General features: G+C 41.9%; 1 protein-coding gene across 1 annotated transcript; it reads left to right on the top strand.

Annotated features, from left to right (window-relative positions):
- The first annotated feature begins 38227 nt into the window (after positions 1 to 38227).
- Positions 38228 to 67401, top strand: LOC124642898 (collagen alpha chain CG42342-like). The gene is made up of 27 exons (XM_047181646.1): positions 38228 to 38623; positions 38870 to 39203; positions 46917 to 47072; positions 47194 to 47244; positions 49020 to 49111; positions 49470 to 49505; positions 49643 to 49678; positions 50504 to 50539; positions 50616 to 50687; positions 50874 to 50942; positions 51196 to 51249; positions 51909 to 52088; positions 52562 to 52667; positions 53500 to 53588; positions 53662 to 53796; positions 55033 to 55059; positions 55147 to 55185; positions 58824 to 58928; positions 60388 to 60432; positions 60551 to 60604; positions 64299 to 64325; positions 65059 to 65112; positions 65195 to 65221; positions 65301 to 65336; positions 65526 to 65660; positions 65826 to 66253; positions 66867 to 67401. The coding sequence occupies exons 1-26, from the start codon at positions 38228 to 38230 to the stop codon at positions 65991 to 65993; spliced, it is 2559 nt and encodes an 852-aa protein (XP_047037602.1). The 3' UTR covers positions 65994 to 66253; positions 66867 to 67401.
- Positions 67402 to 72089: the final 4688 nt, after the last annotated feature.

Raw genomic sequence — 72089 nt, 5'->3', positions numbered from 1 at the left:
TGGTACGTATTTTATTTTATTTTTTTCTGGAATTCCTTCAGTGTCATCTAGCCGTATTTAAACTTGGCGCGTGTGTTACTGGCCTTAAAACCGTGCTGCGCCCTCACACAAACGCAAACACTAAGCATACGCAACGATTGTTCATAAATTTCATTCATAAAATTGGATTACTTCTGAAATACTACGACATTACAATGACAAAAAAAGGAGTGCATATTAGCTATTTCCCGTCTATTGTAATTCCAATCGATTATTTACGTATTTATGTCCTCCTCCTGAAGTGTGGCACAAATGCAAATCAACACCTTGTAGATAGCTTATTTATAAATACAACATATACCTAGGCTATTTTTATAAATGTGAAGTATAGTGCCCTTGCCGCGGTCGGGAGTTAGTTTATTATAAACAAGTGTTTTTTCTGTTATTTTGTAAGTGGTAGTGCTGCGTGTGTGCAGTGGGCGTCGTAGGCGAATGTATTAATTGTCGGCATGTATCGGTGGTCGCAATGACGGCGTCGTTATGAAGACATTCCTGTCTCCTCCGCCCCGCACCCCGCACCCCGCACCCCGCACCCCGCGCCCCACGACCACAGGCGACACGCCGCAAGTCATGAGCGACAGCGGGTCAAAGTGAAGGTTACATGTGTCATTGCTTTTTCCTGTTTAGTTGCCTTCTCTTTTAAGGCATAAATCAAATAAGTTACATTCAATATTGATATATTATCGTGTTACCATGCGAAAGTGTTTAACGGTAAATTAAAAACCTGAATTACCTACGCTTGTCTGACTTATGACAGTGTGCACTCGTCATAATTTGCCGATTTACAAGTTTCATCAGAAATTCACAATAAACATAAACCTTACATTAATTTTAATCAAATGCAGGTTTGTGCATTTAACCATATGACTAATTAGTAATTATTACTGCGTAGTAAAGCTTAATAATTACATTCACGGAATAGCTACTAAAATGATCCGCATTTAAATTGAATCACTATTAACTTCGCCGTGTTAAACGATAATTTAAATTATATTAAATTCAGTTTCATGTTTATCTATAATTGTGTAGCTAGTCAGGTTCAGGCGTAAACACTATGTAACGATGTAGATACATTACAAGCAATATAGCTTTGAGTTTATTTCATTGTATTCTAGCTACCTCTATAGCAGTCCTAATCTTAGTGTTAGGCACCAAGTTAGGCATGTTACATTAGATTTGACCGCTTTATTCTTATCACAAAAGTAATATTCGCTTATCGCTTGAGCAGCACGAATTTCTTTCATCGGCTTGTAAGCGATTAATACTGTATGAATGAACTAATGTACTTACTGACTACCCGGCGGAATACAAGAGCCTTCTGGAAATACTAGAGAAAACGTTGATTTCGACAAGCTCGGCTCAATTTGTTATGAAGATGTGAGCGCAGCTGCCAACATAGGCGTCTGTCACTTATCGACAGGTTTTACAATTTAATATTTTGTGAACTAAAACATTAGTAAATGCCATCAGTTACAACTGCTTAGGGAATATAAGTAACATTATTAAGATACGAAGCGGATTTTCTGCAATGAGTGGCTATTAGTCCTAAACTAACAATCTAGGCTTGACTTTAAGATCGTTAGAGACTACAAGCTTTAGCTAACGTAGAAATTGTCTGCACTCCGTTACGCACGCACTGTGGATGGATATTCGCAGACCAAAGTTATTGACATTTTCCTCACAAAACATCGTAAGAATTGAGACGCACGTCACGCTCGACGTGACTCCATAGAGCGCGTCGCTCAGTGCGACTGGTCCTTCATCCCACAGCCGCCACCACAGCACGGTTATTATCTGATATTATAGCTCTTTCAAAACATCACATATAACGCAAATTACTTACGTCTTAGGGTGGTAACACACAAACCACTTTGAATACTATAGACCGAACGATGTTCTTAATGAAATCCCGGATTGCATTTGTTCCATCTTTTATATTGTACATGTTGGAAAACTTCCTACATACTATGCACCCTGTATTACTGCGCCAATAAAGTTTGGCTTCGAAGCGTTCATCTAAAAGGCGCGCGGTATATTTTGCTGAATGTGAGCACAAGCGTGGCACGCGTAGCTTTAGTACGCTAGTGTACCGTTAGCCCGCCATCGACGACAATACGCACCTCCTGGTCGTCCAGTGAACGAGCTCTGTAAACAGAATGTAATGATAATCCCCGGGCTGTAGATCACGCTGTAATGCGATCTTGTCGTAGTGGACCCTCCCTGTTGAAACAACGCCCGTAAATCATCCGCGAGCACACAGGGCTGGCACAGCCTGAAATATCGCTACACCACCCGACAAACGTAATCAACGTTTGCTCTCATTACTCTCATTTAATATCACTGAATTCCGATAAACGAGCGTACTGATCCGTTGGGACAAACTATTTTGATTGTTGACTGATGAAAAGGTGTTAAAAAAACTCCGTCACAGTCCATATTACATAGTTTTTCGTTTATAATACCGAACGAATATCAAAAACATGAGACCAGGAACATAAAGTTGTCAAGCCGTCCTCAATACGTCTCCAGCATCGGCAGTAGCCGCGAGACATAATTACAAACTACTCAACTGTCGCAGCACTCGCGGCACTGCGGACCCTTCACCCGGACTCCTGCTGGTACTAGGTACTTATGTGAAATGCCTCAGTGTGTTCCCCTAATGACAGTTTATCTATTTCTACAATTCATTATTTCTGATTTCACGAGGCGTTAAGCGTGCCTATATCTTTCTGAATCAGCAATGAGTTATTGAATGGACATGTCATCAATAATTACTGAAGACAGAGTGTTGTCTGTGTTTCCAGAATTTAAACATAGCCTAAAAGTACACAAAATAACAGCTAAGTAAAGCTAGAATGCGCAAGGTTGTGTGTCGGCCCTACCAGGCGCGCAGTTCAATTGAGATGTCAGGCGGAGGTCCGCGCGCGCTGATTACACGCGTCGCGAGTCAGCGTGCACCTCTGCACCGGTACTGCTCGCCTAGTACAGCGCGGAGGAGGTATCTCTTACACGCCGGCCCTTTTGGCCCTCACAGGTCACTAACGTTTCACTAACGGTCTGTACTCATATAAACGAACACTTAATTAAACTTCCTGAGTCTGATGTTAGCCAACAAAACGTAGATCGTAATGAAAATTACTCAACCACACATTGAGCAAACGAGAAAATGAATAAGAAAGACGGGGAAATGGTTTTTAGTAATTTTGTGTTTCTCGATAAATAAATATGTAAAGTATATAGGTATGTATTTTGCACTAAAAATATTCTAAATATTGGATACCTATGAATAAGAACATTTTCTACTCTCACTGCGGCAAAAGCCAAATTTTTGTTAAGTATATCACTGATATTACTGTCCTATGAAAAGTGCGTCATTCATACATTCGCGTGCACCAAATAAATTGTGCTCGATAGGTAATAATTTAATAACACGGCCCGTGTCGGACGAGCGCTCGCTCTGGGGGCACTACTGCACGGTGCTCGCGGCTGGTGCACAAGCTTTACTCGATTAATCCCTATCATGAGTTACACCAGCAGACGATACGCTCGTATCTAATTAAGAGAATATTACATAACTAAATCAGTGTAACATTGTCTCACTTGTGTGTAAACTTGTGATCTTAAGTTTTCCATTTTCCCTGCGACGCGAAGACATCATAAACATGCAAGTTTATGTCTGGTGAAACCGCACATAAATAACAACTCCGACACAGGCTTGATTAATTAATAAATAAATAAAGTAACGGACTTGGGATTAAATGAAATTGTGTATAATTTACATTTGAAATGTTATAGCTGTATCTTATTTACGTCTGGTATGTAGCGCGACTAATCGCCAACAGACCGACCGTTGCGCCAGCGCCGTCGCCAATAAATCAACATTAACCTGCGATACATAATTGAACAATTACTACTAAACGGTTTACTTAGATATAACTTTATTTCGCAGACATTTAAGACACGTTATGTTTAATTTGTGCAAATATTACCACTTTGATTGACAAGCTGATAGCACACTGAAAGAAATTAGCGCTTACATGCTGAACAATGAAGTAATAGGAACTATCAGACACGTGGAAAAGCTTTCAGCCACTCGATGAATGAAACTTTAATCCGTGATCCGAATGGGCCCTACAACGGCGTTTTACTCCTGGTAAAATGTCGAAGGACTTGTTTGCTTTTGATTATGCTCTCGAAAAGGATGATTTATAGTAGAGAATTGTCACGATATAAATGACTGGCCGTTTTTCCGCGGTTTTACCCGCGTCCCGTGGTAACCTACTGCCCGTACCGGGATAAAATGTAGCCTATGTTACTCGTGGATAATGTAGCTATCGAATGGTGAAAGAATTTAAAAAAACGGCCTAGTAGTTTTTGAGCCTATTCATTACAACCACACAAACAAAGTTTTCCTCTTTATAATATTAGTATAGATACATCGTCAGATTTGGAATAATTCGCGCCCGATCGGTCACCGAGTCAACATCTCCTGAAGATGTCCGAGCCCAAAAAAAAAAGATTCAAAAAATGGTCTATCAGCCTAAATAATGTCAGCCCTATCATACCATACCATGTTGTTCATTTGACATTCGACGGGCAGTATACAGTGATGGCACAATATGTGCAGTGTGTGTGTGTGTGTGTGCACAGACGCTCCAAACAAACAATCTCTGCGAAGTGGCGCTTGTTTAGCTCCAACTTTGTTACATTATGTATTATGTACACTCGTAATTGAATTGTCTGACAAATATTTAACTCTATTTATACATATACGCCGACCTTACCCGATGTGTGCAAATCCTTCGTAATTAAGAAACTCGACTTAAATTGGTAACTTTCTTTTTCTTTCGAAAAGTTTCTCCTGATTACTGAACGAAACGAAGGATTGCGCGGTTTATCTCATCATAAACTACCTATGCAGAATTGCAGACAAGTTAAAAAAACAAAGGTAAAACTTTTGAGACGTCCACCACTAGAAGAAAGTGTGTTTGGATAAACTATGAAACAGGTGCTATTAGGTGCGTTATAATAAATAGTGAGGCGTAAGTGCAGCGCGCGGACCAGTCGGACGACTCGGGCTCGGGTCGGCGGCACTCGGCCTCGGCTCCCGGGGGTTATCCTGTTATTACAGCAAACGCGGCCGTCACGCGCCGACGCTCTTAACCCTAGAAAGATAATCATATTTTGTACTACGGAAAAGATAATCATGCGTAAAATTGACGCATGTAATTCAATTAGCTATAGCTCTAGGTTTATTAGTTTAATTCAATAAATTATATTTTATTATATATACACATATATTCTAATAATTAAAACTTATTTTTTTAAAATTATTTATTTATATTAAAATAAACCGGCCAAGTGCGAGTCGGACTCGCGCACCGAGGGTTCCGTACAAATCCTGGTTAGATAAAAAGTGAGTCTCGCGCCAACCGTTCAGTTTAGAACAATCATAGTTATGGTAATTTCGTGAGAGTCAAAATAGCTAATTTTTTTTATTTTATAATATAACTAAAATAGTAGGCCAGTACCTTGTAAAAGTTATTTTATTAAAGTTATTTATATACAAAATTTTATAGTCATCATTCAGAAATCTGATTGAAAATAACTAATTATGTCTTAAAGGTCATTGGGCATATCTGACCCGCTTTGTAAAAAGTGGCGGACATGAATCAAAGTAGTTTTAAATCGTGGAGAATGGTATGACGTTTCTTTGAATGTCCAGGATCGTTTGAAAAATATAATAGACAAGCAGTTTCAGAGGATTTTACAGGTTGCAATGCTAGTTTTTATTGTTAAAGACTTTTCATAAAGAAAGGATCTGGAAACCCTGAGTAATCGAGGGCAACTCTTGAATATTGTAGTCACGCATCGAGTCAAAACCAGACATGTGAGTGTATTTTTGAGGGTACTTGTAAACAGTGAAGGTTTGGAGCTGATTTGATTATGGAGACTACAGAGAGTCGAGGGAACTCCTGAACGGTATGTTGCAACTACCACGTGTTTGGGCTTATTTTATTCGTATTGGCGAAGACTTTCCACATAGATAGGTTTAACTGCCATTGTGGGATCGATAGCAAAGATCAGATATAGTTATGGGAACTCCTTTACAATTTATAACGTAACCTTGTGTTGGAGCTTATTTTATTTTAGGTGATGAGAATTCACTACTAATGGGATCTATTATTTTTTTAAACATGCATAGAGTTCTCTCGACTTTCTCACTTCTCCATCATCAGGTAAGCTCTAAACTTTCACTGTTTGATAGTATCACCAGACATACATCTGAGAATCAAGTTTTAATCCTATGCATGCCTACAATTTTTTATAGTTGCCCTCGATTTCTCAGGATTTCCATCATCAGATCCTGACCTGATGACAATGGAAATAAACGGCGAGTATACTCTTTCACTACAAAGAAATGATTTCTCAAATCCGTCAAATTTGGTCGTTTAAATTCCCCATTGAAATGAGGAAAATATTTGATGTTTACACCTGATTTTCTCTAGATTCTCACGGTTCACATAGATGCGACTAATGCCATAGTAAATCAGAGCCTTTATCATTATACTGTGCTATATTTCGTTCGTATCCGCCGTGGGTATGGTTTTCATACTAAGGTGCCCAATGACCTTTGAATGATTTAAAATTTTTCATAGTTTAGTGGCAATTATATTTAAGAAGTGTTTGATATGAATTTCAACTTTAATATCACTACGCGTTCATGTAAAAAAGGGTAGTTAGTAAGTTTATAATTATTAAAAAAATATTTTATGTCGTGTAAGCAAAAATAATATTTTAATATTTTATGTAACTTCAAATTTATCATTTTCGCAATTTTTCCTTTATCTGTACTATATAACGCTGCTTCGTGGCGAATTTCAAGATTCTGAGTTCACGGGAAGTACCTTGTAGGTTTTGATTCCCTAGCGTGTGACAGAAATTCGTCTAAGGTGTCGGTATAACTGCTGTATCTTTTGATCGCGTTAACTTAGAAGTTTGTTTTTTTCACTGCCTAAAGGGACAATAGACTTAGGTATTTGGTATAAATTTCAATTTGATACCTTTATTCGTTCGTGAGAAATAAGGTAGTAAGTTTCATTTTATTAAAATATATTTTTTTATATTATATAACTAAAAAAATGAGATTTTCGTAATTTTTCCTATATTTGCATTATATGACAATACTTCATGCCAAATTTCAAGACTCTGAGTTTACGGGAAGTACCCTGTAGGTTTTGATTCCTTTGCGAGTGTCGAGAATTTGTTGAAAATATCGACATAATCGGTTGTATCTTTTGATTGGCTTGGCTTAGAAGCTTGATATTTTCACAGCTTAAAGGGACAACAGACCTGAGCATTTCATGTGAATTTCATCTTGATACGTCCACGCGTTCTTGAGATAAAGGGTCTTGACAGACAGACAGACTGACAGACAGACAGACAGACAGACAGACAGACAGACAGACAGACAGACAGACAGACAGACGGACAACAAAGTGATCCTATAAGGGTTCCGTTTTTTCCTTTTGAGGTACGGAACCCTAAAAAGCAACAAAAATCTAAACGTCTTCTATAAATCAATGAAATTATATAACACTTACTCTTTCTAGTGATAACTAATTTATTATTATAATAATCAATCTGTTTTTTAGGAAAATATCAACAATTAGCTTATCTTATAATATAGGAACATAAATTTATATAAAAGTAAGTTACAAATGGCTTTGGCACATATCAACGTTATGGTCACGACATATCACTTTCCTATACATTTTTGCAGGACGCATTTGCTTTTCGCCTTTTTTTAGAAGGGCAATAGGAACAATAAATTGGTTTTTTCGCTGCTGGTCCACAATCATTGTCTTCGGATGTTTCAGGCACTTCATTTGGTAATATATTAGAGATATTATCTCGCAAATATCTCTGCAAAGTAGGGGCGTCTAAATCACGATAAAGATAATCATGCGTAATTTTGACTCACGCGGTCGTACGCCATACGGTTACTCCCAGCGACGAATGAAATGTCATAAACGCACAGCTATGAATTCGCGCTAGTTAGAAAGAAATAGCAATTAAAAAAAAATGCATGCGTAAATTTTACGCAGATTATCTTTCTAGGGTTAATAACACGACCTAGTGTCCGCGTGTCTGTAAGTACCACCACCTTATACCAACGATCACTTGTCGTGTGTACTTGCTTTCTTATTTTGGAGTAGCAGCAAAGCTAGTAATTACATTGTTGACTGATGAGCTGGTGAGATGCAATCGGTTTATTCCTTAGTCATAGTCATATCGCCTACCACTTTCTTATTATAACGAGATACAAGATTGCTATGTATCTATAAGGATAAGGCAACAATATTATTTTTTACCAAAGGTTACCAATGCTTATCTCGGAATTTAATAGGTCAATAAATCATATTGAGTCTGATGCAGCATCAAAATTATTATCCGATCATGTGATGTATAGCTTACACAACCCGGAACAGTGTGTAGATCAATAATCAGGTCGTAATGGCGGTCATCAGCGGCCATATCTTAATCCGATGCAATTAAAACAGTATCTAATTGTCGGCGGTGGGCTGCGGCCCGATTGCACGCGTTTTTACACATCTGATAGGCGCGGCTAGTAATTAGGCGGAGCGATATTTCACGCCTAACACCCGATACAACCGAGTTATGTGACCGCTATCGCTTCTGGCGGACTGGGCCAAGTTGCAAGCTTAGCGACTACATTTTATTTAATCAAGTACTTACCTATTTATTTGAAGCATTTTTTTTTTCAAATTTAACTTAAAAAATAAAGAAATTGAAAAATAAGGTCCAGCTAAACTTTTGCACATATTAACGCTTCCTTAATTAGTCACTGCCATCACTAAGCATTACGCGAATCAAGAAGAACAACGAGTAAACATATTGGACACATAGGCAAGCTGATTATTTGAGTCGCGATTCGGTCATGCCTCGCGACTCGCTCAGCGTTGATCTGTGTCCGCAATAGCAATTGATTCATCTGGCGAGCGCGCCGCTATATATCGCGCCTCATGGACCAGCACTAACTCGCTGTCTGCCCGCTCCGTGCTATTTATCTATCTATCTATGTAACTCAGCTATAACTTAACCCTTATTGCACACCAAAGGTGGATTCACCTCTAAATATATATTTTTGTGGTCAAATAATAAGATAACGGAACAATAGCGGATAGTACATTTTATAAATACCATCATCATCTTCCTACACCTATTCCAATTTTATTTGGGGTCGTTTATGTGTATATTGTATACCACAGCAAGGTATAATATTTGTACTATATGTATATCATTTATTATAAAGCACAGATATCGCCAGCACGAAGACAGTAATTTCATGCATTGTACGTGGAACAGTTGCAAGTCTCGTCATATTGTGCGCACAAGTTACCTGTTCTACATAGCAAACGGCTAACTTGGGACCCATGTTACTCGCTACTCTAAACTTCTATTACTGGCATATAATATTCACTACATAATAAATATATACCTGCCACTGTGAACTCGTATGAATAAAGTGTATTTTTCTTTTCGCTACAAAGCGATAATGGAGAAATCGCTTTAGATCGCGTCGACAAAGAGACGCGGCGCCGCGCCGTCATACCGCGAGTGGGAGGTAAGAGCACAACCACACGATACATCGCGGACCTGGTTTGTGACCAGATGACTGACCACCCGAGTGTCTCACGTACTCACTCTATATCATTGTTGCCGCCAAATCAACCAAATTCAAAAACTAATTTAGAGTTTATAATGAATATTCTTGTAGGACACTTAGATAAGGCAATATCAACATTAATTAGGCAGACATTTTGATAAAGCGATATTGTACAGGTAAACGCGTAACGGGTGCCTCGGCGCGAGGCATAAGTCTCTACTGGCCAATACAGTTTATTTCTAATTGAACTTAAGATAAAACGATCACATTTATCTAATCTCACTCAGTCGAAATGGTTAAAAGCAATTTGCAAGCCATTTATGGAGCTAAATGTTGCTAAATAGAACATTTGTTAGTGGCAGCAGGTACATAACTAGTGTATTGTTAAAAGCGTTTTCCATTATTGCCGCCATGCCGGTGCCTGGACCTGCGGAATGTGAAAACTCGATTAGGAGGCAAGCCCCCTCTAAGCAAACGATTCTTTGTAAGGAAATGACTTCAATCAGTAGGGCGCGTGCTAAGCGGCGCATCAACACCTTCCCCTCGTTACATAAGCCGCGACACATTACGTAGTCGCGCTAATTGCAACATAATCGCCGGTGCGTCGCCGGCGCCCGCCCGCCGTCCGGCGTCCGGCGTCGCCGTCCGAATAAATATCATTTGATGGTTGTGTGTCGCGGCGAGTCCCGCGTTAAACTTTATTGACATTAAATCTTGATTGTCCGGCGGGCACGCGCGCCTATCTGCGTGCGACCGAGGCTCTGTACAAATAGTTTTTGTTTCGGAAATGGCTCCGGGAAACAGATTATAAAGGCTTCCAAATTGGTTGATTAACGATAACTGCAGCTTTTCACTCTTCATTATATACCGGATCAGGATCATCTGAATATCCTGTAAACGTAATGCGAAAACACGTAAGTGGATTGCCAATTCTGTTTGCTCTCCCTTCGTATAAAAACATTGTCACTTTTGTGCTATAATATATTTAATTAATTACAATAACCAATACTCTGTACCTGTCAGCAAGAAGTTAATAAATTCACCTGAGTAATAGGCACGGTCAAGACGCTGACTAGACCGTCCAAACTGAGTTCGGCAGCATCGTTATCTCTCGCGTCGTTCACCAGTTTTATTAAATTCTCGTGGATTTTTAATGTATTAGAAGGCTGAGGGGTGAATTATCATATCTGTTAAGTTATTTAGGAGGGCGAGGTGGTCATTTGATTCCGGGTCACGTACCGATTAACAGAGCTCCCCCGAGCCGTCTGCGCGCCGGACCGGCTGCGCACCGGATCCTACCAAATTAATCGACGCACTTTACAGCTATTTAACATTATAATTGGGCTTGTCACAACGGTTTACTTGGACGGCGTTAAACTCATTCCGAAGGCTTTGCACTAAAGCGTCCATTTGTAATACTAATTACAGCCATTTGAAACAACTTATTTAGTTGGTTTGCTTTTGAATATATTTATATAAGTCAAGTAAGCTATCAATACTAATTGCTAATTTAGTTGGTAATTTTTAGGTGTTAGGGTTAAGGCGATTTTTATGCGGCGGTTAATCTTTTCAAAGCAGGAACCAGAACTGTAGAGAACGGGATATTTTATTATAAAACATAACATTGAGTGAAGGCAATCATACACACCAAACTTGACTGCAGGCCGTGTCCCTAATGTAAGTGAGCAAATAATGAAATATTTAAGCATCAATTAAGCCTGTAGGTATAAAGAAATGTTATCTACCCACGTTTGGGTGCACTCCCACGCGCCGTCACCTGACACTGCACGTTGATAGCTGGTGATTGATTTGATTGATTGGAGATAACAGCACCTTAATTTATTGTTTCCTCTGTTGCAGCAGTTACGGTCAGTATTGCAATCTGCGCAACTGAATCAAATTCCTATATAGATTTGTTGCTTGACGGTTTATTACACAAAAATGACTACTTTTTTATAATAACAGTTAAAAGCATCGAAATGTTGAATGTGTGAACCACAGGAAACAGAGCTTCCATTAATTAGGGCCGCGTATAATATATGCAGCGACAAAAATATCTGCGTGAACCGCACGCGGAGACAAATCGCCGGCCGATCACTTTTACTACTCTCCACGCTATCCTGTCGCTCATGGAAAATGTTCCACAGAAAAACTAGAGCTTGTGAAATAACTACTGCCTAAAATTTAAACAAAAGAATAACGTATAATAACTAACGTAATAATAACTATTATAGTAATCTGTGGTAATAGTTTTGCCTACGATGTTACGTAGGCTCTGCGCAGTGGTCCTTCTGTGCTACGATGGTGCCTGTGGCAGCCACATATTATAATAGGGCTCCGATGTGTGACGCCAATAAATCCTGAGTCGGCGCGTCGCCAGCACCTCGTTCATTCATTCGTTCAGCCGGTCAGTGCGAGGAGCGCAGCCGCCTCATTCATTCATTCATAACCGGTCACTGCGTCACTGCGACATCGTGGTTGAGTTATGGCTCCGTTTGTCGCACTTTAACGTTATTTCGATCGTATATGTTAAGAAAGCTATGCATATTTGAATGGCATTGGTTCAAAATAAATAAGTCACGTTCTCTTGGTGATAAATATCTATATTTTTATGTAGGTATATAAACTGGCTTGATTTAATATGACTAAATAAGTACCCAAGATATTGTTACCTTAGCCAAAGCTCGAAGGTAGTTCACGTAAACTGGGCACAATTAATGGAATGCATATAAAGTGAGCTAATCTCACCGCAGCAATCAAAATAATTCCCTCAGCTTGTCCTCTCCGTATCGCAAATGTCAATTAAAGCAAATTACAAGATTCGGTTGACATTTGCAGTGAACATAGCTCAACAACAACACTGTTAGCACAAATCAACGACAACTAGTATCTACCGCTCCTATCCTCATTTGCCAGAAATGTTAACGAATCAGACTTGCGAAATTATTACAACCAAGAAGTAGTACATACGATGTCTCGCTAGAATAATTATTATTTTCATTTCCTGCAGTTTAGGGTTTTCAACTTTTAGGTACTTGAGGATGTCAACCAAGTTTACACTTTAAATATACGATTGTCAATTAAATAGTACATAGAGATTAGGGGGCGTCGTGTCCGCGCCCCGACTGCGTCGCCCTCCGACTGACGTCACGAGCGCTGGAAATTGCCGACGTGTGCCGCCTGCCAAGCAGCTGATACATTCCACATGCATTTCTTCTGCACACCGACGAAATCAAGCTGCGGCTATGAATATTGTGTGCTTCAAATAAACCTTTGCCTTACATGAGACGATTTCATGAACGTGGAGGACGTTGCACAATGCAGAAGTATTAAGTTATTGATAGGTCGAGGTACATCGCCCCTTATAGTTCATATTGCAAAGAGCTCTCTAGCTGATACTGGGTACTTAGTGCTAATTGAAGTGCTAATTGAAGATAATAATATCAGTGCGAATGCCCAATAGTGAGCAAAATAACTTGTAAGGGATACATATACCATCGTGCAAAGTTATATCTTATCCGCTCGGAGTTTGTATGTGGCGCCGATGTGTTTAACACAAACTCTTACATTTAGCGATACTATTGCTTAAATATATCTTAATTATAGTTTACGACCTTCTTGTATCGCGATAGGCATGTGCAAGCAGATGTCGATTCAGATCCAAACATCGTTTGCATGGGAACAGCAAATAATCGTATAAGTAGTGTGTGCGGGTGCGGTGTCGGCGCGCTACAAGTCAGAGGGTTTATTTGTTCGTCGGCGGCGTGTATCGGCGGTTTGACGGCGTGTTGTGAATCTCGTCGAGTGGAGCCGCTCACGTGCCAATGTCACGCCTCATCCGATTTGAATTGTTTCGCGCCCCGCACTGCACGGTGCGGCACGATGCGGTGCGGCACGGGGCGGCCGAGGGGACGCAGACTACTCGCGCCGGAGATTTTTAGCAAGCGTCTTCCTTCCGTGACACTTTTATTTATGTTCAAAATGTTGAAGATCGAATGGGGATTTCACTTCAAACGTGTTCCCAAATCAATATTCTTAGGAGAGCTTAAGCGTGCACTTTGAATTGAACGCGACAGTTGTTATAGTTCCGTATTGGCGAAGATATTCGATAATAAGAGATATTCAAATGGAGCTTATGCTAATTGTAAATCTATTAAAATTCCTGTGCTGAGTATAGCGCTATCAATGATCGATATGAATTTAATTATTAATAGATAATCTTCTATTGCGGTTGCTTTAATTAATTTTCTCTGCTAACGGGTTGTAAGTGATCCCGAACATGATTATAACAAGATTTCTTGCATCGGCCTTGTCTCGTGATGTCAGTTTACACTTAAATAGGCTAGAAATTATCCTGAGAATATTCGCATAGTTAGGTAATCAAAGAATAGGAAGAATAATTAACATTAAAACGCCAAGACGCAGTGCAGTGTGTGTCGGACGAGCGCTACTCAGTCGCGCTGCTCTGTGTCTCATGATGTTAGTGTTTATTGTAGTATGACGTATAGTTAGATTATTCGCTGTTACAAATAATATGATGATGACATCGTCGCGGCCGACAGCGGCACCTCACGACAGCGCACGACGAGCCGACGCCGACACAACGCGCGCAACTTGTGAGCTCAAGCGGTCCTGAAACCGTTTCCTCTGAACAAGCAAGTAAAAATAAAAAAAATACGTGTGGCACTCGGGGACTGCCGCGGTAAAGCTATTGCATAGCATTCTGTATCAACTTATGCAATTATAATTATTTATTTTTCACAAACAGCTGATTATGTATTCGTCCGATTTCGGAGCAGCTCGTCTCGATTCGGGCGAGTTCCGTAAAGTCGTACAATCTCAAACTCCAAATTTCCATGTTCTATTTCCATGTTTCACCAATAAAATGTTCGAAATTATCACTCAATACCTAAGCATAGTTGACCAATTAGATGAACGAATTACTGAAATTAATTGTATTATTTCAGTAATTTATTTTATCTGGTATTGACAATTTTTCGAAGTAGGCGGTTGCTAGGCAGCGAGTAGAGATAAAATAAAGACAATTATTATTTGAAGTGGTATCCGCTTCAGTATATGACATGCGCGTGCGACTCTCGCGTCATAATCGAGTGGAAACCACGTCTTTTGTCCGTCGCTGCTTATTATCAAGTGGAGCTTTTCACAGCAATTAAGTGCAGGACTGTGTCGCGACGCCGGGCGAGCCGGGGGACGGGTCCGGGACGCGGGGGGGAAGGCTTTCTCTCGCCTCTACTATCATACAGATAGGCTCAGTAGACCGATACTGTGCGGCCCGTGACGTGTCTCAGAATGTAACATACTTATTGCCCCTCGAATGAGCCAGTAAGCGGTCCACAATGCGAAAAAACTAAGAAATAATGTAATTAACATTTAAACAGTATCATCTGAGTATCTTGGCTATTATTTAAATGAATGGGGCGCAAGTGTGCACTTGCAGTTAGCACGTATCGCGACGGCGCGGCGCCGAGGCACGTGCGCGCTTGTCGCAATATTTATGGAGTTGTGCTTCTGTACTTATCTGCCTCGCGTATAAAACAGACACATTATGTTTGTCATAATTACAGAAAATTTCGCGCGACGCGACTAATTAAGTTTGTTATTCATTGAATTCGCGTGCTTTGAACAAAATTACATTTTGTTGTGGAATTATTTGTTGAGTAACGTTCGCGTAATTAACTGTAGGTACGTGCAAATTCTACATAATAATGATATTTAAATGTGTTCAGGAACATACATAATTCTGATACAAATGTAGAAGTAAGGTCCATTGACCCTATAAACATGTTTTTAAGAACCATAAAATAATATGCCATTTATTAAGTTCAATGAGTATTCCTCTGAGTGACTAACTAAAACAGTATTAAAACACGAAAATATTTCATTGCAATCCGGTGGTGAGCATAATACAATATATGTAGTGTTACATGCGGCTGAAATAACAAATAGCCGCTAAAGGAAGGTACATAACTAGGACGGCAACAGGTCGCATCGCCACTGTGTACACTCAGCCGTACTGCTTCATTCAAGAAGCGCTTTACTCACTAACAACTGCATCATACTATAATGTTAAGTATCATACTACCCGCATTGGAAACATTGATTACAAGCCTTACCAACACACACAACTTAACAGTGTGGTCAACTGGCACACATAAGTTAAAAGTTATTACGTTGCTGGAATCAACAGATAATGTTTAGCCATTAATGTAAAAGTTGTCGCGTCAACACATTAAATGTAACCACAGGCGATTAGTGTGTACTGCAAACATATTATACTCAATAAATAATAGTGTACATACGTAATAGCCGAAACTGATCATACGTACAAATAGTTTCCCAGTGAAGCGTCCTTGCAGTGGCACATACGTGGCTGTAACTGAGCCGCTCCACCGCTACGCAGTGACGTCACCGGGCACCTACGTATACTCGCAGCTCGGCCGGATCACAAAGCCCGATGAATTTTCATGAGATTTTCCATTTATAATTATAAATTCTAATAAGTCAATGTAATTATAATAACAATAGACATTTCCCTCGGAGCCGTAACTTTGTGACTTCATCAACATTAGCTTATAATTTATGTTAATTATACTCCATATTGATAAATATTCAAATGACTGCGAGTGAAAAGTTTTTGTAAAGAACTCCAAGTTTGGGTACCTAAGTGCTTTCTATTCGACGCTTTGTTTCGCTTACGCACAATTACTGCTCATTTTCATCATAATTTATAAGTATGTAGGTCCTGACTCCGGGGTTTGCAGACACTTTCAGTTGCTTCTGTTTATAAACAAAACACGTGTGATTTGTAAATTATTTTATACTAGCTTTTGCCCGCGACTTCGTTCGCATGATATAGTGACTTCCGGCATATTTTTGGTTTGACCAATAGATGGCGCTATATGTCCGGAATACATTTTATTTTTATACTAGCTTTTGCCCGCAACTTCGTTCGCGTGGAATAGTGACTACCAGCAGATTTTTGATTTGACCAATAGATGGCGCTATATGTCCGGAATAATTTTATTTTTATTTTTTTGTAATAAAAACTATCCTATGTCCTTTCTCAAGTTTCAAACTATGTCTGTACCAAATTTCACACAAATCGGTTCAGTAGTTTAGGCGTGAAGAAAAGACAGACAGACAGACAGACAGACAGACAGAGTTACTTTCGCATTTATAATATTAGTTTGGATTTTTTGAAATAAAAACTATCCTATGTCCTTTCTCAAGTTCCAAACTATGTCTGTACCAAATTTCACACAAATCGGTTCAGTAGTTTAGGCGTGAAGAAAAGACAGACAGACAGACAGACAGAGTTACTTTCACATTTATAATATTAGTTAGGATAAATTAAGATTTAAAACAGCCGCCACAGGGTGCGCGGCTTAACGAACAGTTTACTGATATTTATTCATAACGCTGAAGTGACTTCCATTCATTATGACTGTTCCACTTTCACTAAAACTTACTCGACATAAATCCGGTAAAATATGAGCCGCGGTAAAACTGAATGTTTGCTTAGAAAACTTCTACTTTCAGTTTGTCGGACGGTATGATATAAGTAGCTCGTCTATAATGAGTTATTTTTATAACTTGTCTTTCAAACACAAACTAAATGTTCTCTGTCTTCGTTCTTCTTCGTTCTCTGTTACTCTGTCTTGAGCATTTGTCACTCGAATCGCACCACTTTATAAGGTAGTTATTAATTAAAGGTGTTAACAGAGGATTCTCTTATTGTTCAGTCAAAATATTGCATGAATAGGAATATCAGAAAGGTAATAGTTATTTAATAACACGGATGTCAATTTTGCTTATGTCCGGGAGTAAATCCAAACAAATGAATTTTAAATACAGTGCGGAGTAAGAATAGTTTCCGCGCCTGCCGGTGTACTCCCCCCCCGGCGCCCGCGCCCCGCACCCCCGCCCGCGCCCGCGCGACGCCCGCTATCGCGAATATATTTGAGCGCCCATTAAACTTTACGACGTCAACTTTTCAGGCACCGACAATAAAATCATTTGCGTTATTTATGCACGCCACATAAAGCCAGATATTCTGCCACAGTCCGCATCGCCGACATGTTTTCATACTGATGGAAATATGGACTTTACTTGTGTCTAGTAAATTATATATTGTGCGTCCCGTTGCCCGCCGATGCATCAAACTTGGGACATATTTTTGTGAAGTTTTAACGTGTTGTGTAATTTATACCGGCGATCAGTCAGCGCCGGGCGCGGCGCTTGTTGTGAGCCGGTAATACTCGCGCTACTTTCTGTTGGGATATTTCCATTGCAAAGTATCAATACTATTAAAAGCGCATTCCGGCTGGCAGGTCGTCTATACATTTTTTAATATCGCCGCCGGAATATGACCTCTCCACGTTTAATTGCTCCTAGAAGCTCGGCACATTAAGAAGCGCTGTCTGCTACTGCCGCCGCTCTGCGAAAATGAGCTCTAGTTCTTAGTAATCAGAGAGCAGATTTGATGGCTTCCGAGTCAGGGACGATGCACATTTTAATCTAGACTTTGTGGTACTTTTTGCCGAGCGCAATTAGGAGCCCGCGACAAAGCACCCAAAGAGATTTCAAAGGATTAAATGTTTCCATTACATGGACTTCTGTCGGTACTGAAATAATATCTTTGGGGAAGCAACCACGTTTACGATACATTTTAAGAGGAGGTACTTTTTGCATCACATTATATGGTAGTATCGTTGATTTAAATAAGATGCAATTATTTAGTATATGCAATTAGATTTGATACCCCGAACCGTCTACGACGCACGAACAACTGGTCGTAGCAGCAGGCTACGCGACTACGCGGCTACGCGGCTACGAAGTTCTCTTAGCACAGTAAGCTGTAATGTCTTTGTGAGAGGTAAATGTACAACTTCTGTACATGTTTTTATTTCGTTTACCTGATGAACCTTGCCATTTAAAACAAGTTTATATAGGCCTGGGTCATCGGACCCGCTTAACAAAACCGTTTTCATTAAGTTGTGCGCGGAACAAACAGTCGCGTGGGAGTTATTTATTACATGTACAACTAACTGGGTAGTGGTTAAGTTGTTGCACGTGCGTATAGATCTACAGGAGCGTCTCGTGTAACTGGCTGCATATTGTTTCATTGGTAGTATTGTAGTACATGGTGGAGCTCTCTGTGTGTTCAGCATCGCTGCTCACGCGAGTGTCACTGTGTGTGAGCGCGTGCGTGACGTCACACTTGTTGCCGCGCGCGAGGCTGAACATCTCGCGCTGTGTCTTCACTCAGCAAATCAAACACACTGCTCTGTGCTTTATTTTCTTTCTTTCACTTAAAAATATTGTTATTTTATTTAATGCATCAGTAACCGGTAACGGGTTTGGGTTTTGTATAACAATAAGGTGAGCATTAGGTGCCTCTTAAAAAATATAATCTTTAACTTTGACCAAACTAGTTTCCAAAGTTGAGTAAGCATTAAGATATATAGACTTGAACGTATATTTAATGCGCCCAACTAAATAATTTATGACACATTGTATAGCGCAATGTATTACAACAAGATGTTCCAATAAGTCTCACGCGACACTTTATGCTCTATAATAAATATCAATGTTTGTCTGTTTCAGGTACGGCCTCACACACACACACACACACACACACAACGTGTTTAGACGCATTTGTCTGTATTACAGTCCGTAAGTAATACCAGTTTTTATTTCCTTAATCCTATTTAAGAGTGGGAGGCGGCGGCGAGGGGACGCAAGACAAACGATGTCCTGCAGGTACCGGCAGACATTATACATGCTGCTGATATCGATACAGTACTTACTCGGACACACAATAACTACGCCGACCATTTTAATTGTAAAAACAAATATTGGCACGACTTACAAAACAAAGCCCCAATAAAGTAAGTGGCAGATATGCCACAGAGCATGTTGACAAAGACTGTAGTTGTCGCGCGTCCGAGCGGCGAGGGAGCGCGGCTTGTCGCGATAACGCGCTGTTTGCACAGGACCACCTACTATTGACACGACTTGATTAATAACAAATAACACCTTTTTTGACGCCTAATATTGATCCTACGGCCGGAAAGTGACAAAGTTGGTAGTGCGTGAAATTTCATGTAGATACATATACCTAGTCTACGCGATCACATATGACGTACGTTCCACGGTAGTGTCGCCAACCCAAGTAAATAATTTACTGCAACACAACAACAAGGCTGAGAGGGGCTCTTCTTAAATCACGATCCATACGAACAACCAGTTTGCCTGTCCCGATAGATATGGCCTAGTGGCTGACACTTGAACTAGTCCTGCGATTTTTTTTTTTTTTAATTGAACATCTCTGGCAGTCGCGTCGTTGCTGATAGTCAGAAGCCAGTAAGTCTGACAACCAGTCTTACCAAGGGGTATTGGGTTGTCCGGGTGACTGGTTTGAGGAGGTGTAGTTGGAATAAGGCTAGGTAGATGATGATGTTTTTTCAAAATTAACTAATTAGAATTTCTTGAATGTAATTTGGACTGCAACAGCTTATCTCAAACACAACATTTCTGGAGAGGAAAAGTAATAATCAATAATGATTGTCGAATTCCTGTCAACAAGTAGTTCGGAGTAGCAGCAGGGAAAGCTGACCCTCATTGTGTGGCGCGATCGTATTTCTTACTTTGTAACTGTCACGTCACACACGCGGACGTTTAGATAATCAAGGTAACCGCGTTCAGTAACACGAGCCATCAATACCCCCCCGCCCCCACGCCGCGACCTCACCCCCGGCACACCCTCGCCTCGCCAACACAAGGGTGTGTACTGATTTGTAATTTGGTACGCGCGTCGCGTCGCCGGGGACGCGAGTTATTTTGCCGCTTCGTTGCAAAACGCATGCAAAAGGTGCACTCCGCTGTAGGCTATACATTGTGGCCCGATTTAAATCTTCAAATGTAATATTATAAGTATGTATATCATTTTTTTACAATTAATAGCGGATTCGCTGATCGAGCTGTAACTTTTATGTCGAGCCGGCCATCCGTAGGTATGTCACAAAATAACCGTCCTAGTTTTGCGTTTGGTATACCGAGATGCAGGCAGTGAGTGTCATAGGTACGACACGATGCAACCTCGGCGCGGTGCGTGCAATGCGTGGCGCGTTTACTTACTTACTTGTTCCCTCAAGAACTGAGACACTCGCGTGCATTGCTGCAGCCGCTGCAGCGAGGACTTCGTCTTATTTATTACAGCTCGTTTATCTCGCTAGTTTAATTTTTTGCCGCACAATAGTAATTTATATTCGCAAACCTCGGAGAGAGCTGTAGCAGCTCGCTTCCGCCGCTAGTTTTTGTCTATTTACAATTTTCAGCGATGTGGCGCACTGCATCGCTTTGTGAAAGTATGGCTTTCACATTAATCTTGAAAATCCCTGCATCTGGGGATACTCGTGTGTGTGCAATCGTTACGGAAAATATATGTAATGTGTAGCAGTTTATTCAATAATATATCCACAATCTTTTTGTTACATCTAGATCAGTATTCATTGTAATTATTATTTTCTTACTAAATGTATGTACACACTTATTTACAATATCTTTAAAAAAATAATGAGGTACTTACAATCAAACTTACAACGAAAAGCGTGAAAAAATTCATCCCTATCGCTATTGAACTACTTATACTAAATGTGTAAACATTGAAGTTACTCGCAAGTCAAGAAGTACTCGTTGATATATTCCAGCTTATCTGAAATAGCGACCAGCCCTACACCTGTACACAACTATAAATATAACAAGCTGTTATCTACATTTAAAGGCCCAGTTATGACTCCGTCATTAATTTTAACATAATTATCGCACAATCTTCAGGGAAATCAGCCGGTATGGGGTTATAATTCAACAGACCCGCAATTCCTAATATCATAGTAATAATTGTAGACACCTACTTACTCCACACCTAGCTGTGCTGAGTATTCGTTGAATTTTCTGAGAAAGTTTGCGTATTGCTGGTCTAAAGTGTCGTCATAAACTTGGTTTGTTTGTAGTTGTATGATACAAATCATACATTACATGCGAACATTTTATCTAGGTAATACTATCCCTACTAATATTATACATGCGAAAGTAAAACTCTGTTTGTCTGTCTGTCTGTTACGCTTTCACGTCTAAACCACTGAACTGATTTTAATAAAATTTGGTACAGAGATAGAGTTGACCTTGAGAAAGAACACATAGGATAGTTTTTATCCCGGACTTTTGAAGAGTTCTCTTGGAAACGCGATATAACCGAACTCTATGAGGGTGAAGCCGCTGCCGGAAGCTGAAGTGTATCGTAACAAGTCTCGGCGTATAAAGCGTCAACACAAGTGATGTCACATTAACTGAATGAGTGCGGCACGTAGGTGCGAGTACTGCACCAGTTAACTCGCAGTTACACGATACAGTTAGCGGGAGGCTGTGCAGTCCCCGCTGCCGGCACTTCGGCGCGAGTTGCCGCGGAACAATATCATCTGCAGTTCACCTCCCGCGACACAACTACTGTCTCAGCTAACTTGCATCTCCGGTGCATCTGGTGATAATGTATTTAGGTGTGGTCAAGAACCTTGCTTTAAGTGACGAAGGCCAGTAAGCCTTCTCTCATGATTTGTGTATACTGTTCTTCTTGATTTGATAATAATTTATTAGGAAATAATATATCGGACACTATCTAGTACTTTCGCAATTTTAATTATTGGAAGTTTCTAACTGTAATACTCGTATACGTACCTAGACCTTAAAGGTGCTTGCCTAAAGCTGTGTTGTGGTAATTTCCCGTTAGTTGATAAGTTTAATTAACACACGGTTGCTTATTAGAGCGGTGGCGTCTAATAAGCTGCGAGGTGCTTATCCGCGGCAATCGTGTCGTGCGCCGCGACTCCGAGCTCCCAGCGGCCTACAGCCTACAAGCTGTAGTGCCTACTAGCCTACTGCCTGCAGCACGGCACGGTGCGGTGCGGTGCGGTAATGAAGCCGCGCGATAACCCCGCAGCCTGCACACCTGATGCTCTGCTGTACAGCCTCCACAGATACAGGTTCGCCTGAATTACGGTATTGTTGACTTCCGCGGTATCCAGTGTCGGACTTAATAGTCGTTCACGATAGATAATACCAATAATGAAAGCCTTTAACTCCAACTGCTCGATTTAGAAGTAATATGTACTTCCAGGAAATTGTAGTGTATGAATGAGGAATTTGAAAAACACAGTCGAATTTTGTTTGGGTAGATTTATGAAAAAACCGGCCAAGTGCGAGACAGACTGGCGCACGCACAGTGGGTACCGTACAATAATCAAACACAAGAAAAAGAACATAGTAACGGTATTGCTAAGAATTAGTTGAAATCGAGAACGGCGAGGTGCTGGGTACTAATCCCAATGCTACGAAATAATTTTGTGTTTTTTTTAATATTTACGATACTTTTGCCTAAATGGCACATTATTTTTGGTATATCTCCTTGCGTTAGTTATGTTATATTATAATGGTGTAGTAGAACACAGTGATGATACAGTTCGGCCACGCTGGTAGTGCATGGGAGTCACGTTTACAGATATTTCAATTAGGCGGGTCGTAACGCGCGCGTGTAATGAATACCCGCTCGCTGTACATTGCCGGGCCGCCACACGACGCGCCAATTTATGGCGAACTAGCCACGCAGTGAACTATGATCTGCCGCACGTGATAGCGGCATATAAACTTATATTATGCTCATACCGATCGCTTCACCTAACTGATAGTGAAGTTTTATCTAAGTAAATTAAAATATAATTGTTTCGAAAAAAACATTGACGTAGTTAATTACAGTGAACTGCTAGATCAGTGATACCTCTCCAAAGTAGAATTTTATATGCGTATTCTATTAGGTTCAAGAATTTCTAAAAAACAGAAGCAGTGTGTCATCGTATCGTATCGTACCAAGTTAACAATAGGTTAAAGTGGCTTGTCCTCATCTCGCGGAGACCTGAGAGAACAACGTGGGTGTTTCCTGTTTACCGGCTCATCAGACCTTCCTAATTGCCGATACCCGGCCGGTAATTAATGACATGCAGCGGTTATTAGCCTAAACAGGAATGCAACTAACATCCGATTGAATAATATGGTTCTGCTATAGCTTACCACGTCAGTGAAAAATAATTATATTAATATTAGCTGGGACGCGTTAATATTTGGTGGAGGTGCCGTCTGAGCGGATCATAATCCACCGCGTGACATATTATAATTCCCGCAAACCGATGTGAGTGAGGGCTGCGGCGAGATGCGAGCAGATTGTCGCTATCAGATGCGTGCAGGTGTCGCTTATATAAGCTGTGATTTATGAGTCGATCACCCGCGTGACGCGACACAACCTGTCCTCCGACAACTACTTACACAGTTCAATCGCAATGTAACCAATGTTTGTAATAATCCTATGCTTAGGTGATTCACAATGAAGTGCATTTGCTAACGGTTATCTTAGTTACAACGATTCCCATGGCGTTCCTATGAACTCGGCAACGTAATGCCAGTACTTACTTGCATGATAATAATTCACAAAGTTAGCCGCCTCCTAGCTGCTAAGTGAATGCGATCGTTTGCGCGCAACTAAGGCTGCATTCGAACGGGCGGCGACTCACTAGCTCCATACTTAATCTCAATCCCGGATAAGTTCGCAGTAACCGAGCTATTATAATAAATTCGGGAGTCACGCCGGTCACCGCACAACTACTCCCACAGAAAGTCTAACGCAGACACCTCACCGCTAATAAGAAGCCTGACACAGTACTCCGAGCGAGATTTGTATTGATGCTGGCGCTATACTAATACGTATTTGATTATATACCTACATGCTATGGCATCTATCTCGCCCTATGCTATTAGAGCGCAGTAACTGCTTTTACTACTTCATTCTTATAATCTGTGAACCGCTTCTCACACCCAACTGTTTCTGGGAATAGTGCTTTAAGTACGTAATAACATCTCATCATCATTATGTTTCACGCTCTGTGCCTCGGGATAATTTACACATGTTTTACTAATACGTTATTACTTATGACACGATTTGTTACAGAGCACAAAATATTCATTAATAGGTTGACGTTTCACTTCGGGATTGTGTTACGTGAATGCGGACGTTTTCGCAATTCGATTTCTCTCGTTAGCCCCTAGCCGCCCTTTCTAAATGAACGTAAAGTACCTCCGACACCAGTGTTCCGTACAGCTGTAAACACATATAGTGCGGCCGTAAACAATGCTAACTAGGCGACAAAACAAGCTGATTAGCGCCGGCTGGCGCAGACACCCGCCGATGATATCCGTCTAATGAATTCACTGCCGTCTACCTCACTAGCTAACTCGCGCTATTTCAATTACTGCGCCGCTGCACAGCTCGCGACCGTGCCGCCGCGCGCCGCCTACCTCGCCGCTCCACTGCGGTAATTGGAGATCTATAGCTACGTGCACTCGCGCAGTAATGGACACTAAACATGCACGGACAAGTGTTACAGGCCGAAGGTGTCTGCATTCTCAATTAGGCAATTCTGGGATCAGGTAGCGCGGCCTGTGACCCGACCCAGACACGGTGGGAGGAGGATGCCCATATAATCTGTGCCCGAAGAGAGCCAGTCTGCCAATAATTGGTGCAATTGACATTCTGAAGTAGCGCGCGAGTAGTGCGAGGGCGGCATCGCTGATGTGCGCACGTCCGCCGTACTCCGGCGTGATGCTTAGGTTGCGATTACAACTTTTTTATTAGAAAACAAAACTAGCCCAACTTTATTGTATCATGCTTCATTTCCACAACATAAAGGTCATTTTATGCAGATTGAAAAATATACTGAAGCGTACAATAAGATAGGACAGATTAGGAACGATAGCACTGGATCAGCGCCGCGGGTCGCGCGGTCCGTGCGGTCACGCCGCGCGGTCGCCATCCATCATTATTTTGCCACACATGTCACAGTTTCATTGTTGACTCGAGCCTATGACTGATTTCAGCTCTATTAATATCTCACTCCCGGGTATTCGAAAACGAAAAATTATGTAGGTAACATTTAGTTTATTATTTTCTGTGATGTCCATCTGTTGATACAAAATAGTTAAAGTTTGGGTTATACCTAATCTCCGGAACTACTTACGTATATTTTATATTCTTTCTCTGTCTGAAATGTATATCGTTTCTATAGATAGGTAATACACCAAGGAGACTGATGATAGAAACTTAAAGAATTTTGCGCTTTCTGTACTTTTATTTATATTTCTAGCCGTACATGAGGTTTTTGTGAAGTGAGAGAGTAGTTGTCTAAAAGGTCGCGTTCACAAGTCTGGTGACGTCACTGCCGGTGATGCGATTGTCTGGCGCGACAGACGGCCGGCGCGCGTCCGTCGCGTTAACGCAGTTATCGCGCTCCTCTCGCTCTCCGCTCGCCCGCTCCCCGCTGCCTTGCATTGCAGAAGGTAAAGACTCGTTACACAGAACTTATTCGCAATCAGGGCTAGTAAAAACTAAACTAAACTAAACTTGCCATAGAATCTGTTGTTTGTAATAATTGAGCTAAAACATTAGTAACTGATTGTTATTCCTCACAAGCTATGATCCTAATTTCTCTTAAGGCTAGAATTGTCTTAGACTAGTGGCATTAGTTGATAGTATTTTCTAGTTTAATGCGGATTGGAGCTTCTGCGTGTGGGCGTGTTGGCGGCGCGGTAATTGCTTTAGCGTGAGTGTCGCAGCGCTCACCTGCCCTCCGTCACCTGCACGTGTCGCTGACATTTAACTTGGCACTCAGTACGCGACACCTAGCCATGTCTACGCACTTATACACACGTCTATTGACAGTAAAAAAGTCATTTGTAAAACTTCTATTGTATATACTTTCCATATGGGTCCACTGTCTGGGATCTGATGATGGAAACCCTGAGAAATCGAAGAAAACTCTCGAAAAGGCCTACATAGGGTAAAAAATAGTTATTTTGGTTATCGCTATGAATAGCGAGCGATCAATCACTACGACTAACGTGACGCCGCGCCGCTTGCGCCTGGACACGAGCCGGGCACAGCCGCGTGCATTACTTATGCATTGCCAACGACTTGCATTGCTCCTGCTCAACGAGTATAAGCTATTTCTAACTCCATAACTTTCGCCAGCAATGAGTCAAACAAAGAAATTATCTAGGTTATTATCTCGTAGATTTTATCAGCTTCCATAGCAAAAATATTCGGCAACGAATAGTTTGAAAGGCAAGCGCGACAATACAATGGCTCTCGCCAACGTACTGGAAAATGAGAAACGTCAAGCCATGAGCAAAACTTGAATAAAAACCTATGACCTAGAACTAACTGTGCGGGGATAGAGCGAGGCCGGGGGGGGGGGGGGCTCACAAACCTGATTGCTAGAGATTTGTTGTTGTTATCATACTCAAATAATTAGCGTTGTAACATATAAGTAGCAGTGCAACCTAGAAACATTCCAGCTTCATGTGTGTGTCAGACACTAGTGACACTGATTTAACATTGAGTGATACCTACTGAGCTAATGTAACAGCCAGTCTGACTTCGGACACACTGCACAATTAGTTACTTTAACACATTTATTATATGAATGGAGCGTGTCTCCGCATATTACATGCGTGAAATTGAGTTACGATTCGTATTAAGTGTATGACTAGCGGCGACAGATACCGATGCTTTGAATTATTTATTGAATCGACACCTGTGCTCATAACTTATCTCGTGCGTGTATCTAGATCTGTGGAGTCTGCGGGGCGCGGTGCGACGGCAGCAACGCTCAAGTTATCCCTCAGTTCTTCACTGAGATACAAAGTTTGATGAGTCACTGGTGAAGTTGGAAATGTCAGACGCATAAACAATAGCGCGTGTGACAATCGCATTACACATTCCCCTCGGTCGGGCGTCGCCGGGCGCTGAAATACGTTTCGGAAATCACTGAAATACTAGCAGCGTGTTTGTTTAAAATTCAACGATGAGACGTGGGGCACAATCCTGAAGGAACGTTTCTTTTTATGGGGGTCAGTCGAGTAAATAACTCGTCTCCATGCGGGGCTCGGCAGTCGAGTCACGCGCCGCGCCCCCTCCGTCCACCCCGCCCCGGACACTTTGAATATTTGAGGTGTGCATTTATAGTAGCAGTGGTTGCGACTGAGTGATGCGCGAGACGAGGACGGCGCGACCACCGGCAGCAACGTCGTGTGGATGTCGCGTGTCCCTACAGCGAGAGGCACTTACTGCACTTCGTGTGCAATCGTTGTACCGACGCGTGGCGCGCGTTCGGCGCTAGATGTGAAGCGCGTGGGCACCCGTGGGCGGTTAACTATTGTTACAATATCTCCGACGGATAGCGCTCTATCTTGAATGCTAATTAATGAAAAACCATATCTGAGATAAACAGTTCCCATTTGTTGTTTAAATTGAGCTTATGCCAAGCTTACTTGTTACTAAGATATGCATTGAACTTACTCACGTGTAGGTGTCAAAGACTACGAGTACTAGGACATAGAGAATATCAGACGCTGTACATATACTTCTACCGACATACGAAACCATGATTATGCATGGGTATGATTGAGCTACTTGGTAAATGGTGTTTGATACAGTAAATGTTCCTATTGAAGCATCTCCGTGTCGGCTAGGGTCCGGTTCAGTTGTTACTCATCCATCGTTCAGTTACTGTTAGTTAATGAAGGCTACAAATTGAAGGTTGTCGCGGAGTGAGCTACAAGTGTCACGGTAAATGTTACTAAATTGCGTAACTATTCGCATGTAAATGTGCATCGCTCAGTCGCGCGGGATGTCGGCCGTGTCGCGCGTCGTGATGACAATATACGCAAAAGTTTAACATGTCCTAATGCTGCGATGTTGCCGTCGTATATCTTTTGTCTTTATCTACTCTTCCCCGCACCGTGGACGATTCGTGTCTTCGATTCGTAACAAACTAAAATTCTTACTCACAAACAAAGATTAGCTCATAATGTTGTGTGATGTGCTCACTCGTGCTCAGTTATTCATATTTTTCAGCGGCACAAATCAAAGCACGTACTAAGAAAGCATTATTATTTATAAAGAGCTCGATGACATACACGTAGACAGTGCCGAGGGAGCAGAGCGGCGATTACTGTTGCTGCTTTCCAAATTCATGAGGCGAGTGCAGCGGAAATGTGCAATCGGCGATATTGGCGCTGCCGATACCCGCCGCTGCTCACGGCTTTACATAACTAACTCTACACTCAATGTATATTAAAAAGCTGTATCTTCTCTATTTATTTATAAGCTTTTCGCTGCAGAGCTCCTTGCTATTTTATTTATAGTTTTTAAGTACATTGTACTCGTACCTGTGTTTTGTTCTTGTAGGCGGGGAGGAGGTGTGTGTTTGTTCATCTGCGATATGTACGAGTCGGACGCCAGTATTTCCATAGAAATCGGATCATTTGTTTCCGACAAACGCGACGCGGACACTGAGTGCAGCTCATAAGTTGCGCCGCGCCACCCAGTGTGCGCGTCACCTTCGCCGTGCAGTGTGCGCCGCGCCTGTGGCTACACGTTGCGTCCACGGTTCACTTGTGTTTGGCCAATGATATCATGTCGTCCTTATTCAGAGCAAAAGTATTCTGGTAACAAATAATTTGGGTCGACAATCTCGACAAGAAGACTAATGGCTTGCATTCACTGCGATTATATATCACCGCGTTCCGCTAACGAATTCATCGCTCACCAACGACTTTTACTTATTTTACATTTGGCGAGTTTTATTTAGTTTCGTTGCGTCCGAGCGTCGCGTGCGCCTGTGACGCGTCAGGCAGACTCACCGCGCATGCGAAAAGGATTACAATAATTCAAGGAACACATTAGCGATGCATGCCCCCCCCCCACCTACAAGCATTCAATATTAAAGTAGTCACAAGATAAGTTATCGCTACAAGTTTGCGAGCCAATAATTTATATCGATAAATTGTTCATGTCTAAAGAGGACTAATCGAGTGTAGATTTGTTGTAGGATTAATTGAACCGGTCGCGGCGCCCACTGCCTCACTCTTCAGCTGTAACACATTATTATAATTGTTAATTGCATGAAGCACATCTTCTGACAATTGCTGTATGATGACGGTTTATATTACTAGTGTTAACGCGATGCGCAGATCACTTTGCTCTTATTGTCGTGATTTATTCGCGCGCTTGGACGCACACCAGTCGGGCACGAGTCACATACTATGTATGTAGTAGCTTCGTCACCACGTATAATTACATTGAATACGTAGGTAGCAGGTATGTTGAAGATTTAATCGCTTTTAACTAGTCGTGTGCAATTAGTTGCACTATATGGCTTAGGTAGTTTTAAGATCAGTCTGGATTACCAAAACAATCGTTGAAAATAAGAAGTGCGCAGCAGTGATGAGTTAGACCATGGCTTGCTGGAGAAAACGTACTGAGAGTTGTCACTGTTGGCTCGCTCGCTGCTCTAACCTTCAGATTTCATGTAAACCGAAATTAATAGAACCGAACAGGATGAGACTGCTGACAGATATGTGCAAACTGTAGCGCGTCGTCGATATGCAAATACTGGTGAAACTTGTCAAGTGATATTAGTTGCAAAGTGCAGCCGGCGCAGTCCGGCGTAGCGGCGCGCTGTGGGGTAGCTTCACAAGCAGCATGGCGGCGCGTGAATATGTTATGACGTCATATAATGTTGTACCTGGTAACATTACTGCAGACCAGGTCTGTGGCTCGATTTTCAAGGTGCTCAGTTTGATCAACCATCGTAAGATTTTCTTTTTTTTTGTTTGCGTCTCAGTCAAAAGATATAAAGTAGTGATAAATTACTAGGAAATAACTTTTCCTGGATATACAGGCATCAGAGCGTGGACTGCAGAATGTGCGTGTGGCAGCCACAGCCACAGCACACGTGCACGGCGGGTGAGGCAAACAAGCAGCGCGCTGTTAATGTGACGCGCCTGCCGCTGTCAGCCTGCTATAACTTTTATAAACTTGTTAGAACTTTGCTAACTCTGACATCTGAACAACCGGACTCCAGTGAATCAAGGAAATTACCTCCTCAATTCGGTTTTGTATTCGTGCAAATTAAAAATGCAGACGATTCGCCTTGTTTAAGGAAGCGTTCACCAAATGATGACAAACGAAAAATTATTATTCTAAGAAACTTCTAAGAAAGTAATAACGGAGGGGCGAGGGGTGACAGCGTAAGCGTAAATAAGTGAAGCGGCAAATTGTCCATTTAAATTGTATGAAAAGCTGTGGATTCGGCTGGTTTTTGCGTAATGGCCAAAGACTCGAGCACACATTTATATTCCGATGCGGTGCGTCCCCGCGATGCAAATGAGCTCGCGGTGGATGCGGCATCGCACGCCTACGACACTGAGCTCCGTCACTCCTTCTCTAATATCTTCCCAAATACACAATGATCTACGAGTTGTCGACGACTATGCTGCAGCACACTTTCTCTTTTTACGCGATAAATGCCGCCGGTTCATAAACAATGTATCTACAATGCACAAAAAACATTAGGATTGTATAGATCAGTGTGTAGATCTGATGCTCCGATGGAAGCGTCGCTTTACTCAATAAATGAATGCATGCATTTGCTTTATTTTTTTTCCGCTGGGTGACAGATCAGTACAATTTTAGTAGGCTCATCAAAACATCCCTGTTATTATATCATTTACATTTCGGCGGCTAACTCCGGGAATTTGCGAAACAAGTCATGTTTCAACAATTTAGCGCAAAGCCTCACGTTTTCACGACGTAAGCTGTCGTTATCTGTCCGCCGCCGAGTGCGCCATTTTTTCTGCTGAGCGTAGTGCGACGAGCGAGTGTCACCGTCGCGCGGTGCGGTGCGGTGCGGCGCGGCGCGGTGCGGTGCGACGCGGCGCGGGTCCCCGCTACAACATTAGCATATATTTACATTATAATCCTTGTTGTTTGGCGGTATTCGCGCAGCATTGACTCGGATATTATTTAGATTACAGGGGGAGGCGGCGCATTAGGACGCCGCGGGTCAAACACTTGTATTGACTTTAGCGAGAGAAGTCGTTTATTTGTTTATGATTAATGTGGTGCTCAGTGTTCCTCGCAGTCGCTGCACTTAGTGAACGTGAATTAACCGATGATTAATGAGCTGGATCACTATTTACAGCAGCGCGACGCTGTGCGCGAACTAACAAATGCTCATTTATTCATATCTATCAAAGACCGTTCTCAAATAGAAATGTAATTAAATCTGATACAGAACTAGTACAAAGCAAACACTTGTACACCAATGTTAATTTGGCGAACAAATGTTTGTGAAACCATACATAAATGATCCTACAATCGATTTGTATCCTGACATAGTTCATCACAATACTATGAAATAAATGCTTAGAACCGCGTCTCAACTGTGGCGCGTTACTTCTGTCATCATCATCAACATCATATAACACAGTTATTTAATACATCAATAATATAATTGCTGTGAATAAGCAATGGCGAGTAGTTGCACTTCGTAGATTTTTAACAAGATAACGAAGGGAGTTGACAGCTACAACGGTTCACATGCATGCAACCCTTCCATAGATGTCCCTGTTCAGATACTCGTCATTCGCGAAAAATGGTCTACTTTGCTTACTTTTGCCCGATTCTGCATCGAATACAATGATCTCCTCATTAAACTATTGTATCGCGACGTGCAGTAATGCGAGAATATTGCCAAATATACATAGGCTGTACTAGACACGAGTAGTAGACGCGCGAGCTGTGGCTGCAATCACGGCTCCTTCGTGATTACGTGCTAATGTGGGGTGGAGAGAGGTGCGGGGCGCGCAGGGAGGAGGTGTCACGTGTCTCATCCATCAGGTGTGTGTCATGAGTGACGTCACGCTGACGAGCTCCATCCTGTGCTGTGTGCCCACTATGTGCCCGACCTGTCGGCACCGCCTGAAAGGGTACCAATAAATACACAAACTACACATCTTTCCTAACTCTTATAATGATATTCTAGCAAGATACATACCGATTACGAAATTTTGTATCATCGCTACGGAACATCATAATTTAATCTACTAGTGCTATGTAGCTACGAGACGTAATGAAATGCTAAATGGTGTAAAGTTTGAATACAGTTTTGAAATAATTTAATATGATAACTAATTGAAATTAACTATTTGAATTGATTTTATATAATAATTTATGTATACAATGTTGTATAGTGATATTTAAATATTTGTATACGGTTCTTCAAACCATACAGACAGAATTGTGTTGCTGGGGAGTTTGTTCCACCACTTCTTCTTCCCAGCAAAAACACATAGGAAGTGGTGAAGGGCGGGCGTTTTGTGGGCTGTCTTTTGTAAATTTGACGTTCGAAAAGTGCTGATTTTCAGCCTACTTTGAATAAATGACTTTTGATTTTGATATTTAATATAACTGGCAAAAATAATTTAGTAATTTAATTCAATTAAGTAATTTAATCTTTAATTAGAGTGACTACACAAGCAGCTGCGTACTACGGCGTAGCGCTACGGCGTAGCACATTCAGCATGCGCACGTCTATACATATTTTATTTTGATGGTAGCTGCGCGCTATATGCTACATCTGGAGTATTTACGAGTATATTATAATTTTAGACTTTTCTGATGAATGGCTTTTTCTAGTACTGATATCCGTTTGAAAAACCGTGCAGTAGTTTTTGAGTTGATCACTTACAGACTGTTAATACAATATGTGTATGTATGTATGAGTCGGTCTCGCGTGCGCCGCGGCCTGACCTTGTCCCACTGCACTTCACTCGCTGATGAATATTCACCGAGTTTTTCATTTCACACTTATTTTACCTGCGGTTACAAACTTTTATTTTATTATTGGGGTTACTAATAGGTAAATAACGATTTCCCATATTACTTCTGCTACGTTGAAGATGTAATACATGCATGCAATAGAAGATCTAATTACATTAGATAAAGCTAAAAAAAACGACTGTATATTTCTTTATAATAGGATGACACTATCAATAATGCAGGTGGAGCAATAATGATTCGTATTGTGCGTTAGAGAGCGCACTAGGTGTAATGGCACGGTACGGCGCGGCGGGCGCGTCATGGCGCTGTATGCGCGGCTCGCGCGGCACGCTGTCACTCTACGTATATGTGTATACGCACCGAGACGCACTGTCACATTCCATACGGCTTCTCAATATCATACGAATGTAATTACTTGTACAGGAATGTAACTTACCTATTGCTGGACTCAACTACTAATCAAGTGAGCAGATGTTGCCAAACTCTGTATGGTTCAGCGTGGTAGCGTGCGCCGGGGCCACTGCGGGTAGTCGATGAGCGTGACATGCTGACAGCGAGTGATGATGGATGGCTGCGGCACGCGGAGTGAAACGCACAGTTACGTTATGAGGGATTAGACCGGCGCCTGTCGCGCTACGCATCACTGTATATTCGTTCAATTCTTACGTCGCGTCGTTATGACTTTCATCGTAAGAGTATGATCTGCGACTGTAAGGCTGCTACCCCGCTCGAGTTTTACGAGCGTCGGCGTCTCTTCAGACGCGACGTTAACGTGAACGTAAATACTTATCCATTTATATCTTAGCCGCGGGACGAGCGGGCGGGGCGCGGGGGGGAGGAGCCTGTCCGGGACAGTTAATCAAACTCAGTGCACTACGTCAAGTGAATGGCTCTCGTGTTGTACTAAGCTCATCTCTGCAGAAGGTCTACTTTCTCGTACAGTGGTAAATATTGCCGATGGAAAAACACCAAATCCAGAGTAAACATAAAATGATAGTAGGTACACCTATTCGTTCTACATGATTAAATGATTTAGTATGTAACACGCGCCTGCATTGGTATTTCTAAAATAAGTACTACATAGTTGGACAGTTGTGATGCGTAGTGTGCCTTCTGTAGTGAGCATGACGTGGCGAGTGCTGGCTCGGAGCGGCTCGCCGTGTCCAGCATATTATTTAATTGAAGCTGACGCGTGGGCGGCGCCGGACCACACTTGACGAATTAATGTAAGCCAGTAATAACACAGCGCGCACACTCATGTATACCGGTAATGAATTATAAATACATCACAGCCGGCTCTGAACACGGTCTCGTACCTGCGTGCTGCGGTCGCGCCTAGCTAGCTGCGCGCGCGCACCGTCCCATACCAGCGGTCTAACTAACACAACTAAACAATGGCTACAAATAACATTACATTATAAATTTAAACGATTCAATATGTTCTTCATGGATTTTAAATATGTAGGTCTAGCTAGATCATGGTATTTTTTCTTAGCTACCTATATTGTTAATACAGGTACGATACTTTTGTTGTCTTGTAATGATTCATATCATTCACGTTAGTAGACAGGGATAAGAACATACAAGATAATGCGAGCGACAGACGCGGGAGTCGCCGCGGGGCAGACGCAGCTCGCGTCTACAACAAACACGCGTTTCAGAGCGTTCTGTGTTCCCGTGTCAATTACGAAGAAATAACGCTTAATTATCGTAATGGCCGAAGTGAGGCGCATGTAGGCGGCCTTATCTACTGAGAGGTGATCACACGCGCGCATACAAATTGACGCATTACACATGTGCGCACACGATTATAATCTTAATAGCTTTCTCAAATGAAGTTATATTGAAAATGTATCCGACCGATACAGACACCCGACTAGTTGTCTACAAGCATGCCGAATATATACCTACTTAGTGTGTGGATAGCAGTACCTTATGAGTTGTTGTGCTAGTGTTTCCCGCAACGAACTCGCCTACTAATGTTACAGTTTAAAATGCTTTTAGCAGATCCAATAACCAACAAAACCAATAGCGCACGCCTCCTCGTATGGTGGAAAACTAATTTAATTTGAAGGATTAAAGTGGATGGAGTCGGACATATCAGGCGATAGCAGTAGTGTAGGGGCGCGCGGTTTTGGTCAACTAATTGAAAAACTTTTTGTCGCGCGACGAGGGTGACGACGCTCTGGTGAGAGCGCACCTTTGTGAACGTCGCCACTTCATTCAACTCCATTTGTGTAAGTTTGTGCCTAAATATTACAAGTACTTTCACAATTAAAAAGCTATGATATTGGCTCCTCTGTCAATTACTCAGACACGATCCACCACATACAATAAGACGTAGATCTGTCACTTCTGTCAACACAAACAATAGCCATCTAGTGAGTATTGCAGACGCAACTAGGCATATGGAGTCTATGACCAGTTTTTCAATGATAAAATCAAATCATTTATTTCATTTAGGCCTTTACAAGCACTTATGAACGTCAAAAAATCAAAATAGATACATTTGTTTATGCAAATGTGGCACTCGTTATTGAGTTCACACCCTATTGAGCTTGTTTTACTAGTCGTTGAGAAGGCAATTGCTGGCATGTGTGCTTATCAAATGTGAGATAAAATAATTGGGAATTGGCCAGTAGTGGTAACATGAAGTGCGCTACTGCGGCAGCAGTAGGGTGGAGGTCGCGGGGACGATATATTAAATTCCTCGCGGCCAGATATTTACTCATTAAGAGAGCCCCTTGCGCTCTACTAATGTTGGTCTTGTTCGGACTGAACATTTATCAGGGCTCCTTGTCGTTTAGGAGACACGCTCCCTGAGTGGACCACGACCCTGTTCTGAACGAGCTGGGAAAGCTGTATATACTAGCTGACTGACCTAGCTAATGTAACCGTTAGGTACTCTTATGTTGGGCATTAGCAGAGGTTAAGTGATAGCCGTTCTGGTACACTGTTGTATCGCACAGACACGTGGCTGTCGGTGACGCAGCGCGGGCGGCTGCTGGCGGTGTTCGCAGCGCAGATGTCGCACCTCCGCTGGCACGCCGCCAGAAACACACACTAATTTCAGTTTTAAATTACCATCTTAAATCACGGTTCGATGTGGCTAGAGTATTTTCGTCATTCACATCCCTTACACAAGATGCAGCATTTGATCTTATATGTGTGAATGATTCATGGCTCAGTGTGAAACAAGTATATGCTCTCGAGTCACTCGTCTGCTACTTGGAGAGTACAGCTTACAGTACCACTCAATAATCATCATTGTAAGCCTAAAATATAAGAGTAGGTACTTTGAAGTTAATGAAGGACTGTTGTGATAGATAAATATAATGAAGTAGGTCTCTGTAAATGTTATTTCTAACGAAGAGCAGTTGAGTGTAGCTTCACACGGCTCGTAATGTAATTAGAAGCACTCGTTAACTCGTACTGAATGTTAGGCTGCCCCTTCGTTATGTCGTGTTTTTCGTTTTGTACATGATGTGCGCAGTCGCTGCTGCTGCTAATACCAGGGTTGGGCAATGTTGTGAGTCAGCAGTGCTCCGTCTGCAGCGACCAGTGCTTCGTACAATGTTGTGTCTCTCTGGTGGAGCGCGGCTCGCTCAGCTAGCACCGGCACACAGCGCGCGCACACCGTGGCTGCCCAAGTACCCACGTTATCCATACATAAGGATGTACAAAGGGGAGGTACAACCTTGTGTACTTTCTAATGTATTACCTTTATTTACTCCCTTTTGATATATACTTCCTTATGTACACCCTATGAACTTTCCCTACGTACTACGTTAAGTTTTTTTTTTTTTGAGAGGGCAACACCGGTGATAAGTCGTGAAAAAACGGCTCGCCGTAATATTATTTCTAAAAATATATATTAGTGTGTAAATCTAGCCTAAAATTCATTTATTATTGTGAAATAACATAAACAAGTGTTGCTAGTGTAGTTCATGTGTTTTTTGTCGTAAATTTTGAAAATACGAAGAAAACATTACTCGGTGAACCAGCTGTCAAACGGACGGATTTGAAATCTTCAAATAAACTGGGGAGTATTGTGTTTTACCTGTATTATATTACTGTGTCTCTATGTTTGTACACTAAACAATACATAATACACTGCTCATTGTTATGAGCAACGTCCATACACACACATCGGCTAAGTTACTGTCTCCTTCTGCTTGACAATATTGTGGAAGCAGAATCGACGACGTTAACGTTCGCCCCAGACACACATTCACTACAAAATCTACTACACAAAAGTTACTAACATCGTTAACATCCTTTTCATATTAACCTAATTTCAAACTCAAATCAAATACATATTATGTAATCTATTGTTTACATTTCTGTCCCTGCAATTTTATTCTTACAACTAAATTTCCTAGTCAGTTTTTCTATATTGTTTTGTAAGCAACTTATTATCTTTAATCATAGTAGTATAGTGATACATATTTATATTTCTCAATAATCTGTTAAACTTTTTATTTGTTTTTAAATCACCCTACCCTGTTTACTTAATATTTTTCCTTCTGTTTGTTTTAATTATTAATCTTTTTCGTTTTACTCATTTCTAATCTTCATTGCAGTTATAGGTACTTATGATCACCCCCTGATTTTGTCCTAAAAGACATAGTTTTCAGCCACTTAGCTGTATACTTTCACATTTCAGATTAAATTGAGAAAGTATCAACAAAATGACGACACGCAGAGCCACAGCTATCAAAGACTTAGAAGACAAGCTGAGAGCCACCCTGAAGGATCTGGAGTCCTCCAAAAAACTTTGCAACCAGCTGCTGCAGGAGAGGGAAGACAGCGAGGTGGAAGTTAAGAACGTTGTTGACAAAAACACTGTTTTGAAGAATGACCTGGCTGAGCTGCATATCCAGCACATGGACCTCCTCGACCAACACAACCACCTTCAGCAAACGGTGTCATCATTACATGAATGCAGTGAAACGCACCATCTTACATTGAAGCGTATAACTGATTTAGAGCTGGAGTTATGTGAGGCCTACAAGACAATATCTTTGTACGAGTCTGCCAAAGCTAGGGATCAGACATCCGAGACCCTCAACCTGTTCACTGAGTTGGTAGGAAGCTCCACAGCAGCGTGCAGCTCGGCTGAAATTATAGATTTGACTGGGGATGTTACCATAATGCAATGTCCATTAGTTTTAAGTAAAAATAAACTCAAGAAATACATTAAATGTAAAAAAATTATCAGAAAGTACCGTACTGTAAGGAAACAGAATAAGGTGAACAACTGTATGCACCTTAGGAGAGAACGTGTGAATCTAGTACAGCAGTTAAATACTTGTTCCCTTGAACTTGAACAGTGCAGAGCTACCTATGACCTGGACATACAGCAGTTACACGACCAGCTAACCGTCAAAGAAAAATTGCTTTCATACATCTTCAGTAAATATGAGGATTGTCAAAAGGAACTAAGTGCCCGCTTGCAGCAGGCCGGTGAGCTAGTGGACCTGGTGAAATATAGTGCAGAGAAGTATGAAGCATTGGTAAACAATCTCTCCTCCAACTGTACACAACCTGACACACTGCCTGAACCCCGGCTTGCAGCTAATCTGCCAGAACCCCCTCAGTCCGTTGAGGGCTCCTCTAACATCAAGCAATTTAATTCAATTTTATTCACAGACAGGTTTGGTAAAGGTATAGGCTCCTACATTCAACACTCACTCTCTAAATCACACATTGTAACTAGTCACTGCTACCCTGATTTACATTTCAATTATATAATAAAAAACATAATTAATACTCAGTTCGATGCTAACTCCACATTAATTCTTTTAATAGGTGATAGTCTTGATTTAACTAAAAGTGACATTGCAAATGGTATCAATGCCCTAATAAAACTCGATCTGAAAAATATTATACTTTGTGCATTACCATATTCAGATTGCTCTTCAGACAAACAAAATAAGTATGTTCATAGTTTGAACAATTTCTTGTACACTCTGACATGTTGTCATAGCGACAAATTATTGTTTTTTGACACTAACAAGTTTGTTAGTGATTTTTATTTAACAAGGGAATGTATGTATTTTCCTAATAAATATAAAGATGTGATTGCTTCTTTGTTAGCATATAATATTAACAGTGTCATAGATAACAATATGACAAAACCTAGGATAAGCGACGAATCAGTATTGTCTAGTTTACCTAACAATACGGTGATTGAATATTTAAACTAGCTCCTGAGACAATAGAAAAGCATTGTAGTAACCTTATTCTCTTTCATCAGAATATAAACCGCTTTTCTGGCAAAATTTTAGATATTGAATTATTAATTGATAAATATTCTATTGATATAATATGTCTTTGCGAGACATGGTTAAAGCCTGATAAAATGTCATTTAATGTAAATAATTTTGTGGTTGCCAGTGTGTTTAACAGAGTTTCAGCTGAGGGTGGAGGTACAATAATCTTATCTAAAAGTAATTTAAAATTTAAAAACAGATTAGACATTAGCTCTGGCTCTGTTGATCGCGTCTGCGAGGTAGCATGTGCAGAGATAGAAAGCCATATAATATTATGCGTATATAGACCACCAGCATCAAATTTTTCTTTATTCCTCATTCATATGGAAGATATTCTCTCAAAAGTTTTTAAAAGTAATAAATTAGTCTATATTTGTGGTGATTTTAACATAGATCTTTTGTCTGAATCATCTGATAAATGTAACCTTTTAGCGTTATTTAATTCATTTAATCTAAATTATTTGTTTAATGATCCTACTAGAATTACGGCTACTTCCAGTACCTGTATTGATAATATATTTACTAATAACAGTAATATTGAACATTCTTCCTTAATATCTGGTGTACGGTCGGACCACAAAGGTCAGCTTGTTAGTTTTAAAGCGAATAAAATAAATTCATTAAATAAGAAAATTACCTTTAGACCATTGAACAAAAAAACTTTGCAAAAATTTAAAGATAATACTTCGGATAAATTAAATTGTATTAACATAGACTGTAAAAAGCCAAATAAACTATTTAAACATTTATTTAATACACTCTGTCTGGAACTTAATAAGTCATGTCCGAAAAAAACTATTGAAATCACTCACAAATTTAAATTCAGTGAATGGTCTACTAAAGGGATTAGGATAAGTAGGGATGTCTTATATAACTTGTACCACGAAAGGTCATTGACTTCTGATCCATCTTTTCACGATTATGTAAGAAACTACTCGAAGATATTTAAAAAGGTATGTATTCTTGCTAAATCGAAATCAATTAGTAATAAAATAGCCAAATCAGACAATAAAATAAAAACGGTCTGGAATATTATAAACGTTGAAACTGGCCAAACCAAAATGCGGGATGCTGACCCGCGGTTAGTTATTGATAATGCTGTTATCTCAGATAAGGTAGAGGTTGCCAATGCTTTTGACACCTTTTTTTCAAACATTCCCGTAGAGGTTACCAAGTCCCTTAATTCATCTTCGATATTAGCTGAGTCGTTACTTCGACAAAACTTCAGTAGAAATGTACCTAGTTTTAAATTTCAATGTGTTTCTGATTACACGATTAAAAGAGCATTCAAGTCTTTAAATCTAAAAAAGACTGAGGACTTATGGGGCTTTTCTGTCACAGTCATTAATTCCATTATTGAGAGTGTTGCCCCAATACTTAGTGAAATTTTTAACCTTTGCATTGACAACGGTATCTTCCCTGACTTGATGAAACTCAGCAAAATTATTCCTATCTTTAAATCAGGCTGTAAGAAAAACCCTTCCAACTACAGACCTATTTCAATCCTTCCAGCCTTTAGTAAAATCTTCGAAAGGATCATGTTAGATCAGATGTTAAGACATTTTAATTTAAACACCATATTTCATGACCGCCAGTACGGCTTCACAAAGGGTAGGTCCACCACTGACGCAAGTGCAAGATTGATCACCCAAATCTTAAACGCCTGGGAAGATTCGCGGGATGCTGTGGGCATCTTCTGCGACCTTTCTAAGGCGTTCGATTGCGTTGACCACGACACTCTAATTTGTAAGCTGAACCACTACGGAATTCGTGGTAAAGCTCTCGCGCTCGTCCTTTCCTATCTATCAAATAGACAGCAAGTAGTGGACATAAGTGGCTCAACTTCATCTGGGTCATTAGTAAAAATGGGCGTGCCGCAGGGCTCAATTTTAGGTCCTTTTTTATTCTTAGCTTATATAAATGATCTCCCGTATATGATGTCTGAGATCTCTGACATTATTTTATTTGCTGATGACACTTCCCTTGTCTTCAAAATTAACAGAAAGGAATCCAGTCCCATAAACGTAAACGATAGCTTGGTTATTCTGAGCAAGTGGTTTGCCGCGAATAACTTGCTTCTTAATTCTTCTAAAACGAAATGTATTAAATTCTCTTTACCTAATGTAACACCAGTAGGGCTCAATATCGTTCTGGACGATAATAAGTTAGATGTTATTAAGCAAACCGTCTTCCTGGGCATCACCATAGACTCTAAATTGCAATGGGGTGCTCACATCTCAGCAATGTCAAAAAGGCTGAGTTCCGCAGCTTATGCAGTCAGAAAAATAAGACAGATTACTGACGTTGCTACTGCTAGGCTCGTGTATTTTGCTTACTTCCATAGTATTATGTCCTACGGTATTTTATTGTGGGGGGCAGCGGCGGACGTAAATTCAATATTTGTACTCCAGAAAAGGGCAGTTCGTGCAATTTATGGCCTCGGCCCTCGCGAGTCATTGAGAGAATTATTTAAAGAAATTGAAATACTTACACTTCCTTCTCTTTACATTCTTGAAAATATAATGTTCGTACGCAAAAACTTAAATCAATTTATTGTTAAAAGTGATATACATTCGATTAATACAAGAAACAAGCACAAACTAGTAGTTCCGAGATTCAGATTAACGAAATCGAATAAATCGTTTTTAGGGAACTGTGTCCGTTTTTACAACAAGCTGCCTAAGTGTGTAACCGATCTCACGGATATAAAATTTAAGAACACTGTAAAATCCACCCTCATTAAAAAAGCTTATTATAAAATTCAAGACTTCGTTGACGATAAAGATATTATATGGCGATAACTCATCTCTCCATGTGTGGCTTCCCTGGCAATTAAACGTCTTTTTCTTTTCTCTTTGGATTGTATAGATTTACTGTTTACCTTTCAGTTGCATTGTATAATTTTATCAGCTTACTATTGTTATGTAATAGAATGTTTGTGACAATATTACTTTTTAAAAGAGTGTCTATGGAGTTTCTTGCCGGCTCTTCTCCATGAGACCAACTTTTTGGAACCGTGCAACTAATTTGACGTTTCATAAGAGCCTGCAAAGGCCTATTTGAAATAAAAACAATTTGATTTGATTTTGATTTTTAAAAGTAATACCCGCCCCCGCTCTCCTCGGAGCTCCGCTCTGTTAGCTACTGAAGATACTGGTAATGTATGCAAATGGCGTGGGATCTGTTTGTAGCGCCCCGCTGCGTCCAGCAACGCGCCGCGCTCTATACCAGCACTATGTCAGCTGATAGCAGTACTTCTTATAAAGCTACAGGTCACTTAAAGTCAATGAAATCATCCAATGTTAGGTTTTTGTAATTGTTCTCATGGCGCAGAAGTAGTATTATTTATTCTAAATTTGAAAGTGAACAGCTAAGGCAAACGAATTGAGTACATCATACAGTTACCCGGCCAACCCAATACCCCAAGACTGGTGTCAGACTTACTGGCTTCTGACTACCTGTAACGACTGCCAAGGATGTTCAATGACGGGCGGGACCTTCAGTTTAACGTGCTGTCTGAAACATAGTCATTAGATATACTTAGAAAGTACATACAAAGGAAAAGTTGCATAAGTAAAATTAAAATGACATTGTGGTGTGAAGCAGCCCAAGTCGGCAGCTTCATGTCGGCAGAAGTAGAGCTCGCAGCGTCGTGCCGAGGGGGTTCGCCGAGAGAGGGGGGGGGGGGGTATTAAGATTCCGCTCCGCCTGCCATAACCCCAGAACGCAATTTTTGCGAATACTTTATGCTAATGTTTACCGATATCGTATTAAGCCCCTTTCATTATGTGCGCGCACCCAGACACGTAACGGTAAATTTGAATTGAATTTTGCTCTGGAAACAATCTGTTTGGACAAATTGTGAGGTTCGTCGTTTGCATAAAATAATACGTAGCGAGAGCAGCTACCCCTCCGCCGTACTCGGCTGCGCGCCTCAGCGCCTGCTCAGTCGTCACCGCGCGCCACGAGTCGGCCAGGCGCGGGGTATCGGGCGCTCCTACTGAACATGTCGCGCACTGCGCCTCAACGCAACGCAATCAACATAATGAAAAAACTCCCGCCAACTGATTTATATGTCGGCACAAAGTTTGTACGACTGTACACCGCATACACAGATTAACTTTCTCATGGTCTATTTGTTCCCAAGTCAAGAGTTGTTTTAATGACTTAATACGATAAATTTCAATGTTAGCGACTATTGTCTGTTGTTTATTCATTACTTAGTTATCGGCAAGGTGGTCTAGCGAGCCAGGATACGTTTTAAAGTACTAAGTACTGCGGTATTTTGTATTACTAAACAACTGTCTAATCTACGTGTATGTATGTTTGTTACAGGTAAGGGGATAACCGGCACTACGATTGGTAAGAAAGCTGCAGCACTTTCGCAATGATGGACGGTATCCAGCACTTCAACAGAAATTGCCGTGGTTACACTCTTCAATCAAATTGGCTTCGAAGGACACCGTCTCACAATTATTGTACGGCACAAATCAAAATTCCTCAAACGCTTCGATGAAACAAATCTAATTAACGAGTGCCATTGTGTTGCAAATTAAAATAGGAACATGTTTTTGTCGTAAAATCAAATATTTGGGATGAAAAGTTCAGAGTTTTATATTGGTATTTAAGTAAATATGTATAACAGTTATTCATTTGATATAAGTAATGTGATCGCGCATTGATTTCTCCATAAATCAGTCAGTAGACACAAGCACAGTCCTTCGCCTGCACAGAGGTGCCAGCAGGTCCCCTGCCCGCATCACTCTACTGTGAAGCAAGTTTTATATTTATGTGGGTTTGACAAGGTTCTCAGAAGAACCTTACAAACTTATCGCTCAGTCCGTACACCCTGCTCCCGTGGAACATACCAACTAACTCTTATTTCGATGCAAGAACAAAGTTTCAGCAACTGTTGTCATCCTCTCGACTCGCTGCTTGATCTTTGGCTGGCAATAATTCAAATTGTATTCCTGTTATGATGACTTCCTACGTGCTATTGGATGACTACTTACAAGCCAAACACTTCTTAGAACCACTTTATTGGATTCCTTTTTAACCCCCGACGCAACAACGACGGGGTGTTATAAGTTTGACGTGTCTGTCTGTGTGTGTGTGTGTATGTATGTGGCATCGTAGCTCCCAAACGGATGATCCGATTGTAATGCGGTTTTTTTTTTGTTTGAAAGGAATGTCATTCGGGAGTGTTCTTAGCTATGTTTGGTGGAAATCGGTTCAGGTCTTCAAGCTCATCAGCTCGTTTGTTAGGTGTGATAGGAATGTTACACGCTCAATTTACTTGCAAGCATATGTGGGATCTGAAATTTGAAATACTAATGTCTTCTGGAACCACTGAGCTGGTCTGCTCTTAGGACACGAAGATAGGAGACGTAACCCTGAACTGCCTCTTAGTAAACCCATCGAGTTTGGGCTCGTTGAATTTGTCTTGACGAGTTCTCTTCATGTTTCTGATTGACGAGAACCTGATGCTGGAAATGGGATGTGGCGGATGAAACCCTGGAATGCTGGAATGAAACGGATAAACCGATTTATATTTTTGCTGAAAATCTAGAATGACCAAAGGTTAATCTTTGTTGTTTCTCAATCTGTGCAATTCTCCTAGAGCCAGTTTGTCATGAGGATTGTTAAACAGCTTCTTTTGGCCGAGATCGCATATAGCGACCCCATCTTAAAATAAAAGAAATTAAATGAAAGAAGGAAAAATTAAGGAGCTCCTTCAAAAAGCATGAAATAAAATTAAATTATAAATTTAAAAAAACCCCCGACCCAAAAAAAGCACGCAATTATTATGACAAAAGGTTAAAAACGCTAAACCCTATAAAAAGCAAAAAATAACTTTTAAGACTACGTAAGTACCAACTAAAGCATGTCAGACTAAACTAAATTTTGACATGTCGGGGGACCGCTTTTTACCTTTAAAAATACTTACATAAATCAAATGATACCTACCTAATTACAAGATTCGTATAAAAAAAAACACGTATCTAAACAAAATTATATAAAAAGTTATAAGCAGTATATGTAATGTAGTAGTATATAATTACTTCTAACGTTAGGCTAATAAATTGGAGCTGTCCCCCGACACGACAAAATTTAGTTTAGTCTGACATACTTTAGTTGGTCTAATCTCTTCCACGCCGGTTTCGGCAACGGCGACCACTTCGACCCTAATGGCGTGCGTGTGCTCTCATGTGGCTGGAGTATCCAATTTTGTGCGTGAAAGTCCGCGCACACTGCGGACATGTCAGGGTACCAGCCACAAAGTTGTAGTTGATAGCTACAGGTGGTCGAGCTTTCAACTCATCTCGTTTGGCATCCAACTCAGAAAGCCGGCGTGCTTCAAAGTCAAAGAGTTTGGCTTTAACGCGGCTTCTCCAGTCTCTGCGGTTGGATGCCAGATTCTCCCACTGAGACGGTTCAATGGAACAGCTTTTCATGTGGCGCTTCAGCACATCCTTGTATCGCAGTAGCTGTCCGCCACGTTTCCGCTTGCCCTCCTGCAACTCGGAGTAGAGGATGCGCTTGGCCACTCATGCCCGCACCAACGAAGCTGTCTCCTCATGAGGTATGCTTCAATGCCACCTACATTGGCTTTCCTCAACACTTCTGTGTTACGCACACGATCAAACCAACGGATATTTAATATTTTGCGCAGACATTTGAGGTGGAAGCGGTCTAGTTGCTTGATGTGGCGTCGGTACGGTGTCCATGTTTCCGCTGAGTAGAGTACACAAGGCAACACAACTGCCATATACACAGAGACCTTTGTGGATATCTTTAGGTCATGGGAGCTGAAGACCTTCTTGTCGAAAGCAGCGGCTGCAGCACCAATTCTACTATTGATTTCGGCGTCAAGGTCGCACTTTGATGTTATAATGCTCCCCAAATATCGAAATTTATCGACCCGATTGAGTGCTTTAGTTGGTACTTACGTAGTGTTAAAAGTTATTTTTTGCTTTTTATAGGGTTTAGCGTTTTTAACCTTTTGTCATAATAATTGCGTGCTTTCTTTGGGTCGGGGTTTTTTTTTAATTTATAATACGTTGACCGGTGTACATGAGCTTCATTTATTTTCTGTTACTCATAGAAGATGTGCAAGAAGTAGCGAGCACAGGTAGTTCTAAATACGCCACACTACAGCGCGGCGACGCTGACGGAGTGTCCTCCGCGTGTCGCGCCGAGCACTCTCCACCGGCACCCCGCCCCGCGCCCCCCGCCCCTCGCACCCTCTACCCGGTGCTTAGTACTTCACTCTTGCAACCACACAACATGTGAATATTGCATGTTGCTCACAAGTTCAATAAACGTTCTTTCTACTAAAACGATTTTATTTGGACAATCAAACTTCGTATTTGTTTGTTCAGGCATTTGTAATAGGCGATGGTCACAAGCTCAACCTGTGTCCGGTGGCTCAGGTTCGACTTCTAAAATATTCGATGACGTGGTACCATAAGACATGCCCCGGAGGTCCCCGCGCCACTCTGCGACAACACCGTCGGACCCTTCGCGCAAAAAACAAGATTACTTTCTGAAGTTTGAAACGAAATGGCGCTTAAACAACGCTAACTCAATTTACACACAATTCCTCTCGGCGGGGTCGCAACTGCGAAGCCATATTTTTTGCCCCTCGCTATGGATTAACTCGATTATCAAAATGCAGAGCGGGTGGTAATGGCGCAATAACGCGCTGCTGATAGCTATTTCTGCCCTCTGACTGCGCCTGATGCGAGCTCTCTGACACAGCGCATTCTAAATCTGTCTGGTTCCGACTGCTCTTACATCACGAATATTGTTATTACATAGACTATATATGTATATATAGCTCACATATGACACTCGGGAACGTGCAGTGAGACAGATACAGCACAGGTCGGGCGTCAAATATCGGAATCGGGAATGGATTAATTAAAACGCATTTTTTGCCGATCTCTGGCTCTGTTACAGATGGCTAACCCCCCCCCCCCCCCCCCCCTCAAGTCCGCAGAACTGAACTAACCCCCCTGCGTGACCCAAGACGTAATTAAATGTTATTACCCACAGTTAATCGAAAGTTACGCCTTTTCATAGCCCCGAAGACAAGTGAGTTCATTGATAAAGTTATATAAAAATAAGTCGGATAAAAATCTCGCTGTTATATAAATATAGACTACCAGCTTTCGCCCGCGGTTTCACCCGCGTCCCGTAACCGGATGGTGACAAATCCTTAAACCGTCTCCCGGGTCTAATTTACCTCCCCTCTAATTTTCAGCCAAATCGGTCAAGCCGTTTTCATGTTATGTCGTGACAACGGAAACCGGGTTTCATTTTTATATGTATATAAGATTGAAAGCTATTGAAAATAGGAACTACCTCGCGTTTCCTAATTACAACACCATATTAACATCTCCAAAACAACAACTGTTGTACTCAAGTTATTTTATTATAATTAAACGAAATGTTACACCAATATGCTCGTTGGTTTGTAACAAACAGACGAGCGTGCTCGATGTTTTGTTCGTAAAAGGATGATACACTAGAACATCTCATAGAGCGGCTCGTTGTTCTGTTACAATTAAATGTTGTAGTCTATACTCACCCTAAAAATATTTGTTCTACGGTAATGCATGCAAGTACTCATAGTATTTGGGCAGTTCTATACGGCCCGCACAGACGAACTCGCTTGCAGCAGCTAGTTTTATTATAATTGACTTGCTCATAACTTACTGTATCAGTCGTTGAAAATTTGATGAAATACGGGTGCAGGGTTTCCACCAGACAATGTAGCCTACTGTCACTACACGCGTAGTCGACGACGCTACGCTACATGGCTACGCCCAACAGCAGTCGCTACGAATCTCGTAGCTGTTTACTACTACTACGATTATAGTGATTATTGTAATCTTGATTGATGATGGAGCCTGGTTGAAAACTATATTTTAACATGGTAAATAATATAGTTGTTAATTATAGAATGATATTATTTGTCAAATAAGAAGCTATCTTTGTGCGTCCCTATCGTGAAGCCTCTAGGCTGTAGCAACGCAGCCATGGCACTTCAAATGCTACAAACCGTTAAGTAACGTAATTGAATGTGAAATAAATTGAATGAGGGCGCGGGCGGCATATCAAAGCCGTCGTCCGAGCCGCGCCACGCACACAGCTTGTAGGCTAGTTATAGGTATTGATGTTTGAGTGTAAGCCACTTGTGCAGTAAGCGTGCGTTGTGTTGCAGGTCCGCCCGGGCCGCCCGGCAAGCGCGGCAAGAAGGGCAAGAAGGGCGACCCCGGAGAGCCCGGACCGCCGGTCAGTACACATGCGCTTATATTACTATTTACTTCTATTACACTTTACACAAATCGCTAATTTATCACACATTATGGTTACATAATTATGTTCAAAGCCTAAGAGTACTCGCACACTGCAAATTTTTAATCAGCCGATATATTGCTTTGGCTCATATATTAGTTCAATGATAGTACATACGCAATTTAAACTTTTTTTGGTATGAAGATTTTCAAAAAATAAAAACATTACAAGTGTCGGTCGACTGTTTAGCGTGCAGTGTGCGGTTACTGTCAATGTTAATACAAGAGGGTTTGCAACTTCTTATCATTAAGTTTGGCTTCTGTTTGCTTGATTATTTGATTTATTTCGTTTGCAGGGGTTAACGGGAGCTCCTGGGAAGAATGGATTCCCGGTATAATATGTTTTATTTTTTATTTGCCCTGTTTGCTGTTATTCTCTTTCTCCTTATTCTTGTTGTAAATACGTTGACGACTCTGATGATAGTCGAGGTGCGACTCGGCTGTGCACTACACGCGTGTCACGTTTCAGGGTAGCAAGGGCGAGAAGGGCGAGCGAGGCTTCATGGTAAGACACCGTAGTGCCCCAGAGCAGTAGTGTCCCCCCCCCCCCACTAACGCCCTGCCCCTGCTGTCCCTGAAGCTAGCGCTCACTAACACTCGCAGTCGGTTGCATGAGGGATGTCAAGTCACCCGTGCCTCCGACCTCACTTTTATCACGATGCCAAGTTTAAAAATAATGTAACAATAACATTCATTTTGATGCAACCGGGCGAAGACATTGCCTCGCGTTCTCACTCAACATAATGTACTGTTGAATATCTTAGGCTCGGTTCACATCGGTCGAAGAATGCGTCGGCCGTATCATACATATATGATCGACGCCCTGACGAGTCGTCGCTTGGGTGTGAATGATTTAATGTTTTAATTCCTGACGCGTGTATCGTTACATATGAACCTTCCCTTAATGTTTCCGCTATTGCAACATTTAGAGCTGCGGAATGCGAGGTGCGAGTCTTAACTAACGTGAGCACAACTCTCTGATTCCTGTAGCGCTTTCGTATTCACTAACCTGGAACTTGGGAAATATTGCGATACACTAGCTATATCTATGGACTCCTACTTACTATGTACTGGCCATTCAGAAACTTACTAATAGCTTTTTATTTCTCTTTGAAGCTATCACTGAATTAAATGGTGTAGGAGGCTTCATGTGTATATTATCAGTTTTCCTGTTTGTGGTGTGTATTGTCTAAATATTTAAAAAATAATTACCTAACTCGACTCTATTGTAGTTGGTTTGAATACCGCTTGGACCGCTTCACTTTTAAGTATTCAGGCAATAACGCCAGTTTTGACTTAATGATACTTATGAGCTGCTTGTCCATTTCAGGGGCCCATCGGATTGGATGGACCTAAGGGAGACCCGGTAAGTTCGGCAGTATTGTGCTTAGTGCGGAACAGTTTGAAGTACGCAGTGAGGTAGTGACACGAGCTTGTTGCAGGGCCGGCCCGGGGACAAGGGCCACAAGGGCGAGCACGGCAGCCCCGGCTTCGACGTCTTCTCCGCCGTCAAGGTACGCACCACTTCACTTCCTCATACACCCTATTCACTGAATACAACTCTAAAACCACTGTCATGCTTAAAGCGGCAAAGTTTCTGATGTAGGTGTATACTTGTGATATAGCTGAGACGCCGCTCCCGAGAGCCGCGACTCACGGTAGAGTGTGTCGTGAGTAAATCGGTATTGGTCACATTGCAGGGCGTGAAAAGATCCGTGGACAGTTTTAAGATAAGTCCGTACACGAGCGCCGAGATCATAGCCGTCAAGGTACAGCCACTAGCGAGCGGCGTGTAGTTAGAGCTTTGTCACCCTTCAGAAAACGTCGCGCGCTAAGCTTTACTTATGTTGTGCTTTATTTGTCGTTGTAGGTAGCCCAAGTATTCGCATCCAATCTTTTGTTTAATTTTGTGCTGATTATTACTTGTTGCCTGGCATTCATTCGTGAGATCTCTTGTGAGACATAGTGCGAAATGTACACGTATGTGTGTGAGGCGGCGACACTGACCGCGCGTGTGTGCAGGGGCTGCAGGCGGCCGGACACAACATCTCCGCGCACACCGTCATACAGCTGAAGGTGAGTCACCCCCCGCCCCCGCAGCCTCGCCAGCCACCCTCATGCATGATCCCAGTGTTCTGCATGAGCTTCCCTCTAACCTCTTCATGGAAATGTAGACCAGCCACCTTTCGCCCATTCGTCTCACTCCGGTATTCGGGCTTTCATTTATAAGCCAGTGACAACATGCCAGTGACGAGCTGTGACGTACCTGTTTCATTCATGTTTGAAATACGTGATGCTTCTTGCATGTGTTAACATAATATTACTTGCACATTCCTACACTGTGTGTCATTTTAATCACTCGCAAACCTTTACTTACTTACTGAGTCATATTTTTTGGAGATAATGGCTTATAAATCGATGAACGTCGCCTAAGGCCAGGATCAATGGTTTTTATGACTTTACAGAAGTCCTGCGTTTGATTAAAGCGGCATTATGTTCGCGCGTCGCACCACCGACGTGACCCCCCTGTCAACCACTCGATACATCCGAGCGCCGGCGTCTAATGCCAGCCCTGACTATGTCTGTCGCTACTGACACTAACATTTGACGTGTCCCCTCTTGAAACTAACAGCTAAAAGATTAATGCTATTCGTAATTTTTGACTGACTTCAATAAGAGAGGATGATCTAAAATTTCTAGTGGCCATTTTAATTTAACTGTGATATATTGCGCAGGGCGAGCCTGGTGAGCCAGGGCCACCAGGCGCCCCGGGGCCACAGGGCGCTGAGGGGTTGCCGGGACACGAGGGACGAGCGGGCCCGCCCGGGCCCACGGGCCCTCCGGGACCTGTTGGGCCAGTGGGCCCCCCCGGCTTGGTGGGCCCACCCGGCTCACTCGGCCCCGCCGGACTCAAGGTATTGTGTTGTCGTTGTGACGAAATCAAAGCGAATTTTTAACCAGCTTGCAACTTCCCAAAAATAGGAGGTGCTCAAGTCGTCGGCATCTTGTTTTTTATGTATATTCATCGGTTAATCAAAGACGCCTTAACCAATATGCATTTTTTTAATGTTGTAAAGGTACTTCTCCGGGGAACCCGCAGCATCATATGATTAAAACCCTGAGAAATCGAGAGCTACTTTTGAAACTACACACTGATTTGTAGGCCGATACGTACTTACATATACATAAATATGTATTATTTTTTTCAAAATGTTTATTATTGAATCTTCACTCGCCTCTTAAAATCGACTGGATCGACTTCAACATCAGAAAAAAAGTATGCTCATGTACATGTCTATACTTGGCCATCATAATTATTATGGTCCGGGAAGGACATATTCTAGAGTACGCACAAGGTTGTAATAAACTTTGGAATGATTGGTTACAGGGCGATAAAGGCGACAAGGGCGAGCGCGGCTTCACGACGACGCTGAAGGGCGACGCGTTCCCGACCGGCATCATCGAGGGCCCCCCCGGGCCCCCCGGGCCCCCTGGTACTGCTCACATACACTCGCGCCCGAGCATGCTCCGTGTGGTAGCAAGCGCCGGCGCTTTATATTCTAGTTACTATACAGTAATTAAACTAATTCACAGAGCAGCTAATAAAATGGCACTTATCTGAAGTAATAATATTAACATTCGTAACAGTATTTTTATTATTTGAGCTTTTGTAATCGTAGTTTGAAGCAGTGCAATCTGTCGTCGTCAAGTTTATGACAATAACAGTTTTGACCGACATTGCACCCAAGCCATGTTAACTGTGTTCGGTGTTGGCGTATTGTGGTGCGGCGACAGATGGCACTGCAATGCTTAATGTGAGAGAGACGGTGGCGGTATGGCCGGCGCCGGTGACGGTGAGTGTTGTGCGAAGGAGCGGCGGGCGCGCGCGGCGAGCGCGGCGACAGCGGCGCGGCCGGCCCGCCCGGCGCGCCCGGCGACAAGGGCGCGCGCGGCAAGCGCGGCAAGCGGGTAACTAGCACTGCACGACGCATGCAGCCTGGTAACACCTGCCTCGCTACTTGCATGATTACTTTCCCTTGTTGTGGTACAAATGACAACTGACGGCTCCCAGCGCGGTCGGCGCCGCCTGGCGCGCCCGAAGTTTGCGTCGCGACTCGGTAAGCCGTTCCACGTTCTTAATATCTTGCAACTTCACGAATATACTCGTCACTTCGCTATTTTTTATTAATATATACTACGCTTACCTACCTATAAAAAAATATCTTCTGATTTGATTGATTACCGCTTAATCGGTACATACATATGTACTGTACGGGGCACGTGTAGCGAGGTTCGCCACACGCGCTCAGTGTGCGGGTGTTGCAGGTCGCGGCGGCGAGGCGGGGCCGCGCGGGCCGCCCGGCGCCGACGGCGCGCCCGGCCTGCCCGGCGTGCAGGGCCCGCCCGGCAAGCCGGTACGTGTCGCACGCACTCCGCGCCGCTGTGTCGCCCGCACTGTGATGCTCACTGCTGCTGCTCGTGTTTCAGGGCGAGATGGGCCCCAAGGGCTCCAAGGGCGAGTACGGCGACATGGGCTCGCCCGGCATGCTGGGAGCGCCGGGCCTGCCTGGCCCGCCCGGCTACCCGGGCCTCAAAGGAGAGAAGGGGGACAAAGGCGACTCGGTGAGCAGTTTCTCTTCTTATTCTGACATGCTAAACTTTGATGTTATTTTTATATAATGACCACCATAAAATGTTTTGACACCCTTATTTCTGTAAACAAAAATAATTACTTCACCAGCTATTAAATAGTCAAAGATCAGCAACGAACCTAAGTATGGGTCCGAGTCCTAAGCTCTTCTTTAACTACAGTCGACAAGGAGCGTATTACTTAATCAAATACTATATAGGTATAAAAAAGAAATCGTTTAAAAAACGCTGGTCATGTATTGTCATCAGAACTCAAAGCGTGTGCAAAATTTCATCCCAATTGAGGAGACCGGGAAGTGGGTCAAATTAAGATTCCAAGATTTTCTTACATACATAGTTACAAGTGAAGTTAATATAAGCGTGTTAATTATAATATTAAATAGGTGCAGAAACATACCCTAATATCTACGGCATCATAATACTTTATTTGTTATACAGTGGTCTATTTAGGCAGAAATAACGCATTAATTTGCTCGCTGTTTGGTGATCATTTACTATTCTATGTAATTGGGTTGATAATGATTTATTTGGAATCACTTTACTTATATAGGTTTGCAGCATGTTAAAAGTTTGGTAAGTAATCATGTAAAATTAAAATGCGAGTCTAATTTTGGTGGTAAGTTAACATAAGCCAATAAAAAGGAAACCTGTGGTATTTGTGTGAGAACAAATGTGTGAGAATAATTGGCGGGTGAATGTTGTGTAGGACGGCAGTTTGAGATAAGAGATTGCTAAATAGAATAAGTCATCATCATCCTCCGAGCCTTTTCCCAATCATGTTGGGGTTGGCTTCCAGTCTCACCGGATTCAGCTGACCAGTGCTTTACAAGAAGCGACTGCCTATCTGACCTCCTCACCCCAGTTACCCGGGCAACCCGATACCCCTTGGTTAGACTGGTGTCAGACTTACTGGCTTCTGACTACCCGTAACGACTGCCAAGGATGTTCAATGACAGCCGGGACCTACAGTTTAACGTGCCATCCGAAACACAGTCAATGGTGTCTAAGATATACTTAGAAAGTACATACAAACTTAGAAAAGTTGCATTGGTACTTGCCTGACCTGGGATCGAACCCGCGCCCTCATACTTGAGAGGTTGGTTATTTACCCACTAGGCCACCACGACGATCCTAAATAGAATAAGTATGATAGGTAATTGATAAGTAACGTGTCGCTATTTGTTCCCGGTGCCGCGGCCGCCCCGCCAGAAGTACAGGAAGCTGAGGAGACGCCAGGTGACTATCCCCTCCCCTCCCGCCTCGCTGTAGCAGCAGTAGTCGATGGTGAACTGTTAATCTTTATGCCCACTGTTGAACTTGCAGGGCGATGGCACCGGCTACGAGCTGTACGGACATGAAGTTGTAAGTATTTGTGCTTCATTATTACTCGCTCCGCCTGATCACGTGCCGGGGATAATCACTAACTTTACAAAAACCTTCAAGTCAACAAGCAATTTTTCTGACACGAGCAAAATGTTTGATTTTTCTTTAGTTCTTGGGAATATTCCAGAATAAAAGTTTAAAAAAATATTTATTCATCTAAAGACTAATCATTTGGTCCATAATTCTCTGGTTTTACTTACTTTTCCTTTACAATTTAGATGAAGCTTCTTGAAAAATAACTAAAGAAAATCCACCATGAAAACCTATCCTTAAATTGTGATAAGAGGTTTTATTCGCTAGACTATGAAATAAACATATTGTACGTTTTGTAACAATAGTATTCGTAAAAAGTTAACTAAGAAAGCTAATATGTATTAAATATACCTTACCTATGCATATTTGTAATGATCTATAAAGGACAATGCCAGGGTGTGGGCTCAAAGTTTGCCCAGCAGTGGGAGTAGTTTCAGCTGGTTCCATAGTGCACTCTGAACACGAAATCCAAATATTTTTGAAATCGGTCCCAGAGGTCCCGAGAAAAACCGGTTCAAATGTTAAACTTGATCAGTCACTTTATAAAGTCCAAGCCATTTGCCCAGTAGTGGGAATGGTTAGAATAGGTTCTTTACTTCACTCTTAAGACGGAATCCAAATATTTTTGAAATCGGTCCCAGAGGTCCCGAGAAAAACCGGTTCAAATGTTAAACTTGAACAGTCACTTTATAAAGCCCAAGCCATTTGCCCAGTAGTGGGAATGGTTAGAATAGGTTCTTTACTTCACTGTTGTCACGAAATCCAAATATTTTGGAAATCGGTCCCAGAGGTCCCGAGAAAAACCGGTTCAAATGTTAAACTTGAACAGTCACTTTATAAAGCCCAAGCCATTTGCCCAGTAGTGGGAATGGTTAGAATAGGTTCTTTACTTCACTGTTGTCACGAAATCCAAATATTTTGGAAATCGGTCCCAGAGGTCCCGAGAAAAACCGGTTCAAATGTTAAACTTGATCAGTCACTTTATAAAGTCCAAGCCATTTGCCCAGTAGTGGGAATGGTTAGAATAGGTTCTTTACTTCACTCTTAAGACGGAATCCAAATATTTTTGAAATCGGTCCCAGAGGTCCCGAGAAAAACCGGTTCAAATGTTAAACTTGAACAGTCACTTTATAAAGCCCAAGCCATTTGCCCAGTAGTGGGAATGGTTAGAATAGGTTCTTTACTTCACTGTTGTCACGAAATCCAAATATTTTGGAAATCGGTCCCAGAGGTCCCGAGAAAAACCGGTTCAAATGTTAAACTTGATCAGTCACTTTATAAAGTCCAAGCCATTTGCCCAGTAGTGGGAATGGTTAGAATAGGTTCTTTACTTCACTCTTAAGACGGAATCCAAATATTTTTGAAATCGGTCCCAGAGGTCCCGAGAAAAACCGGTTCAAATGTTAAACTTGAACAGTCACTTTATAAAGCCCAAGCCATTTGCCCAGTAGTGGGAATGGTTAGAATAGGTTCTTTACTTCACTGTTATCACGAAATCCAAATATTTTGGAAATCGGTCCCAGAAGTCCCGAGAAAAACTGGTTCAAATGTTAAACTTGAACAGTCACTTTATAAAGCCCAAGCCATTTGCCCAGTAGTGGGAATGGTTAGAATAGGTTCTTTACTTCACTCTTAAGACGGAATCCAAATATTTTTGAAATCGGTCCCAGAGGTCCCGAGAAAACCCGGTTCTAATGTCCAACTTGAACAGTCAGTTTATGAAGCCCAAGCCATTTGCCCAGTAGTGGGAATGATTAAAATAGGTTTTTTACTTCACTCTTAAGACGGAATCCAAATATTTTTGAAATCGGTCCCAGAGGTCCCGAGAAAAACCAGTTCTAATGTTAGCCAGCCATTGTTAGCAAGCCATTTTAAGCAGCCACAAACCTAACAACCTCTTTTCTTGATAGATAGAGATATATATATCAGATAGATAGTGGTTTCACTGTTAACAGGATAAAAAAAAAAGCAGAAATAGACGTTTAAAGGTAATTGTTGTTTCTCTTGCTTTTCAGTCTCTATCTACCACAATCAGTCCTAAGTTCGAGTAGCGTCATGCAATTAATATCCTTAATGGCAATGGAAAAATCTTATCAAGACGAATAAAATAAGCTCAAACACGAGGTAGTAAATAGATACCGTTGAGGAGTTCCCTCGTCTCACTGTCGTCTCCATCGTCAGGTCAGGTCTTAACCTCCACAGTTTTGTGGTGTCGGAGACATATACCCGATTGACAAGTTTTTATTCGATATGTGCTTACAATTTCCGAGAGTTCCATAATGTTTTAAGGTTTCTATCACCAGTCCCTGGACCCTGGAACTATTTGGAAAGTAAATCCTTTTAAACAATAAAATGATTGTTTAAATCGGTTGGTAAACGACGGAGTTATGCACGTACTTACGTAAAAAGAATACAAACGAACTGAGAAACTCCTCCATTTTTTGAAGTCGGTAAAAAAAAATCTCGTTCAATACCTCGTATTTGTCGATTAATATTATAATGCATTTCAATTAAGGTAATAAAAGTGGAATAGTTAAGAGTTCGTAAGCATATTTTTCGTAGTATTGAATAAGAGTCAAACCAGTTTTTCTCAGCACTCCTGGGATAGATTTCGAAATATTTCGGTCTGGGACCTATTATAAGCCTATGGAACATAATACACTATGCAGTTACTGTGGGCAACTCTTGAGCCCAACTTCCATACAAAGAATAGCATTGTCCCTAGACATACGTAGGTACGATGTTCTAATCTAACACCTCTAAAGTTTGCTCTAAAAGGGATGTTGAAAATTATTGTACCTGTGTACTCCGGTCGAAGTCTATTATGACGTCCAATGCGACAGTACGTAGGTATATGCCGATCATCTACATCACAACCTGGAACTAAGAGCCCGAACCGATGCCAGCGCTAGAGAATTCACAAAGGTTTTATCAGAAGACTGGCCTTCGAGGCGTTGTTGTCACTCTTGTTCAGGTATTAGTAATCGTACTCACAATGGTACAAAGACTCGCTACAAATGCAGACCAAGCTATGTTTGCACACTGTACCACCCACCCACCCGTGTCCCATGGGAACTCGGGAAGAGTGTAGCTTTCCAAAAGTGGTTCAGCAGTTTCGTCAAAACCGTTATATATTAGTATAAATATAAAAGTGCAAGGTCTCTTACCTGTCACGATATCTCTGAAAGCACAAGTTACGTAGTAACTATTATATAATCTGTGGTACAAGTAAGACCCGAAAAATCTCAAAAGTGAAAGCAGATTTTTCAAGACCTGGCATTCGCTTGCTTAATAAATAATGTCATACATATACGTTATCTTCGTCTGCCTAGCAGACCAGTGCAGTGCAGTTTTACAGTTCAGACCAGTGTTTTCATGACCGACTTCACATTACTTACCCGGTCAACCCGATACACCTTGGTAAGATCAGAAGACCAACAAATTAACAAATAATTATTTTAAAGATCTCAGTAAAGACAACCGTATATACTTAATCGTTGTTCAGCCGATTATACCAAAGCTAAGTTATAACATTGTACTGAAGAGCCAGTAGTCAGTGTGGTGATACATGCGCGTGTCTGCAGATGATGGGCCCCCCGGGCGCGCCGGGCCCCGCCGGGCCGCCGGGCGTGGCGGGCCCCCCCGGCATCAAGGGCGACAAGGGCGAGCCGGGCGCGCGCGGCAAAGCGGTACGTACACATTCCTCAAGCAAATGAATCAGTCGTTTGCCCAACTGCACCTATAAATGTATTTAAGCTTGACGCAATTAAAAAAAATAAATAGTTGGTTGTCCCGCTGCTTGTGATTTGAAGCTAATTTTATCAAAATCACCTCAGCCATTTTAAAGTTGTTTTGTCAACAGCGGCAAAGATCTCAAAACAGTAACAGGACAAAAATGTGCATTTAATTTTCTTTGAAATATACGTAAGTATAAGTTTCGCTGTATTTATGTACAGTAGTATTGTAGCTAGCTGCCATACAGCAAGTTCTAAAAAAAACATTTGCAGTTTTGAACAACATTCGACAACGGGCTGATGGTGCTACCAGGATATCCAGCATACCATATACCATGCTGGATAGTTGTCACAGGTATACCATACCACAAGTCAAATTGAAAAATTATTACCTACAGACGAATTTGAAATAAAAATACTTATCAAAAACTATTCTATAGAAGCAATTCTGTGATGTAATTGTTCCGTCATTTACTTTTACATACACATGTTGCAGGACTTTACTTGTCTTTCTGCACTGGAGTGTTCCCTTCTTCATTGAAGAGGTCTTTTGTCCCCACTTATAAATAGTACCAAAAATTATATTCCATATCCATTCTGCCCACATTATATAAGAAATCCAGAAATAATGGAACGACCTATGAGTATCAGACTTGTAAAATTTCTAGAAACTAATCAACTTTTATCTTTTGCACAATATGGTTTCCGACCAAATAGACCCACCGCAGATGCATCCATCAGTTAACAGATTTCATAATTACAAAACTAGATAACAAACCCTTTGGCTTTTGATCTTTCTGGATCTGGCAAAAGCGTTTGACACAGTGCCCGTCCCCATTTTGCTCAATAAGCTTGAGCACCTGATTATTAGAGGTGTACCACTGGAGCTATTTCCGAATTAGGTACTTGACGGATTGAACACAAATAGTCAAGCTGGATGGTTGGACTAGTGAAGAGCTTCCGATTCATGATATGGCGTCCCTCAAGGGAGTATCCTTGGACCTACGTTGTTCCTCGTATACACAAACAACATATTATGACATAACGATATAAACGGCCTGTATTTTCCAAATGAAAGAAAAATAACCTTCGCCGATGATACTGCACTCATGTTTTATTGCGACACCTCGACCAAAGTATATGAACACGCTATTTAAGTGACTGAAAGGCTTAGGGATAACATATTCACCCTCAATGAAGATAAAACTAAATTCATGACCTTTTGATATACCTAGATACTCCATTTCTTTATATTATGTATAATTATAATTATTCAATCTCTTTGCCAAAATCCGTTGCGTAGTTCTACTTAACATTTAATCATTGCGACAAACAGACGAGGTAACGACTTTTTTGTACTATTAAGTGAATAATAAATAAACAATTTTGAGAGTGTTATCATTTTCTATTTCAGGGTGAAAAGGGAGAAAAAGGTGATGCTGGTCCGATGGGGTTACCGGTGAGTACGATGATTCCTCAGTATTTACCTGTATCGACGGAGTCATTAGCTAATAAATTAATTTACTCATGTATGATGCTTGTATGACTACGCTCACTGACGAATTGTGTTTTTGCAGGGTCCAGTAGGACTGCCGGGGGAGCCGGGCCGGACCGGCGACTCGGGACCTAGAGTAAGTAACTGACTACCGCACCCAAGGCGTTTAGTAATCTAAATCTCTACTAATACTGCAAAGTGGCGTACATAACGACTCACACTAACACACAGCTGGTGTTGAAGGTCTAGCTAGAGGACCTCGTGCATACTGAGAGGATATTAAAAGCATGCTAGTATTGTGTAGCGTAGGAGTGAACTAACGTGTGGTGTGCGGTACTAACCCGGGCTGGTGTGGCGCAGGACAACCGCTGGCCGCCCGACTTCGCCTTCACGTAGTGGCGCCGCGCGCCCGCGCCGGCCGCCGCGCGCCGCCGCGCCGCGCCGCGCCGCCACTCCCTGCCACCGCTGACTCTGTTCATGTCTCAGTGAACACCACCATTGTAATATATTCTCATTGACTTGTCGCGTCCTTCATTTTACCGAAGAGCGAGTCTGGTCGTCGAGCTCGGCCGCGGACGACGGAGCTCTGCGCTTGTTCGTCCACGTGAGTAGGCTGCGCCGGCGTCCCTTCAACTCCCTGTAAATAATGTAAAACTTGTTGGCAAAATGGGTATTATTATAGATACGGACATCGTTAGTCATTACGTTCCTTATTGAAACATAATTCCAGTCATATTTTGTAAGTAATGAATTTATGTTAATGTTAATAGTACCACTACGCTCAGAGTAACTATTTTTAAAAAGGTAAGATAGGTATAAAACATATTGATGATATTATTGAATATAGTGTGGGTATGGTGACACTAGAGTCCGCGTGCCAAGTACACTGTAAGTGCCGCCTCGCGCATGCGCACCGGCGCTGCCCGCTCTGAGCGCCGCTGTCTGCGGTGTTTGTCCGCATAAGCTTTAAGACTTCCCAGAAAAGTGCTGCATTTCCAGTTCCTTTGCTTGAACCTGGCTTCAAACGCGTCAGCGCGTCATCTAGATGCTCGAGCTTTGTTCTTTTTAACTCGGACATTGTGGATATAGGTTAAAAAAAAACTTTATGAGGCACACACCTACCGGTAGATATTAATAGTGTAAAATGTGTTCTTAATTTTTATACTGATACCGAACGAGTACAGGAGTTGTTTTGTATACTCCTGTACTTAAATAAAGTCATCAAATCAATTTGAATACCTACTTATGTAGCACCTCGATTACATTAGTGAATATACATATGTGTCATTTTTATGTTGGGTTTAAAACTTATCAGTCTCTTAATTCGCCCACTACGTGGTCAGTGGCGGCAAGTATGTTACCTTCCAACTGCAGAAAAGTTTCATGTCATGACTTGCGAGTGCGTGCCTCTGAAAAAATGGACCAATTTTTTCCCCTTTTTAATCCCACAAGTCTTCGTTTATTATTATAAACCACTTATGACTGCCGAATCAAGACATGTTGCAAATGACCCGCACCCGTCCTTATTATCGAGTGAACTGCAGTTTTTATACCAACTCCAACATTCCCTAGTATGAGACATTTCTCAAACCCTTCTTATGGCCTCTGACAAGACGTGATTGTAACGTCTACGGTACTGCGTTACTGAGTCCCAGTCGAGGACGCCGTCTTATGTGTTCTCCCAGCCACGGTGTAACACTTACAACTTCCAGATTTCGGATTGTTTGTTAAAGTTTCTAAAACCCACAAAATGATTTCGTCCCGACCGACGCTGCATTGATGACACCCAGAATCAAAGACAATTGAAAAATTCTTTCAAGATTATGCTAATTACAAATTATTTCGTATGAAAAACTCTTTAATGATATAGTTTGTTATATAGGTTGTAGTTTTGAGGGCTGCTCTGGGTGGGCAGGCGCAGCCGGTGCGCACGCGCTCACATGTGTCGGAGGCGAGGGCGTTTGTAATTTAATGATATGTACAAAGATTTGTATCGACCATTTTCATATCTTCCTATATTTTAATGTAATTGTTTACAAAAGTTCGCCCAAATTCTTAGAATAGGCCTAACTATGGTTAACTATTACTATGTGAATACATATTAAATCGTAACGTTTAGTGGTATGTACAACATTATACTATTATAATAATCTAGTGACTAGTGAGGGCGGCGCCGCCGCCCGCGCCCGTGTTACCGTCCCACTCGACACGTAATGTTACCTACTCTAATGTTGACTCGTACGTATTTTGCTATTTCATTCTTCTAACTATTACATTCGCTTTTGTATTATTATTATAAGTATATAGACAAAAAACTTGTACCAATGGACCTCTAGCTGTAGTACAGACGATAGCCTACCGCAATCTGTCAAATTTCTTCAATAGATTTTCAACCTTGTCACAATAGTGGAAAGTTAATATCCGAATGGTAGGTAACAATTTGTCAGGTTCCGGTAGGTTGACCTGCTGGCGTGTGTACCCAACAGGCAAAGCTCGGGTTATCCAGCGCGAGGTAGCAGCTCGCTCTCCCGTGCTTGTGGCGCGTGACGTCACTGTCTCCCACATGTTTGTATTTATTCCTCAACGTCTGAGCTCGGGACAGTCCGCGAGCCGCACGCTTTATCACACCTTGCCTGGCCTCATTGGTTCTCTCTCGGCATTATTGGTCCAGATTTTATGTGACAATTTTTCAATATTGATATACATACCTACTATCAATTTCTATTAAGAGTTGTTCACTCTTACGGTGGATTGCCCCTATAAGTAACGATAACCCAACCATTTTCAGTTGTCAAATCGCCAATTTGACCAATTTGCGGCAAGTACACGGTTATGATTTGGTTATCGTTATAGTTGAGAATATTAAACAGTACCCTGGATGTACGCTGCAACAGCTAGTGTTGAGCTGCTGTCTGAACTGAATGCGAAGACGACGGAGAAGTCGCGGCTGAATCTCGTCTTGTATAGGTAATGACGAGCAGTATTGTCTGCGCCGAGGACGCCGCGTGAGCACTGCTCGCCGCCGCTCTGTACATATAGCGTAAGTACGCGCTCGGCGGCAGCGCTCGCTGCCGGCTCGTGCGCTCTACTCGCTACTCTACTCTAAACACACAAGTGTTTCTTGTCTTCTTATCCTCGTGTATCTCTAAGCCTAACCTTAAGAGTTTAGTTTTTTTATGGAAATCGAAAGTTGTCATTTGTACCATATACATCATGAGAGCATAAACTATTGTTGTTTAAAAATTATTTTGAAAGAAAATAAATATTTGCATGCAGTGCATATTGAAGTTTCTCTTGTTGACCGCTCGTGTTCTGCTGATCCTGTCCTCTTCCTGGCGGCCTCTCGCGCCTGCGTCCGCCGCATGACACCGGCGCATCTGAAGCTGCCGTCTTTATTCTCCTGCTCATTACACGAGTATTTAGCATTAAGTTAATCAGTGGTCTTTTCAATTCTTTTAAAACCCTTTGCGAAGCTTATAAACGTAAACGGGTGCATTTACCTAAGAACAAACACGCGTGCGCCGACACTCGACTCGAGTCTGAGGTTGCATTTCCAGAAGCTAGCAGCTAGCAGCAGCAGTTTTGTTTTGATACTCTTAGTTCATGCTAAACTTGAAATAAAGTAATTGTTGGTATTAAATCGGCATCCTATTCCTGAGTTTCGTTCGCTTTGTACTTCCTTATGGTGCGCCTTGTCGAGCTTCAGCATCGAATGTAATGAGAAGCAAGTGCGTGGTGCATAGAGGCGCGAGCATGCTGAGCGCCGCCGGCGCCGGCGCACGCGGGCGGCGGCGGCGAGCGGACGCCGCTCACGTGTTGTTGTTCCGCAGGGGCCGCCCGGACTCGACGGCATGAAGGTAAGCCACTCATCCATCTTGCTACAAAAACCGACCTGCACAATCGCCTTACATCCTATATATACTTAAGTCATCAACGTCTGCCTAGTATTTTTGTCAAACTATGTTGGAGTCGGACTCCAATCTTACCGAATGAGGCTGCAGAATACATGGAATGATTGCCTATCTGACCTCCGCAAGACAGTTACCTGGACAACGCGGTACCCTTTGGTAAGACTGGTTGAGGAAGTTCAAATGGCAGTTGGAAACAAGGAAGAAATCGTCATGAAATGGTTGCTTAACCCTATGATCGATCGATCCGCGTGGCTTTGACTTAGTCAAGAGCTCTTTTCTAATATCACTATCAGTTCCTAAAATTAAAAATGATTTTATTGGTTCTGTGAGATGTAACTGCCATCTGCCAGAAAGCTTAGGTACACCTCTAGCTCATGCATGCTGGAGATGGGTTAAAAATATATCTTACTTATAATCTAAAATTGTAAACAGTTAATGAGGTCATCATTTATGGGTATCTTATTCTATTTGGTTCAGTAATCTGCATCGCTGCGAGTGCCGCTGCTGCGTCACACTAACAAATTAACTAATTTATTCTTTATCATGTATGTGAGTTGCACAAATCCGTTAGTATAAAGGCCAACACCCTAAGCTAGTGCAGTGCATTAGCAAATATCGTGTTGAGCCTCTGATGAGCGCAGAGAGTGCAGTGTGTGCCACTAACCGTTCCGTGCTGCAGGGCGCGCAAGGCGAGCCGGGCTCCAAGGGCGAGCGCGGCGACCCCGGACTGCCAGTACGTACTCTCTTATACATCACGCCGCACTCTGCTTACAACCTTCATCCTACTAACTGATACTTGCACACTACTATTTCAGGGAACGGACGGCATTCCCGGACAAGAGGTTAGTTATCACGTGCTGACTTTGCAATCATATGTCATTGATTTTTATGAGATGATAATTCTGCGTTTCCACCCGATAGGGTCCCAAAGGTGACAAGGGCTACAAAGGAGAACCCGTAAGTGCCGCAAGGACCATCGCTCATGTGGCATGTTTCGCGCACCGGCCACACGCACGCGGCCGCGCGTCTAACCGCGCCTTGCATGCCTACTAACTGGCGAACGTTGTCGGGGCAGGTGCCACTGCACGCCGCGGCCGAGCTCGTGGCCGACTGACGATGATATGACAGTGCGCGCCAACTCCGCAGGGTCCGGTCGGCAAGCGCGGGCGCAAGGGCGACAAGGGCGACAAGGGCGAGCAGGGCGTGCCCGGGCTGGACGCGCCGTGCCCGCTCGGGCCCGACGGCCTGCCGCTGCCCGGCTGCGGCTGGAGACCCACCAAGGTGCGTGCGCCTCGCCGCCGGCACTCGCGCCGCCCCTGATAGTATGGTTGTCTTTACTTAGCTACGTGTCACTAACACGAATGGGCGCGACAGTAACACGGCACTTCCCGACTAATATCGTGACGGAGTGAGACTAACCCGTGCGGTGGTGGTGTGGCACTGTAGGAGGCGCCGGCGGTGGCGCGCGAGGAGGCGGCGCGCGCGCCCGACGACTCGGAGGAGGAGGAGGGCGCGGAGGGCGGCGACGAGTACGACCGCGACGACGAGCTGGACGCGCCGCGCGACTACGACGACTACACCGACAACGCGCACCACTCGCACCACCACGACTGACCCGCGCCGCCTCATGATCTCAACCTCACCCGACCTCAGCTGTGCTCCGGCTTGTGCCAAATACGTCATCAATGCCATATCATTTCATGTCTTATTTTGTACAAGTCTTGCCAGATTATTGTATAAACCATTTCATGCATCTCCTCTCTCTCCTTTGTCCAATCACTGTTCTCCCTATCCACCCCTTCCTCAGATGAGTGAACAGACTAACACTACTAATTAATTGAAGCATTGGTGGTGGCTTACCTGGGTGACCTCGTGTGAGTAGCTTTTTCAAGTAAAATACTTATATTATTATAATGACTAACAGCTTGGAAAATTACTTGCAATTAAAAGTTAAATACTCATCCCATGATGTTGTTATCGTCTCTGTTAAGTTGTATCAGTATCACGGAACAACCGTTGTTCCGAGATCAGAGACAAGTCTGCTAATTTAATAATGTGTCAATTGAATCTCAACAGCAGTTTTAACCTTAGCGGGCATTCTGCTACAGTACGATGTTGATTAAAAACATAAATCTATACTAATTTTATAAAGAGGAAAACTTTGTTGGTTTCTTTGGTTGTAATGAATAGGCTCAAAAACTACTGGGCAGTTTTAAAAAATTCTTTCACCATTCGAAAGCTACATTATCCACGAGTAACATAGGCTATATTTTATCCCGGTACGGGTAGTAGTTACCACGGGACGCGGGTGAAACCGTGGGAAAACGGCTAGTCATAAAATAAATAGATACTTACCTACATAGGCGCGTAATCGCAAGACTTGGACTTGCGTGATAAGCTGGGTATCCAGTATGTTCGCGAACCTCTTGCGACTGTAGTGACTCGAGGCTCCCGACTGTAGTGGGTACTGAGCGCGCTGTTGTGCAGGAGGCCGTGCTGCAGTGGGTGCGGCGCCGCCTCGACGTCGACAACGACCTGCCGCCGCTGTGAGCCGCCGCCGCGCCGCGCCTCGCGCGCGTCTCGCGCAACACAACTATTCATATTTATAAGCCCTTGTGATTTTGCCTATTTCACGGTTGTCATCCGGATATTCTTAAATATTTTGTTGATAATTATTTCGCAGCCGATTAGTTAAAATAGTCGTCCTATCAAGCAGCTAGCTGTTTGATTGAACGGTTATATCAACCAGCTGGCTGTGACTCTTATAGAGAATGTCCCAAAAGCCAACGATAGCCTGGTACTGCACGAAAGGCCAAACTATATCTGAAAAAATATTTTTTAAGTAGTGAAATTACTCGGGTAAATTACATACGAATCTACATTAATTTATGGTGGAATGGCATTATTTATTTATTTTATTTATTCCTTTATTTCAGGCAACTAAGGCCCATAAAAAATTCAATACAAAAATATAAAAAATACTTATAAACTAATACATATGCTTACTTATAACAATAAATACAATACTATATTATTATAATATTCAACTTACATTATTAATAACTTACCATACATACATACAAAATAACAAAGAAAATAAATATAATTACAAAATAAACATTATGTTTATGTATAGTATACAAAGATGCGACCGTGTGAGAATGTCTCACAGAAGACCTGGCGACGGTCACATTTTTTAGTACTTACCTGATCACTATTAAAGAATGTGAGTTGGCTTGCAGGTGCGACAAGTATTTAAAAAAAAAATCCGATTCCGCTTACGACTGACTAAAGCGACCAGAACTTGTGAACTTCGATGGAACTCCACCAGGTACCAGACTATCGTTCCTTTTGAGCATACCGTGGATAGTTTCACGGAATTAGTGAGTAAAGTAGCCTCAATTTATGTATCATAAATTTATAATGTTGCGCCTCACGGACGCAATAATATGCTTACTAATATTATTTAAAAAAAATGTAAGTATGCCTTCTCATCCATTTTTAAACGTAATGTAAGTTGTAAATATTTATAAAATTAACGACACGGCAAGACATAATGTATTGCAAAAGTAGTATTGAATAGTCGTGTTATGAGATCTCTACAACAACACAGAACATAGGGTAAATGTAGTTATTGCGCCTAGAAAAGCAAGAAATTATCGAAGGACTCTTTGTGTCGTTCCCTCAGACTAATCAGCTTACTCCTTAGGCACTCAATAACATAACTATGTAGGAGTAAGCGCGCGCGCACACTAGACAGTCGGCCCACTGGAGGCCGGTGGTAGGTTTTTTTTTATGTTGTGAATTTAATATATGATTTTAGTCGGTCTGATACCAGAAAAATGCCTGATCGTTGTTACATGTGTACTTTCATTCATTTTCATACTGATTTATGAGCAAATATCGACTATCGGCCGACTAAAAGTATACAGGTATACAGTATGCATACAGTATGAATGTTAGGGCCGAATGTCGGCTGAGTAATCGGGCACTTCTGCACGCCGGCCGAGCGATATTTTCTCCTGTAGTGGCCAGGCAGTCAATGTTAATTCTGCCCTACATCGGTTATGTTCTGCAATGACACTCCCGCTGTGAGTGCAGCGGAAGAGCGTCACATTCGAAACTACTCACTAAGAGCTATTTGATGATTACTTACTTCTGTTTTCAGGGAGAGTCCAACCCGTAGCTAGAAATAAATATTATGTAAAAGTAGTACAAAATATGTACCTATTGTTTAAGCTAATTTGTCTATGCGTGTAGCTTAGGTAAAATGAAAGTTATGTTTTTTACGAAGACTTAAAATCTATGTAGAGTAATTAGATCAAGTTAAGTATATACAATTATATAAGTGCATAATATATCGTGTGCGAGAGTGGTCGCCAGCAACGAGGCGCGTTCTCTTGCGACAGATAGCGTTATGTAAAGAATTCTTACCTACGTGTTAGTACCTACCTACCTACTCCAAACAAACAATTCTAATAAATTAATTGCTTTTTTTCCTTATTTTTGCTTTAAGTATTGAATAAAGTTTATCATGTTTTCTTAGTGATAAGCTAGGGAATACTGATATAGAGTGGGTTTTTACAGTGGTCGGCCTTTCCGAAACCCGTCACCTTAAGTGATAAAAGACTCGTAGCAGTGGTGCTAGTCTTTGATTCCATCCATTCATCGTGTATTGTTTCACTCACAATTCTCTCTGACTTTGCACATTTGATTAACCTCTGGTTTATAGCAGCTGCAGATCTGAATATTGATTAGCCGTCACTAAATTGTCTCATATTGAACTATTCGGTGGCGGCAAGCTGCGCGCTGGCGTCACAGTTATAATGACCAGTTCATTTTGTACTTTTGTTGGCAGGCTCAGGTTTTATTTGAAAAAAATTGAATCCCGATGCCTAATATTCTAGTAGAACGTAATGTTTCAATAATTGTGAACACCTAATTTTTGCCAGTCAAATATGAATATCTGTGAACTGTGCAACGTGTGACATTTCAGAAGAGCCTGCAAAGGCCTATATTTAAAACTAGCTTCCGCCCGCGGCTTCGCCCACGTAGAGTTCGGTTATATCGCGTTTCCAAGAGAATTCTTCAAAACTCCGGGATAAAAACTACTGGGTCAACTCTATCTCTGTACCAAATTTTATTAAAATCAGTTCAGTGGTTTAGACGAGAAAGCGTAACAGACAGACAGACAGAGTTACTTTCGCATTTATAATATTAGTAGAGCTAGGGATAAAAACATTTGAATGCAACAAATAATCAGTAATAATCTTATCAATGACAGAAATGAATGTCTAGTCACGTTTGTCCTAATGGTCGTGTAGGAGCGAGTTCCCGGACAGGCGGAACTGTCTCCGGACATCCGCGGGCACCGCGAGCTCCGCCGGCGTCCACTCTCCGCACTGAGCAGTGCTCGCGCCAACCAAGTGTTACGTGCTGCCATCTCATTGCACTCGTGTTTTTATCTTTTAAAGAGCTCGTAGCTATTTATTATATCGCCTGTATATAGAGAATCGCCTGTAAATAACCATTTGTTCATTAGGATTAAATAGCTCTCACTATGTTAATATTAAGTAAGTAAGTAGCCATAAGTTTTATAGAAAGCCGATGAAGGCAGTCTGCAGTCACGTTTTAACATTGTAAAGTACAAAAGTGTTATTATCGTGATCTTTTTAAGAATAGTTCACAACTATTTATAGGTACCTACCTACCTACGTTGTACAGGAAAATATCTACTTAAGGTTGTATTTATTAAAACTAAATTAAACCAAGTTTAGATAACAGCAACGATTTATCCAATTTAAGAAAAAAACGTAGAAAAAGAAGGTATCCGGAAAATGTGAAATATTCATGATGTAGGCACGTTGTAACACTTGTAAGTTGTAACCCACGATGCGCACACAATAGTGTGTGTGAGAGTATGAAAATCGACTAATCTACTACTTACAGGTCACGGTCAAGTTCTGGATTTTTTGCAACAATATTTAAACGTTAAATCAACACCGTGCAACCATAAATATATAGTATATGAATATTTCATGTTTTTTGTACCTATCACTTGAGGAATTTAAATAAAACACTAAAATAGGAACATAAAATGTTGTTAATGTTGGAACTCCTATTTAAAATGTTAACAATCTATTTTGTATCATGTTCTATGCAAAATAAACGATTTGATTTGATAAACTAGTTCCCTTTGAATACCTCGTACAAATGATAAAAGACATGATGATTATTATAAAAAAGTAATTTCCCTGTGGACAATACCTGTGTGACGGCCGCTATACACAACTGCGAGTATGTGCCTAGTTATAGTACGCAGTAGGTGCTCATTGTGAGCTGGCCTGGCACATCAATAAACATATATGAATGAATTTGGCAGTTTTATTTCCACCAGATAAACGGCATCGTGAAAGCCCACTTCTCGTGCAACATGCTTAGGTAAGTACTTAGAGCTACGGCTGTCGGCTGGGCAACACCGTGAGCTCTATAGTGTTTCCCATCTTGTTTGTCTATGCCTGTGTTACAGCCATAGTGATTAAATATACAGGGTGGCCCATCCATAGGCATCCAAAAGAAAAAATGAGAAGCTCTAGGCTATGGGGTACCCGAAACACCCCCATGTATGTTCAGCGATTTTTTGTACTTTAGGAGCTAGAATTATTATTTTCATTTCGGAATTTTCATTTCAACATTGTTTTTTCTATTTTATCTTTTTTTTCCTAACATTTATAGATGTCTTTTTTATGTAATTAATCATCAAATGATTCCTACCGCTGTGCAGTGAAGGAGTGTGAGACTGTTAGTGACGTAAACCCACTGGGGTTTGCTGAATCTCTTTGAGGAGTGCGTGGAACAACGCACGCTGCCAAGACGGGCCCGTGTCTTCTAAGAGACGAAAGGACCATGAGCCAACCGAAACTCACCGCCCACGATGACCGAAGACCCACGCCTACGATGGCCGGGAGACGTCACTCGACACCCGGGGCGCCCATGGTGTCTTCTACGTCCATGGCAGCAGCTGGGATGAGAGGTGTGAACTTCTCTAGCGTCTGCATGAGACGGCGGCATCCCATTACCTCTCGCCCCGGACCATGGCTGGCAACTTTTTTAATTATTAATGTACACACTATACATATATACAAACTTAAACTACTTATCTTTATACAAAACTAAAAATAAAATACTATACAAAATATATATAAACATAAAACATAATATAAAAGAGCATCGATCAGGCGTCGAAGTATTCCTCCGCATCACTGTCCTCCGGAAACGTGCCCAGAAGACTGGCTGCATTGCCACGTTGAATGGCAATGCTAATTCTTTGTCCAAAGAATAGGCCAGCCCTCTGGTCACGCGAAGCGTCGACAAGCCTTTTCGCGATGTCCTTGTAAAGTAACCGCGAACTCGGGCCCCACGGTCCGAGCGTTTCGACCCCAAACGGCTCAAAACTATAATTTCCAATAAGATTATTATATTTGCGCCGCTTGGTGGTCTCTGCAGAAGCTGCAGCCGCCCCAGCACAGCCTGCCGTGCTGGGAAGATGTGATGGCGCCAGGGTGTCGACGCATGTTGCGTTCCACACCAAGGGCCTACCCATCTTCCATGGCAACAACGTCATACCATCTGGCCTCTTTCCATCGTCACGTACCAGTCCATTAGGCTCTAACACGGCTGGTACGCATGCCAAAAATATTTGTGTGGCTT

This window comes from Helicoverpa zea, chromosome 26 (genome assembly GCF_022581195.2).
Source record: "Helicoverpa zea isolate HzStark_Cry1AcR chromosome 26, ilHelZeax1.1, whole genome shotgun sequence".
NCBI lineage: Eukaryota > Metazoa > Arthropoda > Insecta > Lepidoptera > Noctuidae > Helicoverpa > Helicoverpa zea.
This window is presented reverse-complemented; position numbering and strand designations above follow the sequence as displayed.

Bases quoted from the DNA above. Each gene is read 5' to 3' on its own strand.
- LOC124642898 (XM_047181646.1), top strand. From the start codon at position 38,228: ATGACGACACGCAGAGCCACAGCTATCAAAGACTTAGAAGACAAGCTG. The intron at 39,204-46,916 runs GTATAGGCTCCT...TGTTACTCATAG, and splicing joins CACAGACAGGTTTGGTAAAG to AAGATGTGCAAGAAGTAGCG. The intron at 65,113-65,194 runs GTACGTACTCTC...CTACTATTTCAG, and splicing joins GCGGCGACCCCGGACTGCCA to GGAACGGACGGCATTCCCGG.